Source organism: Gopherus evgoodei, chromosome 8, assembly GCF_007399415.2.
Source record: "Gopherus evgoodei ecotype Sinaloan lineage chromosome 8, rGopEvg1_v1.p, whole genome shotgun sequence".
In the NCBI taxonomy this organism is placed as follows: Eukaryota; Metazoa; Chordata; order Testudines; family Testudinidae; genus Gopherus; species Gopherus evgoodei.
The window spans coordinates 42,083,806-42,155,552 of NC_044329.1; the positions used below are offsets into that span (position 1 = coordinate 42,083,806).

The following is a 71,747-nucleotide window of genomic DNA, read 5'->3' on the forward strand; positions in this document are numbered from 1 at the left end:
TAGTACTAAACTTAAATAATTCCTCTCCCTCCCTAACGTTAACCCCCCTGATATATTTATATAGAGCAAGCATATCCCCCTGCAGCCTTCTTTTGGCCAGGCTAAACAAGCCAAGCTCTTTGAGTCTCCTTTCATAAGGCAGTTTTTCCATTCCTCGGATCATCCTTGTAGCCCGTCTCTGAACCTGTTCCAGTTTGAATTCATCCTTCTTGAACATGGGACACCAGAACTGCACACAGTATTCCAGATGGGGTCTCACCAATGCCTTGTATAACGGTACTAACACTTCCTTATCCTTGCAGGAAATACCCCGCCTGATGCATCCCAAAATCGCATTTGCTTTTTTAACAGCCGTATCACATTGGCGACTCATAGTCATCCTGCTATCAACCAGTACCCCAAGGTCCTTCTCCTCCTCCGTCGCTTCCAACTGATGCGCCCCCAACATATATCCAAAATTCTTATTATTAATTCCTAAATGCATAACCTTGCACTTTTCACTATTGTATTTCATCCTATTTCTATTACTCCAGTTTACAAGGTGGTTCAGATCTTCCTGAATAGTATCCCTGTCCTTCTCCGTGTTAGCAATACCCCCCAGCTTCGTGTCATCCGCAAACTTTATTAGCACATTCCCGCTCTTTGTGCCAAGGTCAGTAATAAAAAGGTTAAATAAGATCGGTCCCAAAACCGATCCTTGAGGGACTCCACTAGTGACCTCCTTCCAGCCTGACAATTCACCTTTCAATACGACCCTCTGGAGTCTCCCCTTTAACCAGTTCCTTATCCAACTTACAACTTTCATATTCATTCCCATCTTTTCCAATTTGACTAACAGTTCCCCGTGCGGAACCGTGTCGAACGCCTTACTGAAATCTACGTAAATTATATCTACCGCATTTCCTTTATCTAAGTAATCCGTCACCTTCTCAAAGAAGGAGATCAGATTGGTTTGACACGATCTACCTTTACTAAATCCGTGTTGCAATTCGTCCCAATTACCATTGACCTCTATGTCCTTAACTACTTTCTCCCTTAAAATTTTTTCCAAGACCTTGCATACTACAGACGTCAAGCTAACAGGCCTATAATTACCCGGATCACTATTATTCCCTTTCTTAAAAATAGGAACTACATTAGCAATCCTCCAGTCATACGGCACAACCCCCGAGTTTATCGATTGCTTAAAAATTCTCGCTAACGGGCTCGCAATTTCACGCGCCAGTTCCTTTAATATCCTCGGATGGAGATTGACCGGGCCCTCCGACTTCGTCCCATCGAGCTGTTCAAGTACGGCCTCTACCTCAGTTACGGTAATATCCACTTCCATATCCACATTCCCGTTTAGCATCCCTCCATCATCGCAAGGTTCCTCACTAGTCTTATTAAAAACTGAAGCAAAGTACTTGTTTAGATGTTGGGCCATGCCTAGGTTATCCTTAACCTCCATTCCATCCTCAGTGTATAGCGGCCCCACTTCTTCTTTCTTTGTTTTCTTCTTATTTATGTGGCTGTAGAACCTTTTACTATTGGTTTTGATTCCCTTTGCAAGGTCCAGTTCAATGCGGCTTTTAGCCTTCCTCACTTTATCCCTACACGTTCTGACCTCACCAAGGTAGCTTTCCTTACTGATCCTGCCTTTCTTCCACTCCCTGTAAGCTTTCTGCTTTTGTCTAATCCCCTCTCTGAGTTGCTTGCTCATCCAGTTTGGCCTACAACTCCTGCCCATGGTTTTTTTCCCCTTTCTCGGGATGCAGGCTTCCGACAGTCTCCGCAGCTGCGACTTAAAGTAATTCCAGGCCTCTTCCGCATTTAAATCCACTAATTCCTCCGTCCAATCCACTTCCCTAACTAATTTCCTTAACTCTTTAAAATTAGCCCTCGAGAAGTCAAAAACCCTAATCCCAGATCTACATTTGTTTATCCTTCCGTCTAGTTTGAACTGAATCAGCTCATGATCACTCGAATCAAGGTTGTCCCCTACCACCATTTCTTCTACGAGGTCCTCACTGCTCACCAACACCAAATCTAAAATGGCATCTCCTCTCGTAGGTACTTCAACTACTTGATGAAGAAATCCATCCGCTATCACATCCAGAAAAATCTGACCCCTATTATTCTTGCAAGTACTCGTTCTCCAGTCTATATCCGGGAAGTTGAAGTCCCCCATAATCACACATTTCCCCTTTGTGTTTACTTCATTAAAGACATTAAAGAGGTCTCTATCCATATCCCAATCAGATCCCGGTGGTCTGTAGCACACGCCAAGCACTATCTCAGGGGAAGCTCTAGTTGCTTTTTTACCCAGTGTGATTTTTGCCCAGACAGACTCTGTCTTATCCATTCCATCGCTTCTTATTTCGCTACAGTTAATTTCATCATTGATGTACAAGGCTACTCCACCACCTTTGCCTTTCTTCCTGTCTTTTCTAAACAGCACATAGCCTTCAATACCCGTGCTCCAGTCATGAGTACTATTCCACCAGGTTTCAGTTATCCCTATAATATCCGGTTTCACTTCCTGCACCAGTAACTCCAGTTCCTCCATCTTGTTACCTAGACTCCTCGCATTAGTGTACAGACCTTTTAATTTTCGGCGTTTGGCGTCAGTGACATTCTTTCCCCCATCGTGCAGAGACCTTTTACCACCAGCATCACCCGTTACTCTGGTTTCTCCACTATTCCTCCTTGGATCAGTTCTTGGGACCGCAAGGGTATCCCCTCTCACTTTGTTTACTTTCCTCTCCAGGTTATATTCCGGCGTGGAGATCTCCCGAACATCTCCCAACCATCTCCCCCAACTTCCTAGTTTAAAGCTCTCTTGATGAGGTTGGCGAGTCTCCATCCTAGAATTCTATTTCCCTCCTTGCTTAGATGAAGTCCATCCTGAGCGAACAGTCGTCTATCCGTAAACGCTTCCCAGTGACCGTACATCCCAAAGCCCTCCTTATAACACCACTCCCTAAGCCATCTGTTGATCGCCATAATCTTGTCACTCCTTCGTCGCCCCGCTCTAGGAACCGGCAGAATCCCACTGAAGATCACCTGAGCCTCGATGTCTTTGAGCCTCTTCCCCAGTCTGGCATAGTCCTCCTTGATACAGTCCAGCGAGTAACTAGCCGTATCATTCGTTCCCACATGAAGCACAATCAACGGATTCTTTCCCGCTCCCGCTAAGATCGTATTCAGACTCAGGTCCACATCCTGTATCTTAACCCCTGGCAGACAGCACACCCTTCTGTTCTCCCGATCAGGCCTAGTTACAGGCCTATCCACTCTTCTCAGTAAAGAGTCTCCAATCACGTAGACTTGCCTTTTCCTGGCGACAGTGCGATTCTGTGGTCTATCCCCCACAGCAGGTGGTCGCAATTCCTTTTGATTTGTATTCGCCCTTACAGTCCTCCTAGGGCTCATACTTGGTGTCGCCTCCATCGACTCCTCCCCTCCTTCTGCAGGACTAGCTGCTCGCCTCTTCTTCCTCGCCCTTTGTCCTTCAGCAGCCTGCTGTGCTCCATCTTCATTTCCCAACTCAGCAAACCTGTTCCTGAGTTCTATTTCTCCATCGCTGGCCCGTCTTTTCCTCTGCCTGGTTCTCCTAGTCACATGCTTCCACCGTCCACTTTCCTCACCCAGCAGCCCCTCCTCAGAGTCCTTTGGTCCTGCTTCTATCCGCTCGTCTGAGCTCGTCCCCTGTGCCTCATCATGTCTGTGTTCCATCAACTGCTCGAATCCCCTTCTAAACTCAGCCAGAGTTTCCACTTGCATCTCCAGTCCCCTTACCTTTTCCTCCAGCAGCTCTATCAGGCGGCACTTCATGCAGATGAAACTCCTTTCAGGTGCTCCCTCTAGGACCATGTACATGCCGCAGCTACCGCATCCGGTCATCCTCAGTGTGTCTGCACCTGCTACCTCTGCCTCCATCGTAGCGCTCCAACTCTGTGCCTGGCAATCCATGCCTCACACCACACCACAGGCCACCAACAAGTGTTGGGCTGCTGGCAGACCCCTGCCTCTTCCCTAGTCTGCCTTCCTGGTTCCTCTGCCTTGGTCTCCCCTGTAACCTCCCCCTGGAAACTCCCACTGAAACTTCCCTGTTAGCCGCTCTGTTGGCCGGCTCCTGTGCCGCTGCCTGAGTGCCTGACTCCTTATATAGGACCCCTAATCAGGTAAGCCCCGCCCCCAACTCAGGGCTCAGCCTCGCTCCCAGCACACACACTCACTCACACACAAACACCACAAACTACAAAAACCACAAAAACCTGCTCCTCCAACAGCACTCCCACTGAAACTCCCCTGTTAGCCGCTCTGTTCGCCGCCTCCTGTGCCGCTGCAGCTGACTGAAGAGGACTTATCCACTGGACCCCTATCCTTAACTCAGGGGACCCCACCCCTGAGACCCCTAACCCTAGCTCCAGGGGTCCCATCCCTGGGGCCTCTAATCCTAGCTCAAGGGGCCCTACCGGTGGGTCCCCTAACCCTAGTTCCAGTGGCCCTACCTGTTGGACCCCTAACCTTAGCTAGAGAGTCCCTACCCATGGGACCCCTAATCCTAGCTCTAGGGGCCCTACCCTGGGGGCTCCAAACCCTAGCTCCAGGGGTCCAATCCTGTAACCCAACCTCCAGGGGCTCCAGGCCTGTAACCCTATTTCCAGGGGCTCCACCCCTGGGACCCCTAACCCTAGCTCCAGGGGCCCCATCCCTGGCGCCAATAACCCTAGCTCCAGGTGCCCTACCCATGGGGCCTCTAACCCTAGCTCCAGAGGCCCTACCCGTGGGTCCCCTAACCCTAGCTCCATGGGCCCTACCAGTGATGCCCGTAACCCTAGCTCCAGGGACCCTACCCCTGGTTCCCCTAACCGTAGCTCCAGGGGCCCTACCCTTGGGGCCGTAACCCTAGCCCTACCTGTGGGACATCTAACCCTAGCTGCAGGGTTCCTACCCGTGGGGCCCCTAATGCTAGCTCCAGAGGCTCTATCTGTGGGATACATAACCCTACCTCCAGGGGCCCTACCCCTTGGGCCCCTCACTCTATCACCAGGGGCTATACTCGTGGGGCCCCTAACCTTAGCTCCAGGGGCCCTACCTGTGGGGCCCCTAACCCTAGCTCCAGGGGCCCTCCCCATGGGGCACTTAACCCTGGCTTTAAGGGCCCTACCTGTGGGGCCCCTAACCCTAGCTCCAGGAGCCCCATTCCTGGGTCCGCTAACCCTGGCTCCATTGACCCTACATTTTGGGTCCCTACTCATTGCTCCAGGGGCCCTAACCCTGGGACCCAAACCCTAACTGCAGGAGCCCTACCTGTGGAACCCCTAACTTTATCTCCAGGGGCCCTAAGCATGGGATCCCTAACCATATCTCCAGTGGCTCTACCTGTGGAACCCCTAACCCTAGTTCCTGGGGCCCTAACCATGCGGCCCCTAACCTTGGTACAGGGGCCATACTCGTGGGGCCCCTATCCCTAGGTGTAGGGGCCCTTCCGCTGGGGCAGCTAACCCTAGTTCCAGGGGCCATACCCATGTGTTCTCTAACCCTAACTCCAGGTGCCATAGCCCTTGGGCCCCTATCCCTAGCTGCAGGGCCCCTACCCTTGGGGCTCATAGCACTAGCGCCAGGGGCCATACTCATGGGGCCCCTAACCCTAACTCCAGTGGCCCCATACCTCAGCCGCTAACCCTAGCTCCAGGGGCCCTACTCATGGGGCTCCTAACACTAGCGCCAGGAGCCCTACCTGTGGGGCCGCTAACCCTTGCTCCAGGGACCCTATCCATAGGGCCCCTAACCCTCGCTCCAGGGGCCCTAACCTTCAGATCCCTAGCACTAGCTCCAGGGTCCCTACCACTGGGGCCCCTAACTCTAGCTCAGGGGCTCCTTCCCTGGAGCCCCTAAACTTAGCTGCAGTGGCCCTACCTGTGGGGCTAAAAACCCTAGCTCCAGGGGCCCTACCCGTTGGACCACTAACCCTAACTGCAGAATCCCTACCAGTTGGGCCCCTAAACCTGGCTCCAGAGGCCTTACCCATGATAAACCTAACCCTAGCTCCAGGGGCCCTACCACTGGGGCCCCTATCCCTTGCTCCAGGGGACCGACCCTTTGGGCCCCTAACCCTAGCTCCAGAGGCCCCATCCCTGGGACCCCTAACTCTAGCATGAGGGGCCCCATCCCTGGGGACCCTAACCCTAACTCCAGGGCCCTACCCTTGGGTATCCTAACCCTAGCTGAAGAGGCTCTACCCTTATGACCCCTTACTCTGGCTCCAGGGGGCGTGCACGTGGGGCCCTTAATGCTATTTGCAGGAGCCATACCCATGGGGCACATAACGATAGCTCCAGGGGCCCCACCAATGGGACACCTAACCCTAGCTCCAGGGACTCCATCCCTGGGGCCTCTAACCTTAGATCCAGGGACCCTAACCATGGGACCCCTTACCCTAGCTCCAGGGGCCCTATAACTTTGTTCCCCAATCCTTGCTCCAGGGACCTTACCCGTGGGACCCCTAAGCCCAGCTCCATAGGCCCGAACCCTGAGAACCCTAACCCTTGCTCCAGGAACCCTACCCCTGGGGCCCCAATCCCTAGCTCCCAGTGTCCTACCCGTCGGGCCCCTTAGCCTAGCTCCAGATGCCCCAACCCTGAGACCTCAACCCTAGCTCCAGGGACCCCATCCCTGGGGCCACTAAACCAGCTCCATCGGCTGTACCCGTGGGGCCCCAAACCCTAGCTCCAGGTGCCCTATCCATGAGACCCCTAACCCTAGCTCCAGTGGGCCTATGCGTGGGGCACCAAACCAAATTTCCAGGGGCTCTACCAGTAGGACCACTAACCCTAATTTCAGGTGCTGTAACCGTGGCGCCCTTAACCCTAGCTCCAGGGGAGCCACCCGTGGGACCCCTAACTTTTAGCTCCAGGAGCCCCATCCCTGGGGCCCGTAACTGTAGCTCCAGGAGCCCTACCAGTAGGTCCTCTAACCCTACCTGCAGGGTCCCTCCCATGGGGCCCCTAACCCTAGCTGCAGGGGCCCTACACCTAGGGCCCCTAACGCTAGCTCCAGAGTCACTACCTGTAGGACCCCTAACCCTAGATCTAGGGGCCCTACCCCTGGGGACCCTAACCCTAACTCCAGAGGCCATACTCATCGGGCACCTTACCCTAGCTCCAGGGGCACCACCCCTGGGACCCGTAACCCTCGCTCTAGGGGCCCTACCCATGGAGCCCATAACCCTACCTCCAGGGGCTCTACCTGTCAGGCTCCTAACCCTAGCTCCAGGGGCCCCACTCCTGGTACCGTTAACCGTATCTCAAGGGCCCAGTCCCTGGCGCCACAAATCCAATCACCAATCACCTGTGGTACCACTAACGCTACTTCCAGGGGGCCTACCCGCGGGGTCCCTATCCCTTCCTCCAGGGGAGGTACCAATGGGGCCCCTAACCCTAGCTCGAGAGGCTCTACCCGTCGGACCCATTACTGTAGCTACAGGGGCACTACTAATAGGGCCCCTAACCCTAGATCAGGGGGACCTACCCGTCGGACCCTAACCCTAGCAGCAGGGTCCCTGCCTCTGAGGTCCCTAACCCTAGCTCCAGAGGTCCTACCCGTGAGACCCCTAACCCTTGCTTCAGGGGCCCTACCCCTCTGGCCCCAATGCCTAGCTCCAGGGGCCATACCCGTGGGGTCCTGACTCTAGCTCAAGGGGCCCTACCCGTGGGGTCCCAAACCCTCATTCCAGGAGCCCCATCCCTGGGGTCTCTAACCCTAGCTCCAGGGGCCCTGCCCGTGTTGCCATTAGCCCTAGCTCCAAGGCCCCTACCCGTGGGGCCAATAATCCTAGCTCCAGAGGCCTTACCCACGGGGTCTGCTAACCCTATCCAGGGGCCCTATCCCTGTGGCCGCTAAACCTAGCTCCAAGGGCTCTACCCCTGGGGGCCCTAACCCTAGCTCCAGGGTCCCCACTCCTAGGACCCCTAACCCTACCTCAAGGGCCCAGTCCCTAGGGCCCCAAACCCTATCTCCAGGGGCCTTACCAGTAGGGCCCCTAACCCTAGCTCCAGAGGCCATTCCTGTGGGGCCCCTAACCCAAGCTCCAGGTACCTTATATGTGGGGCCCCTAACCCTAGCTCCAGGGAGTCTACCCGTGGGACAAGTAATCCAAGTTCCAGGGGCTTTACTGATGGGACCCCTATACCTTGTTCAAAGGGAGGCTCCCTAGGGCCCCTAACCCTAGTTTCTGGGGCCCAACCCTTGGGACCCCTAACCCTAAATCCAGGGGCCATTCCCTTTTGGACCCTAATGCTAGCCCCAGTAGCCCAACCCGTAGGGAGTATATCCCTATCTCTAGGGATCCCAGCCCTGGGACTCCTTACCCTAGCTCCAGGGGCCCTGTCCCTGGGGCCCCTTACCCTAACTCCAGGGGCCTTACCCATGGAGCCCCTAACCCTAGCTCCAGGGGCCATACTCATTGGGCCCCTAACCCTAGCTCCAGTGGCCATACCCATGGGGCCCCTAACCCTAGTTCCAGGGACCCCACCCCTGGAAACGCTAACCCTAGCTCCAGGGGCCCTACCCGTGGGGCCTCTAACTCTGGGTCCAGGGCCCCTACACGTGGGGCCCCTATGCCTAGCTCCAGAGGCCCTACGAGTGGTGCCCCTAACCCTAGCTCCAGGTGCCCTACCCAAAGGTCCCCTAACCCTAGCTCCAGGGGCCCTATCTATGGGGCCCCTCACCCTGCCTCCAGGGACCCTACTCGTTGAACCCCTAACCCTATTTTCAGGGGTCCTATCCCTGGGGCCACTAAACCTAGCTCCAGGGGCTCTACCCGTGGGGCCCCTAACCCTAGTTCCAAGGGCCCCACCCCTAGGACCCCTAACCCAAGCTCTAGGGGCACTAACCGTGGGCCTCGTAGCCCTAGCTCCAGGGGCCTCTGTCATAAACAGATAGTTAAGGGTTAATGTCTCTCTTACCTGTAAAGGGTTAAGAAACAGGGACCCCAAACACTGGATCAGAGGACCAATAAGAAGACAAGCTACTTTCAAATCTCTCGGGGAGGGAAGCTTTTTTTTGTGGGTTTTGGGTTTGGCTTTGTTCTCTCTGAATCCTGGACGTGGCTAGAGGTGGAACCAGGTTTCTGCCAATCTCCCTGCTATAGTCTCTTATCTGTTCAGAATTGTAAGTAGAAAAGGCGGTCATAGTCTTTTAATTTGTTTTCTTTTTCATTTGCATATGCGTACTTGCTGGAAGTAGCTTAAATTGTTTTTCTGCTGGAGAAAGTTTCTTTCTATTGTTTATAAGTTGAAAGACCCTGTAACTTTTTACTATCTAAGTGCAGAGACAAGCTTTATGTTTTTCTTCTTTTATTAAAGTTTCCTCTTGTTTAGAATCTAATTGATTTTTCTGGTTATCTTTTGTAAAACTCCAGGGAAGGGAGTCTGCACTCACCAGGGAATTGGTGGGAGAAAGGAAAGGGGAGGAGGGAAGGGAAACCTGCTCTCAGCGTTTACCTGTGTATCTCTCTCCGGGGAAGAAGGGAGGAGGGAGTGGTGATTCAAGGAGTTGAATCAGGCGATCTCCTAGTGTTCCCAGGGCAGGAAAAAGCTGGGAGGAAGAAAGGATGGGGGAAGGGAAATGGTTTATTCCCTTTTGTTGTGAGACTCAGGGAATCTGAGTCCTGGGGGTCCCCAGGGAAGGGTTTGGGGAGACCAGAGTTTATCAGGCGCTCTAAATAAGTCCCGATTGGTGGCAGCCTAGCAAATCTAAGCTGGTAATTAAGCTTAGGGAATTTCATGCTAATACCCATATTTTGGACGCTAAGGTCCAGAATTGGGAATTATATTATGACAGCCCCACCCCTGGTATCCCTAACCCTAGTTCCAGGGGCCCCATCCCTGTGGCCTCTAATCCTAGTTCCAGGGGCACTACCCATGGGGACCCTAACCCTAGCTACAGAGTCATTACCCGTGGGAGCCCGATCCCTAGCTCCAGGGGCCCCATCCCTGTGGCCTCTAACCCTAGTTCCAGGGGCACTACCCATGGGGCCCCTAACCCTAGATCCAGAGGCCATACCCGTGGGGCCCTAAACCTTTCTCCTGGTTCCCCATCCCTAGGACCCCTAACCCTAGCTCCAGGGCCCCAATCCTTGGGTACCCTAACCTTAGCTCCAGGGACCCTATCCGTACAGCCCCTAACTCTAGCTCCAGGGGCCCTAGCCTTGGGACCCTATCCCTAGCTCCAGGGGGCCTACCCGTGGGAAACCTAGCCCTAGCTCCAGGGGCCCCATCCCTGTGGCCTCTAAGCCTTGCTTCAGGGGCCTTACTCGTGGGACCTCTAATCCCAGCTCCAGGGGCTCTACGACTGGGCCCCTGAACCCAAGCTCCAGGGGCCCTACCCGTGGGGTCCCTAACCCTAGCTCCTGGAGCCCCATCCCTGGGACCCCTAACCCTAGCTCCAGGGTCCCCATCATTGGGGCCCCTATCCCTAGCTCCAGAGGCCCTACCATGGGGATCCTAACCCTGGCTCCAGAAGTCCCATTTGTGGATCCCCTAACCCTAGCTCCAGGGTCCTTACCCATGGGGCTCCTAACCCTAGCTCGAAGGACCTACATGTAGGGACCTTAACCCTTACTACAGGGGCCCTACCCTGGGACCCAAACCGTAGCTACAGAGGACCTACACATGGGTCCCAAAACCCTTGCTCCAGGGTTCCTTCGCTTTGTTCCCCTAACCCTATCTCCAGGTTCTCTACCTGTGGGACCACTAATCCTAGTTCCAGGAGCCCCATTCCTGGGGTCCCTAACCCTAGCTCCAAGGGCCCTAGATGTGAGGCCCCTAACGCTTGTTCCAGGGGCAATATCCCGGGGATCCAAACCCTAGCTGCAGGGGCCCTACCCGTGGGACTCCTAACCCTATCTCCAAGGGCCCTATGCGTGGAGCCCCTAACCATATCTCCAGGGTGTCATAAACAGATAAGTAAGAGTTAATAGAACAGGAGTACTTCATGTCTCTTTTGCCTCTAAAGGGTTAATAAGTTCAGTGAGCCTGGCTGTCACCTGACCAGAGGACCAATCAGGAGACAGGATACTTTCAAATCTTGAGGGAGGGTAGTTTTTGTGTGTGGTGTTAGCGTTTGGTGGTTGTTCACTCTGGGGGCTCAGAGGGACCAGATGTGCAACCAAGTTTCTCTCCAATTTCTCCAATACAGGTTCTTATAAGTTCAGAATAGTGAGTACTAGGCAGATAAGGCGAGTTAGGCTTATGTTTGTTTTCTTTATTTGCAAATGTGTATTTGGCTGGGAGGCGTTCAAAGGTGCATTTTGCTGAAAGCATTTTAATTTGTACTTGTATACTTAGGCTGGGAGGGTATTCCCAGTGTCTATAGCTGAAAGACCCTGTACTTATTCCATTTTAAATTTACAAAGATAATTTTTTCTGTTTTTCCTCTCTTTAATTAAAAGTTTCTTGTTTAAGAACATGATTGTTTTTTTATTCTGGTGAGACCCCAGGGGACGGGGTCTGGATCCACCAGGGAATTGGTGGGGAGAAAGGAGGGAAGGGGGATAGAGAGGCTAATTTCTCTCTGTGTCAGGATTACTTTCTCTCTCAGGGAGAGTTTGGGAGGGGGAGAGAAGAAGGGGGGAAGGTGAATTTTCCTCTCTGTTTTAAGATTCAAGGAGTTTGAATCACAGTGATCTTCCAGGGTAACCCAGGGAGCGGAAGCCTGAGAGAGGCAACGGTGAGGGAAAGGATTTACTTTCCTTGTGTTAAGATCCAGAGGGTCTGGGTCTTGGGGGGTCCCCTGGCAAGGTTTGGGGGGACCAGAGTATACCAGGCACTGGAATTCCTGGTTGGTGGCAGCGCTACAGGTTCTAAGCTGGTAATTGAGCTTAGAGAAATTCATGCTGGTACCCCATCTTTTGGACGCTAAGGTTCAGAGTGGGGAATTATAGCATGACACAGGGGCTCAACCCGTAGGAACCCTAAACATAGTTCCAGGGGCCCTAACCGTGGGGCCCCTAACCCTAGCTCCAGGATCTCTATCCATTAGGCCTCTAACCCTGGCTCCAGGGGCCCTACATGTCGAGCCCCTAACGCTTGTTCCAGGGGCAATATCCCTGGGACCCAACCCATAACTACAGGGGCCCTACCCGTGGGGCCCCTAAATAAATCTCCAGGGGCTCAACCCATGGGAAACCAAACTGCAGTTCCAGGGGCTTTAACTGTGAGGCCCCTAACCCTAGTTCCAGGGGCCCTACCCATGGGGCCTCTAACCCTAGCTCAAGGGGTCCTACACTTGGGAACCCTAACCCTAGCTCCAGAGGCCATACCTGTGGGACCCCTAACCCTAGCTCCAGCGGCCCTACCCGTGAGACCCCTAACCCTAGCTCCAGGGGCCCTACCACTGGGGCCCCTATTCCTAGCTCCAGAGGCCGTGCTCGTGGGGCCCCCATCTCTAGCTCCAGGGGACTCACCCCTCTGAGCCCTAACTCTAGCTAGAGGACCTCATCCACCAGCTGTCCTGTGATCCGCTCCAGCCATCCCCACAAACTGCTCCACTCTGCCAGCTGCTCTGTTCCACAGTATAGCTTCAGGCTCCCCCACTAGTTAGCACAATACTCAGTGCTCTCAGCTCAGTAATTTCAGCTCTTAGTGATCTCAGCTCATAGTAGGGGAGCCCCAGTGCTAGTGCACCATTAGCCCAAAGTGAGTTCAGCTCAGTCACCTGTATCTAGATTCTTAAGGGAATAAAAAATCAACTCTGACATTCCACAGTGGAGAGAGGAGGGGGTGGAACTGGTACTTCTGGCTCCACAAGGAGACTGCACCACCAGGCACAGATACCTGTCCCCAGCCTCTCTCAATTCACTGAGTTTTGGAACTCATGTCCCTTGTCTAGCAAGTACCACCCAACTGAGGTTGAGTCATTTCTGTCACAAAGCAGTCCCACAGCTCGGCAGCCTGGGATGGGGTAGGCGTGCCTATGCAAATACACTCTCTGAAATTCTTTCCACCAGATGTCAGGGTAGAGTTCATCCTGACTCTGCTTACACAGCCAATACTTATAACTTCAACTACAAAATGATACAGACAGCATAATCATAACCAGTAACCCATAACCTGGTCTTGGACACCTTATATGACCCCCTTTACATAGGATTTGGTGCCACTACAAGACCTTGGTTGCAAACCATGTTCTATTTGGTCCCGGTTTATATCAATAACGTCACAGCCCCACTCCTGGGACCCCTAACCCTAGCTCAAGGGCCCAGACCCTAGGGCCCCAAACCTTAGCTCCAGAGGCCTAACCTGTGGGGCCTCTAACCCTAGTTCCAGAGACCGTACCTGTGTGGCCCCTAACCCAATCTCCAGAGGCCTTACCAGTGGGGCCCCTAACCCTAGCTCCTGGGGCCCAAATGGTGGGACCCCTAACCCTAGGTCGAGGGGCCCTACCCCTAGGGCCCCTAACCCTATCTCCTAGGCCCTACCCGTGGGGCCACTTACCCTGGCTCCAGGGGCCCTACATGTGGGGTCCTAACCCTAGCTACAAGGGCCCTACCCGTAGGGCCCCTAACCCTAGCTCCAGGGGCCCCACTCCTAGGACCCGTAACCCAAGCTACAGGGGCACTAATTGTGGGGCCCATAACCCTAGCTCCAGGGGCCCCACCCCTGGGACCCCTAACCCTAGCTCCAGCGGCCCCATCCCTGGGGCCTCTAACCTTAGCTCCAGGAGCGTTACCCGTGAGGCCCGAAACCCAAGCTCCAGAGTCGCTACTCATGGGACCCCTAACTCTAGCTGCAGAATCCCTACCCGTGGGACCCCTAACCCTAGCTCCAGGGGCCCTGCCCCTTTGAACCTAACGCTAGCCCCAGGAGCCCAGCTTGTAGGGAGTCTATCCCTATCTCCAGGGGTTCCAGCCCTGGGACCCCTTACCCTAGCTCCAGAGGCCCCATCCCTGAGACCCCTCACCCTAGCACCATAGGCCCTACCCATGGTGGCCCTAACCCTAGCTCCATGGGCCCTACCGATGGGGCCCCTAACCCTAGCTCCAGGGGCCCTACCTGTGGGGCAGCTAACCCTAGCTCCAGGGGCCCTACTCCTGGGTCCCCTAACTCTGGCTCCAGGGACCCTAACCCTGCGGCCCCTAGCCCTTGCTCCAGGGGCCATACCCATGGGGTCACTTACCCTAGTTCCAGGGACCCCACCCCTGGGAATGCTAACACTAGCTCCAGGGGCCCTACCCGTTGGGCCTCTAACTCTTGCTCCAGGGCCCCTACACGTGGGGCCCCTATGCCTAGCTCCAGAGGCCCTACCTGTGCGATCTTTAATCATATCTCCAGGGGCCCTACCCCTAGGGCCCCGTAACCCTAGATCCAGGGACATACTTGTGGGGTTACTAACCCTAGCTCCAGGGGCCTCATCCCTGGGGACCCTAACCCTAGCTCCAGGGGCCCCATCCCTGGGACCCCTAATCCTAGTTCAAGGTCCGCTCCCCGTGGTGCCCCTAACCCTAGGTCCACTGGCCATACCCATGGTTCCCCTAACCCTAGGTCCAGGGGCGCACCGCTAGGACCCCTAACCCTAGCTCCAGGGGCCTCATCCCTGGGGTCTCTAACCTTAGCTCCAGGTGCCCTACTCATGTTGCCACTAGCCCTAGCTCCAAGGCCCCGACCCATGGGGCCCCTAACTCTAGCTCGAGGCTTTACCCACGGGATCCCTAACCCGAGCTCCAGGGCCCCCACCCCTGGGACCTCTAACCCTAGCTCCAAAGGCCCCATTCCTGGGGCCTCTAATCCAGCTCCAGTGTCTCTACCAGTGGGTCCCCTAACCCTATTTCCAGGGGCCCTACCCTGGGGGCTCCTAACCCTAGCTCCAGGGGCCCAACCCGTAGGGCCTCTAACCCTATCTCCAGGGGCCCCACCCCTGGGACACCTAACTCTAGCTCCAAGGGCCTCATCTCTGGGGCCAATACCCCTAGCTTCAGGAGCCCTATCCATGGGGCCCCTAAACCTAGCTCCAGGGGCCACACCCGTGGGGCTCCTAACCCTAGCTCCATGGGCGCTACCAGTGGTGACCCTAACTCTAGCTCCAGGGGCCACACCCGTGGGGCCCCTAACCCTAGCTCCTGGGGTCCTACCAGTGGTGACTCTAATCCTAGCTCCAGAGGCCCCATCCCTGGGTCTCCTTGTGACGAACTGGGAATGTTCTTAATATTTGCTCTGAATACTGTGTTGGTGCCGCAGTGTTCCCTCTGCTGTTCTTAATATCTAGGTGGTGGGATAAGGGTGTGTGATTGCTGCAGAGTAAAGGGCCAGTGCACCTAAATGCCTGGCACTCTGTCTCCTAGCAACTGATGGCCTGGGCCTCTCCCTGCAAAGGTGCCAGCTGAAGGTTTTGGAGACAAAAAGATCAGGTGACCTCCTGGCCCAGGAAAGGAGCTGAACAGAGAGGAGGGGTTGGAGGGGGTGGTTAGTCTGGAGCTGGCTGAGGGCAGACGTGGAGGTCTGGCTACCTGCCCCCAGAAAGGATCCGGCCGAGGGGTCCGGTTCGCAGTATCTACAAGCTCTGTTTTAGACCCTGTTCCTGTCATTGAATAAACCTCTGTTTTTCTGGCGGGCTGAGAGTCACGTCTGAGTGCAAAGTGGGGGTGCAGGACCCTGTGGTTTCCCCAGGACCCTGCCTGGGTGGGCTCACTGTGGGAAGTGCACAGAGGGGCACAGGATGCTGAATGTTCCAAGGAGAGATCCAGGAGGTGAAGACGTGTGAGCTGCTTGCCTTGAACAAGTCTGCTCCAAGGGAGAGGAGGCTCCCCAAAGTCCTGCTTTGCTTTGTGGGGAGATGTTCCAGAGCATCGCCCAGTGACTCCGTGACACCCCTAACCCTAGCTATAGGGGCCCTGCCCTTAGGGCCCAAACTAAATCTCCATGTCCCCTACCCATGGGGCCCCTAACCCTAGTTCCAGAGGCCCTACATGTGGGACCTCTAATCCCAGCTCCAGGGGCTCTAATCCTGGGGCCCCTAACCCAAGCTTCAGGGGCCTTACCCGTGTGGCGCTTAACCCTAGCTCCATGGGCTCTACCCGTGGGACCACTAACCTTAGTTCCAGGGGCCCTACCCATGGGGCCAATATCCCTAGATCTAGTTGAGCTACCCCTGGGGCCCCTAACCCTAGCTCTAGGGGCCATAAATGTGGGGCCCCTTACCCCTACACGTGGGGCCCAGAGGTCCTACACTTTTGGCCTCTAATACTAGCTACAGGGGCCCAACCTTTGGGGGCCCTAACCCTAACTCCAGGAGCCCCACCCCTAGGACCCCTAACCCTAGGTACAGGGGCCCCATCCCTGGGGGCCCTAACCCTATCTCCTGGGCCCTACCCGTGGGACCCCAAACTATAGCTCCAGAGGCCTTTCCAATGGGACCGCTAACGCTAGCTTCAGGGGCCCTACCCCTGGGGCCCCTAACCCAAGCTCCAGGGGCCATACCCATGGGGATCCTAACCCTAGCTCCAGGGTCCTTACCCGTGGGGCCCCTATCCCTAGGTGCAGGGGCCCTTGTCTGGGGCCCCTATTCCTAGCTCCAAAGGCCCTAACCTTGGGACACAAAACCAAAGCACCTGGGGTCCTTCCTCTGGGGCCCCTAACCCTAGCTCCAGGGGCCATACTCATGGGACCCCTACTCTTAGCTCCAGGGGCCTACCAGTGGGACCCCTAACTCCTGCTCCCATAGCCCTACAACTGAGGCCCGTAACCCTAGCTGCTGGGGCCATACCCATAGGTCCCCTAACCCTAACTCCTGGGTCCCCAACCCTCGGACCCCTAACCCTAGATCCAGGGGCCTTACCCATTGGGCCCCTAACCCTGGCTCCAGGGGCCCTACCCATGTTGCCCCCAACCCTAGCTCCAAGGCCCCTACCCGTGGCACCCCTAACCCTAGCTCAAGAGGCCATACCCTTGGGACAGCCTAGTCCTAGCTCCAGAGTCCCCTCCCATGGGACCCCTTACTGTAGCCCCAGGGGTCCCATCCCTGGGGCCCCTAACCCTAGCTCAAGGTCCCCAACCTGTGGGACTACTAACCCTAGCTCCAGGGGCCCAACCCCTGGATCCCCTAACCCTAGCTCCAGGGACCATACCCATGGGGCTCCTTAACCTATCTCCAGGGGATCCATCCTGGGACCCCTAACCCTAGCTCCATGGTCCTCATCCCTAGGGCCCCTAACCCTAGCAATAGGGGCCCTGCCCTTGGGGACACAAACCAAAACTTCAGGGGCACTATCCGTGAGGCCCCTAACCCTATTTCAAGAGGCCCTACCAGTGGGACCTCTAACCCGGCTCCAGGGGCTCTACCCCTGGAGCTCCTAAACCTAGCTCCAGGGGCCCTACCCGTGGGGGCCCTAACCCTAGCTCCAAGGGCCCCATCCCTTGGGCCCCTAACCCTAGGTTCAGGGGCCCTACTGTAGGACCTTTAACTCTTGCTCTAGGGGCCCTACCCTTGGGACCCCTAAGGCTAGCTCCAGGAGCCCCATTCGTGGATCCCTTAACCCTAGCTTCAGGGGCCTTCCCATGCGGCCCCTAACCCTAGATCAAGGGACCCTACACGTGGGGCCCCTAATCCTTACTCCACGGGCCCTACCCCTGGGACCCAAACCCAGCTCCAGGGGCTCTACCCGCCAGGCCCTTAAGCCTAGTTTCAGTGTCCCCACTCCTGTGATTGCTAACCCTAGCTCAAGGACCCCATCCCTGGGGCCCTAAACCCTATCTCCAGGTTCCCTACCCCTGGGACCCCTACCCTATCTCCAGTGGCCATTCCCGTGGGGCCCCTAACCCTAGCTCCAGGGGCCCCTCCCTTGGGACTCCTAACCCTAGCTCCAGGAACCCTATCCCTGGGGCCCGTAACCCTAGCTCCAGGGACCCTGCCTGTGGGGCCCTTTCCTTAGCTCCAGGGGCCCTGTCCGTGGGTTCCCTATCCCTAACGCAAGGGGCTCTACCCATGGGGCCCCTAACACTAGGACCATAACCTAAAATCCAGGGGTCTTACCCGCGGGTCCCTTAACCCTAGTTCCAGAGGCCCTCCCCGTTGGCTCCCAGCGATGGCTCCAGGGGCCATGTCCTTGGGGCCCGTTACCCTAGCTCCAGGGGCTGTACCCATGGGGCCCCAGTCCTAGCTAAAGGGGCCACACCCCTGAGATCCCCTAACCATTGCTCCAGGATCCCCATTCCTTGGACCTTATCCTAGCTCCAGGAGCCTCACCCCTGGGGCCCCTAACCCCACCTCGAGGGCACCAACCCGTGGGGCCCCTATCCCTAGCTCCAGGGGCCCTACGCGTGAGGCCCCTAATGCTAGCTCCAGAGGCCCTTCCAGTGGGACCTCTAACCCTATCTACAGGGGTCCTATCCGTGGGGCCCCTAACCTGAGCTACAGAGGCCCTATCCGTGGGAACCCTAACTGTAGCTCGAGAGGCCCTTCCCGTGGGGCCTCTAACCCAAGCTCCAAGGGCCCAACCCGTGGGGCCATTTACCATAGCTCCAGATGCCCCACCCCTTGAAACTCTAACGCTAGCTCCAGGGGCCCCACCCCTGAGACCCCTAATCCTAGCTCCAAGGTCCCTACGTGTGGGGACCCTAACCCTAGCTCCAGGGGCCGTACACGTGCTGCCCTTAACCCTAGCTCCAGGATCCCTACTCTTGTGGCCCCTAACTCTAGCTCGAGGCCCTTCCCGTGGGACCCCTAAGCCTAGCTCCAGAGGCCCTTTCCGCGAGGCCTCTAACCCTAACTCCAGGCGACCTACCCATGGGGCCCCTAACCCTAGCTCCAGAGGCCCTTCCCATAGGACCCCTAACCCTAGCTCCATAGGCCCTACCCATGGGGCCCCTTACCCTAGCTCCAGGGGCCTCATATCTGGGGCCCCAAACCATTGCTCTAGGGGCCCGACTTCTGGGTCCCCCAACCCTAGCTCCAGGGGCCCTTCTTCTGGGACCCCTAACCTTAGCTCCAGGGGTCCTTACCCATCGGACCCCCTTCAACACTTCAATGAAGTCACCTTTCAATCTTCTTTTGATAAGCTAAACCGGTTGAGCTCTTTCAATATCTCACTAGAAGGCATTTTTCATCCGCCTTCAGAACATTTGTTGGCTCTTTGCTCATCAGAATCCTGAACCCCAACTGGATGTGGTTCTTGTTCTTCTGCACAACATAGCTCCTGGAGAAGAGGGACCTGCAAATATGCATTCATATGATATCTTTGTTTAATTGATGAAAACATAAACTAGACACAGGATTGGAACTGATTTCAGCTGATGAACAGGTTTGCTAGGTTTTTATTCATTTGAACAGCGAAATGTTGAATGTTTACATTCATATCAAGCCCCCTCCCCCCCCCATAGTGGAGCTCCTGAACATAATGGAGAATGGAAATGAAAACGTTTTCCTTTTTTAAAAAAAAGTTATAAGAGAACACAGGGGGGTTGAACTGAGGATTACTTGAGCTGCAGTCAAGCACTTTACCACTGAGCTGTACCCTCATTATGAGAGGTGCATGGAATTGTGATCTCCAGGACTTTGAAGGACAGACTCTGCTTCATCGAGCTCCTTTGCCATTCCCAGACCACAGGTGGTTTTAAAAATGGGATTTCATTAAACTTCTTAAATGTGGTAACCACCACAGCTTGCACACCCACCGATATAGCTTCTCCCACTGACATAGCTGCCACCTCTTCGGGAAGTGGATTAACTGCACCCACAGGAAAACTCCCTCCCCTCAGCATAGAGCAGTGGTTCTCAAACTATGAGTCAGGACCCCAAAGTGGGTTGTGACCCTGTTTTAATGGGGTTGCCAGGGCTGGCATTAGACTTGTTGGTGCCTGGGGCTGAAGCCAAAACTCTGAGCCCCATCACCCAGGGCTGAATCCCTCAAGCTCTGGTTTTTGCCCTCCTAGGGGCAACTGGGGCATGGCTCAGGCTTTGTCTCCTCTGCTTCTGCTCAGTGTGGAGGGGCTTGGTCCCTCTTGCCAGGGCCATGTAGTAAGGTTTTCTTTAGCAGAATGGGGTTTCAGTGAAAGGAAGTTTGAGAAACCCTGACATAGAGCCTCTGAAAAGGTCTAGACTTGGCTCCCTGTGGCACTATAGGTAATTGGACACTGAAAATACAGCCATGCAGACACCACACACCAGCCTTGCCTAGCAGGTAAAAATTAAACCTCCACAGAGAGATGCCTGTTGTTTTTTAACCCATCTCCCTAAGCACTCAGCCACAACCACTTAACAAAGGGGCTTTTCTACACTATGGTTCTGGTCTCACTGAAGGGTCATTTCCCGTTGTTTCCTCAGACCAGTATTAGGGAAAATGGTGCTCTGGGCAAAACTTGTAATTTAGCATTTCCCCATCACCCCGGATGATCTCCCTCCCTCTTCAACCCCAGGTCCTGCACTCCCAACCCTTGTGCCTCCTTCACCCCTAACTCCTGCCCCCTCCTGTGCCCCCTTTGCCCTTAACTACCTGTGCCACCAGACATTGCCCCTCTCCTGCAGCCCCTTCACATGGTTCCGGTGCTGGGGACCCCGCACTTGTTCTCCCTTTCCCTGGGCTTTGGCATCACTAGCCCCTGATTAGCGAGTAGGGTTCAGTGGTTCCCAAAATGTGGGGCATGACTCCTAGGGGGACACAGAGGAACATTCACGGAGGCACCTCAGGGCCTGAGCCAGCGCCCTGGAGGTAGCACCATTCAGCCTCACTCTGTCCCAGCTCTTCCCCAACCTACCCTCAGCCTGGGGCTCTGGCTCCCAGCTCGGCCTCGACCCCCTTACCCATCTGCACCCCTATCCCCAACAAGCAACAGCCCCACTCCCAGCCTCGGTTCATGACCGTGGCTTCCAAGGGTCCACAGCCATGGATAAGAAGGCACAGTGTGAAATGTATGGGGACCACTGTTTTAGGGTCATGTTCTCAATCACTTCTACAAAGTCCAATAAAAGCTATTCCTCACCCATCCACCCCTCCATCAGGATGGACTAGGTATGTTCTGCTGCCCTTCACTCATACAGGAAGGATAACAACATTTCATTCCACTCAATCCTAAAATGATTTGTAACCCACCACCAGTCAAGACTGGTCATTTTGGGAAAGCAGCCCCATCATGCTGCATACCTAGGCACAGTAGATGTGTCTGTGCAAACACGGTATGTTCCTGAAGTCTTTCCCCCAGCTCCTCACTAGATGTGAGGGGGGAGCTCATTCAGATCCTGCTTCAGCTTAGTATTTAAAAACTCCTTATTGTCCCTTTCTCTGCTGCCCTTAGATTACTCCTGTCTTTTTCTTGACAGCTGAGATGAGGTGGTTGAGTGGTTAAGGTGATGGACTCCTAGTCCATTGTGCTCTGCACGCATGGGCTTGCATGCCATCCTCATCAGATGCATTTAGTCTTCACTCCTCTTTTATAGACAACCAACTCCCCATTTGGTACAATGACAGATCAAACAATGTTGCTTCTTGCAAACAAAAACCTTCTCAGAAACTCAGAACTCCCTCGCTTTAAATAAAATGTCTAAATCCTGTATTTCTTAGCTTTTATCTCAAAAGGGAACATCCTCATCATCTCCCCCAAACACCCTGGGACCTGCCCAAATTATTAAAATACCTTCAACCCGAGCAAGGCCAGAGCAGTAAACCAGAGCTAGGGTCTAGGCCAAACTGTTCTGAAGGAGGCAACTCAAACATTTTTTCCCTGCTTCCCTTGGCAAGGTCTGACTGAGAAAACAAAATTCCCCAAACTGAAAATTTTCTGCTGAAAAAACAATACTAGTCTGTTTGGGGACCTTGATTTGAAAGTATTATTGTTATTATTCTCTTCTGATTTCTGAATCAGTTCAGTTCAGTCTTTGTCCTCCAGGTGTGTTTCCAGCTGCTGAGTTGTGGGGGAGAGAGGCCAAGTCATGATGTCTCTCCCCCTCTTTCATAGACTCATAGACTTTAAGGTCAGAAGGGACCATTATGATCATCTAGTCTGACCTCCTGCACAAAGCTGGCCACAGAATCTCAGCCATCCACTTCTATAACAAACCCCTAACCTAGGTCTGAGTTACTGAAGTCTTCAAATTGTGGTTTGAAGACCTCAAGCTGCAGAGAATCCCCCAGCAAGTGACCCATGCCCCATGCTGCAGAGGAAGGTGAGAAACTTCCAGGGCCCCTGCCATTCTGCCCCAGAGGAAAATTCCCTCCCAACCCCAAATATGGCAATCAGCTAAACCCTGAGCATGCAGGCAAGACTCACCAGCCAGCACCCAGGAAAGAATTATCTGCAGTAACTCAGATCCCATCCCATCTAACATCCCATCAAAGACCACTGGGCATACATACCTGCTGTTAATCAAAGATCAATTGCCAAAATTAATTGCCAAAATTAGGCAATCCCATCATACCATCCCTTCCATAAACTTATCAAGCTTCGTCTTAAATCCAGATATGTCTTTTGCCCCCCACTACTCCCCTTGGAAGGCTGTTCCAGAACTTCACTCCTCTAATGGTTAGAAACCTTTGTCTAATTTCAAGTCTAAACTTCCTAGTGTCCAGTTTATACCCATTTGTTCTTGTGTCCACATTGGTACTAAGCTTAAATAATTCCTCTCCCTCCCTAATATTAATCTCTCTGATATATTTATAAAGAGCAAGCATATCCCCCATCAACCTTCTTTTGGTTAGGCTAAACAAGTCAAGCTCTTTGAGTCTCCTTTCATAGGACAGGTTTTCCATTCCTCGGATCATCCTAGTAGCCCGTCTCTGAACCTGTTCCAGTTTGAATTCATCCTTCTTAAACATGGGAGACCAGAACTGCACACAGTATTCCAGATGAGGTCTCACCAGTGCCTTACATAACGGTACTAACATCTCCTTATCTTTGCTGGAAATACCTCGCCTGATGCATCCTAAAACTGCATTAGCTTTTTTAATGGCCATATCACATTGGCGGCTCATAGTCATCCTGTGATCAACCAATACTCCAAGGTCCTTCTCCTCCTCTGTTACTTCCAACTGATGTGTCCCCAATTTATAACTAAAATTCTTATTATTAATCCCTAAATGCATGACCTTGCACTTTTCACTATTAATTTTCATCCTATTACTATTACTCCAGTTTACAAGGCCATCCAGATCTTCCTGTATGATATCCCAGTCCTTCTCTGTGTTAGCAATACATCCCAGCTTTGTGTCATCCGCAAACTTTATTAGCACATTCCTGCTTTTTGTGCCAAGGTCAGTAATAAAAAGGTTAAATAAGATTGGTCCCAAAACTGATTCCTGAGGAACTCCACCAGTAACCTCCTTCCACCTTTCAGTACGACCTGTTGTAGTCTCCCCTTTAACCAGTTTCTTATCCACCTTTCAATTTTCATATTGATCCCGATCTTTTCCAATTTAACTAATAATTCCGCATGTGGAACCATGTCAAATGCCTTACTGAATTCGAGGTAAATTAGATCTACTGCATTTCCTTTGTCTAAATAATCTCTCACCTTCTCAAAGAAGGAGATCAGGTTGGTTCGGCACGATCTACCTTTTGTAAAACCATGTTGTAATTTGTCCCAATTACCATTGACCTCAATGTCCTTAACTACTTTCTCCTTCAAAATTTTTTCCAAGACCTAGCATATTACAGATGTCAAACTAACAGGCCTATAGTTACTCGGATCACTTTTTTTGCCCTTTCTTAAAGATAGGAACAATGTTAGCAATTCTCCAGTCGTACGATACAATCCCTGAGTTTACCGATTCATTAAAAATTCTTGCTAATGGGCTTGCGATTTCATGTGCCAGTTCCTTTAATATTCTTAGATGAAGATTATCTGGGCCCTCCGATTTTGTCCCATTAAGCTGTTCAAGTTTGGCTTCTACCTCAGATGTGGTAATATCTACCTCCATATCCTCATTCCCATTTGTCATCCTTCCATTATCCCTAAGCTCCTCATTAGCCTTATTAAAGACTGAGGCAAAGTATTTATTTAGATATTGGGCCATGCCTAGGTTATCCTTGACCTCCATTCCATCCTCAGTGTGTAGCGGTCCCACTTCTTCTTTCTTTGTTTTCTTCTTATTTATATGGCTATAGAACCTTTTACTATTGGTTTTAATTCCCTTTGCAAGGTCCAGCTCTACATGGCTTTTAGCCTTTCTCACTTTATCCCTACATGTTCTGACCTCACTAAGGTAGCTTTCCTTGCTAATCCCACCCTTCTTCCACTCCTTGTAGGTTTTCTGCTTTTTCTTAATCACCTCTCTGAGATGCTTGCTCATCCAGCTTGGTCTGCAACTCCTGCCTATGGTTTTTTTCCCCTTTCTTGGGATGCAGGCTTCTGATAATTTCTGCAGCTTCGACTTAAAGTAATTCCAGGCCTCCTCTGCCTTTAGATCCACAAGTTCTTCAGTCCAATCCACTTCCCTAACTAATTTCCTTAATTCTTTAAAGTTAGCCCTTGAGAAGTCAAAAACCCTAGTCCCAGATCTATTTTTGTTTATCCTTCCATCTAGTTTGAACGGAATTAGCTTGAGATCACTCGCACCAAGGTTGTCCCCTACAACCATTTCTTCTATGAGGTCCTCACTACTCACCAAAACCAAATCTAAAATGGCATCCCTTCTTGTTGGTTCTTCAACTACTTGGTGAAGAAATCCATCAGCTGTCACATCCAGAAAAATCTGAGCTCTATTATTGTTACTAGCACTTGTCCTCCAGTCTATATCTGGGAAGTTAAAGTCTCCCATGATCACACAATTCCCATTAGTGTTTACTTCATTAAAAACATTAAAGAAGTCTCTATCCATATCCAGATCAGATCCTGGAGGTCTGTAGCACATCCCAAGCACTATCTCAGGGGAGGCTCTAGTAGCTTTCTTTCCCAGTGTGATTTTTGCCCAGACAGACTCTGTCTTATCCATTCCATCACTTCTTATTTCTTTACAGTTAACTTCATCATTGATATACAATGCTACTCCACCACCTTTGCCTTTATTTCTGTCTTTCCTAAACAGCACATAGCCTTCAATACCTGTACTCCAGTCATGACTACTATTCCACCATGTTTCTGTTATCCCTATAATATCCGGTTTCACTTCTTGCACCAGTAGCTCTAGTTCCTCCATTTTGTTACCTAGGCTCCTCGCATTAGCACACAGACATCTTAATTTTTGCCATTTGGCTTCACTGACATTCTTTACCCGGTTAGGCACAGACATTCTACACCTGCATCACCTATTAGACTGGTATCTACACTACCCTTCCTCCTTATGTCAATTCTTCTGTCCACGGCTGTATCCTCTCTTACTTTGTTTACTTCTCTAAGTCAGGCAGTGTCCATTGACTCTGAGCTATCTCTGAGAAGCCTGCATTGTACACAGTTCCTGGGATAATCCTAGGGAGTGTGGATACCTTCAATGGGCCAGCAGTGAATCTGGCTCCTCCCATGTCACACCTGAAAGGCTGGTGGTGGGCATTTCTCAACCTCATAACATATCTCAGTAACGCATACAGAGCAAAACTTCATAACTTCTCAACTAATGCGAGAACACACAATCCAACAAGATATTAACTTTCAAATGATCAAGACTTTTGAAATGATACCTCATCAGGCAGACTTTGTACAAACATTACATTGCAATGGAGATGTACCCTTAGAGTCCATCTCTCCTAGGATAAAGATGGCAGCAGAACTGGCCTGGGTCATCTGACTTGGGCTCATGGACATAAAGCTGAACGGCTAAATACTGTGGTGCAGATATTTGTGTTCACACTGAAGCCTGGGTTCAGAAACCCTTGCCAGGCCTCTGAGGTTGGGCTCAAGCCCATATGTCTGCACTGTAGTTTTATAGAGGTTGGGAGGGAGTTTAGCAAGTGGAAATGGTAAAACTGCATTGAGGGGACTGGACCACTGACCTATCAGGTCTAAACACCCAAGCTTTCAGTAACTCTATTATCAGTGCCTGTGAGTGTAATTTAAACCATAGGTCCATCTAGCTCTGAATCTTGTCTTCTGACAGTAGCCAATACCAGGTGCCCCAAAAGCCACTCCCCGAGGCACCACTAGGAGTTGAACCCAGGATCTCCTGTTTACAAAACAAATACTTTAACCAACTAAGCCATGGTGCCTGCTGTTATTTGAAGCATTGTGTTTGCCCACACCTGACTCTGCCAATCCCCACTGGGCCTTGACAAGCATTGCTCGTGTTTGGCTTCCATAAAGCAGAGGAGCAGGTGAAGTTTTGGTCCCAAGGTGTGTGTGTGATTCTTTGGACAGGTCTACACTACAAAATTAGGTTGGTGTAATTACATTACTTAGGCTGGCAATGCAGTTATATCAACCTAATCCCAGTGTACATAGCAGCTCAGCTGTTAGAACTTTCTGGAGCTATGAAAAGAGAAGGGCCCAGCCTCTGTAGCAGGAATGCAGGGCAGGTGAGTTCACGGCGGGCATTATAGGGTACTGGTGGAGGCCTGTTATGGTGATATAATGACCAGGAGCATTTACACTGACAATTTGTCGCTTTAAGTTTGCTGCACAAAGCTCTAGGCCTCTCGTTGAGGTGGTTATATTTTGTCACCAAAACAGGGCATTTTTGTCGCCAGACGTGGCATTGCAGTGTGTACACCAGCCACAAGCTGCTGATCGAGGGAGCGTTGTGTGTTTTTCACACACCTGAGCAATATAATGATGCTGAAATAACTTTGTAGTACAGACCTGTCCAAAGAGTCAGACACACACACAACTTGCAAGGAAAACGTCACTTGCTCCTCTGCTTTGCAAAATCCAAACGCATGCAAAGCTTGTCAGGCCCCAGTGGTGATGGCAGGAAGTCAGGTGTGGGCAGACACTGTATTTTAGCCACAAGCAGGTACCATGGCTTAGCTGGCTAAAGCACCTGTCTTGTAAACAGAAAATCCTGGGCTCAACTCTGAGTGGTGCCTTATTGATTTACTCTTGGGGGATCTGGTATGGGCTACTGTCAAAGAACAAAGCTAGATGAGCCTTTGATCCAGCCCATTATGGCTGTTTAAATTATACTCACAGGCACTGATAAAAGAATTACTGAAAGTTTGGGAGTTAAGAGCTGATAGGTCAGTGGTCTAGCCTGTCACAGATGACCTCCCTCCCTCTGGGACAGGGGCAAGTCTGAGCTTTCACACCAAATGCTCATTGTGGCTGCCAGAATCTGTGAGCAGCTCATTTAGTTTGCACTGAGGGTTGAGTCCTGCTTCGTGAACTGTGTGTGAGAATGAAAATCCTAAACCACCCTTTGAAATAACGAATGCAGCAGTACGTGTTATTGTCCCTGCCCCAAAGCAGACAGACCAATGGAGAAATGCCTTTGAGTCCAGGTTAATACTCCACTGTCATTTTACTATTTTTTCTTGCTAAACTCCCTCCCAAACTTCAGGGCTCCCAGAGCCCGATATTGAGCTTGAGCTGAGATGTCTACAGAGCAAATTTACCACCCCATGGCCCTATCCTGGGAGCCTGAGCTGGCATGGGACAGCCGTGAGTGTTTCATTGCAGTGTGAACATAGCCTAGCATTATGTCTACACTGCCATTAACATACCCAAGTCACTATTCTTAAACCCTGGGTCAGTTGATTCAGGCTTGTGGGGCTTGTGCTGCAGAGTTATAAAATTACAGTGTAGACACTTGGGCTTCAGCCCAGCTTCCGAGACCCCATGAGCGGTAAGGGTCTGCAAGCCTGGGCTCCAGTCTGAGCCCCAGGAATCCAGATCAGATCATCCAAGCCAGCCGGGCCACAGGGATATTATCACAGCATAGATGCCCTCTCAGGGTATGTCTACATTGCAATGGAAGCCCGGGGTTAGTAGAAGTCATGTGAGAAGCCCCAACACATAAACATAAACCATGAGGGAAAGACCCACCCCCAAATAAGCAGGCCAGTGTCCTTTTCCCTATGGTTCGTATGCCTAGCCAGCAAAAGTCCTTTAACATGAGCCATCCCCTCTCTGCACCCCACTCACAGCTGTTGTCCTTAGTCAGTGCAAGCCCAGAGGTGCCTCTGTACAGTTCACCTGCCATCCTGGGTGGAAAAGGGGGAAAATAAGAAAGCACCATATTCACTGTGTTGTCTAGGGATTCACTCATCCCTCCACAGCCACCCTGTCCTAAAGTTGGTCTAACACCTAAATTTTGGTATTAGGACCCAAGCCCCAGCCCACTTGGCTTTGGAACCCATGTCCCCTGCCTAGCAAGTGCTACTGAATTGAGGGTGAGTCCCTCAGTCGGAGTCTGCCAAGTGCAGTTGTGCTGTCTTCAATTTACACAACAAGGATAACAACCCTTTATTTCTCCTGCCCCTATAACACCAGCCAAAAGTGATCATTTTGACAAGCAACCCAACATATTTCAAACATACAGTAAAATCCACGTGCAGACTCATACACGAAACCTTGCAAGAAAATCTTCTGGAGGGGGTCTGAAGCACCTGCTCCTGGAGGGAAGGAGGGAGCCATGGGTTGAGATTGAGGGGCACTGGGAATAGGAGGAGGCTGTGGGTTGGGATTGAGAGGGCTGTGGGTTGGGACAGAGGAGAAGGGTGAAGAGGAGTAGGCTCTGGTTGGGAGTGAGGAGCAGTGTGCATAGGAGGGACTGAGTGTTGGGACTGAGGGACACTGGGAAAAGAGCAGACATGGGTTTAGGCTGAAGAGCATCATCATTTGGGGATCCAGCAGGAAAGGGGAAGGCAGCAGGTGACTGTAATTCCTTAGGGATATTCTGTTGTGTTTGTATGTGTGTGTGTGCAGGGAAGGAACATGCTATATGCCCAGAGGATTCCTCCAGGCTGCAAGGACAAAGGGGCTGTCAGGAAGTTGCCCCTTCAAACTCACACACAAAAAGGCTCTTCTTAGGAAAGGGAAAATCCTGAAGAGAAAAAGTACCATCAAAGAGGACTCCAGCAAGACAGCTTAAGATCTTGGAAAGTAGTTTATCGCCTGACCAAGGACTTGAACCCTGGACCCTCAGATTAAAAGTCTGAGGTTCTGTCAACTGAGTTAGCCAGGTTCACAAAGAAAAAAAGTAAGTTGGTGCAGTGAGAAACTAATCAAGAAAACAAGAGTGGGAAACAATACAGGAAACCTGATGCTCTCTGTGGCCTGCTCAACACTACGAGTTTATATTGAATTTAGCAGCATTAAATCACATTAACCCTGCACTCATCCACATAATGAAGCCCTTTATATCGATATAAAGAGCTCTTAGTAACAATGTCTGTACTCCTCTGTAGACGGGTTCCGCTGGGGCTCGACCCTCCCTGAGGGGGAGGGGAGCCACACCGGCCTTGCTGTCGTCCCTGCAATTACAATCAGCTCTGGCCCTTTCGGCAGGTCAGAGCAGTGGCAAAGTCAAAGGGAGCCCAGCCCTTGGTTTGGGCAGGGCAACAAACACAGTACAATCAGCTCTGGCCCTTTGGAGCAGGGCAGAGCAGTGGCAAAGTTAAAGGGGGCCCAGCCCTTGGTTCGGGTGGGGCACCCAAACAGAGTACAATCAGCTCTGGCTCTTTGGAGCAGGGCAGAGCAGTGGCAAAGTCAAAAGGGGCCCAGCTCTTGGTTCGGGCGGGGCACCAAACACAGTTACAAACAGCTCTGGCCTTTTGCAGCAGGCTCTGGCCTTTTGGACCTTAGGCTGGGAAGAGGGGGAGTCTGACACCTGGTTACGGGTGGCAGGGGGAACGCAGGCCCACTCACTCCTCTGCGTTCCAGCCCAGGGCCCTGGTAGCAGCTGTCACCACTACCGGTGGTCAGTGGGGATCCTGACCGAAACACACTGACATTGGAAAGGTTAGCTCTGCAGCCTGACTGGAGTCAGGTGCCGCCGGGCTTCTTCCTAGCTCCCCCTCTACTCCTACCTAGTCCAGGGCCTCCGTTCCGGGGACATCCAGGACCATCGGTTCCTCCCAATCCGGGCTGGGTAGCAGGTCCGGTAATGTTTTGGGGAATGCGGGCCAAGCCTGGTCTGGGGGCTCCTCGGGGCCATAGTAGGGGAGAGGCAGCTTTGGCGGCTCCTCATCGTAGTAGGGACGAGGCAGCACTGGTGGCTCCTCATCGTAGTAGGGGCGAGGCAGCTCTGGCAGCTCCGGGTCTTGGCCTCTGGCTTGGGCAGTCTCCCAGTTACGGGCATTGGCAGACACGTTTGCTCCTGCCGGTGGCAGACCTGCAACTGAAGGCTGGGGCTCGGCTTTTATTCTTCCGGGTCGCCGCCTGACCCTCTGAAGGGCGGGACTTCCGCTCAGCAGCCTCACCCCCCTGGAAGACTGACGGGGCTTGACCCTCCCTGAGGGGGAGGGGAGCCACACTGCCTCGCTACAAACACCCCCCCTCAAGTCCGGCCCCCGCCTGTCGGGGCCGGGCTGTCCCATCTCCTTGAGGCGGGACAGGAAACCCGCGTTGGCATGGTCCTTGCCCGCCCTATGCTGGATGGTGAACGCATAGGGCTGCAAGGCCAAATACCAGCGCATGATGTGGGCATTGTTGTCTTTCATCCTCATAAGCCATTGAAGAGGGGCGTGGTCCATAACGAGGGTGAATGGGCGGCCAAGAGGAAGAACTGAAGGGCCTCGCAGGCCCACTTGACCGCGAGGGCCTCCTTTTCAACCGTTGCATAATTCTGCTCTCGGGAGAACAGTTTCCAACTGATATACAATACGGGGTGATCACCTCCATCCCCCTCTTGGGACGAGATGGCCCATAAGCCGACGTCAGATGCATCCGTCTGGAGGATGAAGGGCTTGTCAAAGTCAGGGCTGTACAGAACCGGTTCTCGGCACAAGCAGCTGCGGAGCGTTCTGAAGGCTGCCTCACACTCGGGGTTCCATTGCACCATTCAAGGGCTGTTCTTCTTTAGTAGCTCAGTCAGGGGGGCTGCGGTGGACGCGAAATGGGGGATAAACCGCCGATAATACCCCACGAGCCCCAGGAAGCGCCGTATCTGTCGCTTTGTTGTCAGGGTGGGGCACTCCGCTAGGGCCTGTACTTTCCCCATGAGGGGCTTCACCTGCCCCTGCCTGACGGTATAACCGAGGTAAGTGGTCTCTTCCCAGGCTATCCAGCACTTCTTGGGGTTCGCTGTCAACCCCGCCTGTCGAAGGGCTCAGAGGACCGCCGCGACCTCGGTCAGGTGGTTGTCCCAGCAGTCGCAGTAGATCACAACGTCATCCAGGTAAGCAGCTGCATACTCCTGGTGCGGTCTCAAGAGGTGATCCATGAGCCGCTGAAAGGTTGCAGGGGCCCCATGGAGCCCAAAAGGCATCTTGATGAACTGGTACAGTCTGGACGGGGTGGCAAAGGCAGTCTTTTCTTTGGACGTCTCCTCAAGCAGGATTTGCCAGTACCCCTTGCTGAGGTCCAGCGTGGTGATATACTGGGCCTCCCCGAGGCGGCCAAGCAGCTCGTCGACCCGGGGCCTCGGGTAGGCATCGAAACGGGATATGGCGTTAACTTTCCGAAAGTCTATGCAGAAGCGCTGGGAGCCATCAGGCTTGGGTACCAGGACCACCGGGCTGCGCCACTCGCTCTGGGACGGTTCAATGACCCCCAGGGCCAGCATGGCCTGAACCTCTTACTCCCCTGCCTGGCACATTCGGTACAGTATCGGCCAGGCGGTCTCCCGCACGACCTTCCCTGGTTCGGTTTGGATCCTGTGACAGGTGGTGGTCGTGCAGCCCGGTAGTGCCTTGAGGGTCCGTTGGAAGGCCCACAGGAGACACTTGGCCTGCTGACGTTGCTCGACCGTCAGGGCGCTCCCCAGCGTGGGTTCTGTTACCTCCTCTGTCTGGGCTACTTCCGGACCTAGTTCCGATTAGGAGGCCCTCTTGGTCACGCCACGGTTTCAGCAGATTGATGTGGTATAAGTGCTTCTCCTTCCGGCGACCTGGTTGGCAAATCTCATAGTTAATGGGCCCCACTCTCCGGAGTACCTCATAGGGGCCCTGCCACTGGGCCAACAATTTTGACTCGCTGGAGGGTAGGAGCAGCAGAACTCGGTCTCCTGGGCCAAATTCCCACGCGCACGTGCCTTGGTTATAGCTTCGCTCCTGCCTCTCCTGGGCTGCCTTTAGGTTCTCCCACGCTAGGGTCCCCGCCTGAGTTAGACGCTCTCGTAGCCGGAGGACGCACTGGAGAAGCCCCTGGGTTGGGGAGGCCGACTGCTCCCACGTCTCCTTCATCAGGTCCAGGAGGTCCCAAGGCCTCCGCCCGTACAGGAGCTCAAAGGGGGAGAATTTGGTCGACGCCTGGGGGACCTCCCGGATAGTGAGGAGCAGCGGCGGGAGGAGTTGGTCCCACTGGCGTAGCTCGTCTGGCAGGAACCTTCTCAGCATGTCCTTGAGGGTCCGGTTGAACCGCTCTACCAATCCGTCGGTTTGCGGGTGGTAGACGGAGGTCCGCAGTTGTTTTACCCCCAGGAGTCGGCAGAATTGGTTTAGCAACTTGGATGTAAAATTAGTCCCCTGGTCCGTTAGGATCTCCTTGGGCAATCCCACACGGGCAAATACCTTCACTAATTCACCCACGATGGTCCGGGCCGTGCTCCATAGGGGGATGGCCTCCGGAAACCAGGTGGCATAGTCGACCAGGACCAGGATGTATTGAAAACCTGCCGTGCTCCGGGGAAGCGGGCCTACCAAGTCCATGGTGACGCGCTCAAACGGAGTTTCAATTAGTGGCATGGGGACCAAGGGTGCCTTGGGTGTCCGGGCTACGAAGGCCAACTGACACTCCAGGCAGAAGTTGCAGTATTACTTCACCTCTCCGTCAAGTCCCGGCCAGTAGAACCGAGCCCGAATTCGGGCCAGTGTCTTCTCATACCCCAGGTGGCCCACGGCTGGTATATCATGGGCCAAGCTCATTACGGCCCGCCGATGGCATCGGAGCACGAGGAGTTGCATCCGCGGTTCTTGTGTGCGGGGGTCCCGCTCCACCCGATAAAGCCGGTCCCTGCGGAGCTCAAAGTGGGGCCACTGCGTAGCCCGACTGGGGTCGATAACGGACCCATCAATTGCTGCAAGCTGCTCGTAGGCCCGTCGGAGAGTGGGGTCTGCCCGCTGGTCCCGGCAGAAGTCCGTGTCAAAGCAGGGTGCAGGGGGAGCTCCTTCAATTGATCCCTCGGCCTCTGGGGTTTCTAGTCCTGCTTTCTCGGTGTCCGTCTCGGTTTCCACCAGGGGTTCCGGGGACTCGGCTGCTAGGGCCGGTATAGACCGAAGGAGCCAGTCAAAGGCGGGCCAGTCACGTCCCAAGATGACAGGATAGGCCAGTCGAGGGGCCATGCCGACGATCAGTGACCGAGTGAGGCCCTTGACAGTCAGCCAGGCCCGAGCACTGGGGTAGGGCCGAACATCTCCATGGATGCATTGCAGGTGAATGGGCTCCAGACCGGGATCGATTGGAGGCCCTAGGGCCTGACGGACCAACGTTTGACCACAGCCTGAGTCGACCAAGGCCGTGGTGGCTTGGACCCTCACGAGTACTGGGACCGTGAGTTTGGGGGGCTGAGGTTGCCGGGCCCGGCCTTCTCCTGCACAGACTTGCTCAAAGTCACACTCCATCTCAGAGCAGTCCCATTGTAAGTGGCCAGCCTTCCCACATCTAAAGCAAGGTCCTATTTCCGAGTACCTGCGCCGGGGACCGGTGACCCGAGGGCTTCGGGGGCTTCGGCGGGGCTCCGACAGACCCGCGGGGAAGGTCCCCGAACCTGCATGCGGGCCAGGCTTCGAGCGTTGGGTTCGAGGGGCCGGCCCGGGGTCCTGTCCGTGGCTTGGCCGCTGCGGCCGATACTCTCCTGCCTCCGCGACTTTGGTCAGGCACCGGGGCAGGTGGCCAGAAGGCTGGCCCCACGGGAGCTTCCACAGCGAGGAAATCCTCCATCAGGGAGACTGCTGCCCCCAGGGTGGCAGGCCAGTGGCAGAGTACCCAGGCCCTTCCTCGAGCCGGCAGGATGTATACAAATTGTTCTAGGACCACCTGCTCGGTCACTTCCTCTGCTGTACGGGTTTCTGGCTGCAGCCAGTGGCGGCAGGCCTCTTTCAGGCCTTCTGCAATCAAGCAGGGACGGGGGCCGGTCGGATAGGTCTGGCCCCGGAACCGTTGTCGGAAGGTTTCGGGGCTGAGGTCCAAGACGTCAAGGACCGCCGCCTTCACTCGATCATAGTCCTTGGCATCTTCCGTGGCCAACCCGCGGTAGGCCAGCTGGGCGGGCCTGGTTAAATATGGGGCCACAAGGGTGGCCCATTGGGCTCGGGCCCATCCTGTGACCAGGGCCACCCACTTGAAGGTGACCAAGAAGGCCTCAGGGTCATCCCCCGGGCCCATCTTGGTCAGGCGCAGGGGCGCCGGCAGCCGTGGACCCACGGGGTCTTCCCCCGTGGCCCCATTGGGGAATCGGGTGGCGGGCCTGAGAACTGTCTGTAGCTGGGCCCCGAGTTGCTGGATGAGTTGCTGCTGGTGCTCCAACTAAGCGGCATGTTGCTGTCGTTGCTGCTGGAGGTGGGCGGCATCTCGCTGCTCCTGCTGCTCGAGATGGGCGGCCTGCTGCTGTTGCTGCTGCAGCAGTTGCGCCGCCTGCTGCTGCTCCTGGCTCTCCGCCAGCAGCTGGACCAGCCATTCGACATCTATGTTCCCGGTCCTGGGGACACCGGCTGCACTAGCGTCCTTCTACCAGCCCCTTCTCACAGGGGCAAGGGGTTCAGAAGGTCCCTGGTCAGGTGTCAGTTGTAGATGGGGTTCCGCCAGGGCTCGACCCTCCCTGAGGGGGAGGGGAGCCACACCGGCCTCACTGTCGTCCCTGCAATTACAATCAGCTCTGGCCCTTTCGGCAGGTCAAAGCAGTGGCAAAGTCAAAGGGGGCCCAGCCCTTGATGCGGGCCAGGCTTCGGGGGACCTCCCCCGCGGGTCTGTTGGAGCAGGGCAGAGCTTTGGACCTTAGGCTGGGAAGGGGGGAAGTCTGCCACCCAGTTATGGGTGGCAGTGGGAATGCAGGCCCACCCACTCCTCTGCGTTCCAGCCCAGGGCCCTGGTAGCGGCTGTCACCGCTACCGGTGGTCAGTGGGGATCCTGACCGAAACACACTGACATTGGAAAGGTTAGCTCTGCAGCCTGACTGGAGTCAGGTGCTCCCGGGCTACTTCCTAGCTCCCCCTCTACTCCTACCTGGTCCGGGGCCTCCGTTCCGGGGACGTCCAGGATCATCGGTTCCTCCCAATCCAGGCTGGGCGGCAGGTCCGGTAATGTTTCAGGGAATGCGGGCCAAGCCTGGTCTGGGGGCTCCTCGGGGCCGTAGTAGGGGTGAGGCAGCTCTGGCGGCTCCTCGTCGTAGTAGGGATGAGGCAGCTGTGGCGGCTCCTCGTCGTAGCGGCCTCGAGAACGCTCCAGCGGCTCCTCGTCGTAGTAGGGGCGAGGCAGCTCTGGCAGCTCCGGGTCTTGGCCTCTGGCTTGGGCAGTCTCCCAGTTACGGGCCTCGGCGGACACGGTGGCAGACCTGCAACTGAAGGCTGGGGCCCGGCTTTTATTCTTCCGGGTCGCCGCCTGACCCTCTGAGGGGCGGGACTTCCGTTCAGCAGCCCCACCCCCCTGGAAGACTGATGGGGCTTGACCCTCCCTGAGGGGGAGGGGAGCCACACGGCCTCACTACATCCTCCCTGATGAGGGGAGTAGCACTGAAATCAGTATTGACATGTCGGATTAGGGTTAGTGTGACCGCAATTCAACGGTATTGGCATCCAGCCACTATCCCACAGTGCACCATTGTGGCCGCTCTGGAAAGCAGTCTGAACTCGGATGCACTGGCCAGGTAGACAGGAAAAGCTCCGTGAACTTTTGAATTTCATTTCCTGTTTGCCCAGCATGGAGGGCCGATCAGCACAGGTGACCATGCAGTCCCAGAATCAAAAAAGAGCTCCAGCATGGACCACACGGGAGATACTGAAGCTGATCTCTGTATGGGGAGATGAAACTGTTCTATCAGAACTCTGTTCCAAAAGACGAAATGCCAAAACATTTGAAAAAATCTCCAAGGCTATGATGGACAGAAGCCACAACAGGGACTCAACACAGTGCTGAAACTTAAGGAGCTGAGACAAGCATACCAGAAAGCCAAAGAATGAAATGGACGCTCACGGAGGGAGGGCGACTTATGACTGTATCTATCCCACAGTTCCCACACTCTCCGAAAACCATTTGAATTCTTGGCTGAGCTCCCAAAGCCTGAAGGGTCACAAACTTTGTCGCGGGTGGTTCAGGGTATATGTCGTTCCCCTCGTGAAAGCAAAGGGAAAAAAAATCATTTCTCGCCTTTTTTTAATGTCAACGTATGTCTACTGTATGCTGCTGGCAGACGTGGTGCTGCAGCGCTACACAGCAGCGTCCCCTTCCCTTCCGGATGGCAGACAGTACAGTAAGACTGGTATCCGTCATTGTCATCCTGTGAGTGTTCCTGGCTGGCCTCGGTGAGGTCAGCCGGGGGTGCCTGGGCAAAACTGGGAATGACTCCCAGGTCATTCTCTTCTTTAATCTTTGTCTAATGGAGATTCAGTCCTGCCTGGAATATAGCAGCTGGAGGCTGCGCTCCCCTCCCTACTTTGAGCCCTGCTTGCAGAGGCAATAAAGTCAGTGTTGTTTCAAATTCCTGCATTCTTTATTACTTCATCACACAAATGGGAAAATAACTGCCATAGTAGCCCAGGAGGGGTCGGGAAGGAGGGAAGCAATGGGTGACGTTGTTGCAGGGGCATCCCCTAGAATGGAATGCAGCTCATCATTTCTGTGGGATGTCTGGGGCTCTGACCTGGAGCAGCCATTTGCCTCTCTGGTTCTTTAGTAGGTTTGCCTGATATTCTAGACAGGACTGACTCTCCCTTTACACAAAACTCAAAGAAGGGAATGACCTAGGGAGTCATTCTCATTTTTGCCCATGCACCCCCAGCCAACCTCACTAAGGCTGGTCAGGAGCACCCATGACAGCAGCAGATGGTACAGTGAAACTGGTAACTGTCACTGTCAACTTGCAAAGCAGCAGACAGGACAATATAGCTGATAACCATCTTTGCTAACTTGCAAAGGCAAGGGGATGCTTCTGTGTAGTGCTGCAGCAGCGCGTCTGTCAGCAACATCCAGTAGACATACGGTGACGATGAAAAAAGGCTGAAAGGGCTCCATGGTTGCAGTGCTATGGCATCTGCCCAGGCAATCCAGGGAAAATGGCGTGAAATGATTGTCTGCTGTTGCTTTCACGGAGGGAGGATTGAGTGACGACATTTACCCAGAATCACCCACGACACTGTTTTTGTCCCATCAGGCATTGGGATCTCAACCCAGAATTCCAATGGGTGGGAGAGACGGCGGAAAGTATGGGGTAGCTACCCACAGTGCAACGCTCCGGAAATCGATGCTAGCCTCGGTACATGGACACACACCACCGAATTAATGTGCTTAGTCCGTCCACGTGCACTCGACTTTATACAATCTGTTTCCAAAAACTGGTTTCCGTAAAATCGGAAGGGTGTAGACATACCCTGTGATTAACAACTTTGGTTGCTAATTGAAAGGCTGAGGGTTCAAACTCAAGTGAAGATGGAGATGGGTTTTTTTAGTGATGAGAATCTAGTACATTTTAACAGGCCAAAAAGCTCCTCAATGCTGCTCTAGCCTCACTGAGCAAGCATAAACAGCACTTTTGCCAGATGCTTTGGTGGTATAGTGGTGAGCATAGCTGCGTTCCAAGCAGTTGATGTGGGTTTGATTCCTAGCCAAGGCAATGATGCAATGTCTTCTTCCCTGGGAATGAGTTTAACTTCAGTTACATTGTATCAGTTTATCAAAGGAATGAGAGAATCAATGTCCTGCAGGTCATTCAAAACTCAGTGGAGAAAGAAAGGGGTGGGACTATACAATGAGCTGTTGGAGTCATCCTTGTATTATGATGCTTGGTTTATTTTTTTTAAAAAACTTCCTTTACTTCCCTCTCCCTTTTAGACTCAGAGCCTTTAAGGTCAGGAGGGACCAATGTGATCATCTAGTTCGACCTGCTGCACCTTGCAGGCCAAAAGACTCCCCTCCCCTCCTGTAATAGACCCGAGAGGGGAGGCAACTCTGTGCACTGCCTCTACCCCAGGCAGCACATGGATGACCTCTGCTCCCCTCCCCCAGTGGGTGTGCAGAGATATGCCAACAGCACTAAGGTGGCTCCCTGCCCACTTTGCCTCTGTCCCTCCGTGCCACTCCCAGAAATGGCCGGCATGTCCCGGCATCCCCTGGGGCAAGGGGAGTGTCTCCATTCATTGTCCCTGCCCTGAGTCCCGACTCCGCAGCTCCCATTGGCCAGGAACTGCAGCCAATGGGAGCTCTGGGGGCGGTGCCTGCAGGCAGCAGTGCACGGAGACCTCTGGCATGGCCCACCTAGGAGCTGCTGATGCAGCGTTGTGTGTACCGGTCACTTTGGGACCTGCACTGCCTGGGGTAAGCGCCACCCCTCCTGCACCCCAACCCCCTCCCCCAGTGCAGATCCAGCACCCCTCATCCAAATTTCCTCCCATAGCTTTGCTTGTCTTCCTTTCACCCAGAACCATCCTTCTTCTCCTGGGATGCAAGTAGCCATACCTGGGAAGCCAAGAGGCAGGTACAGGATTCTTCTTCCCAGTAGCCAACCGCACCTCCCCAGGCTTTGCAAAATGAATGGTGACACTCTACTAACCCCACTTAGCTGCACTGAGACTCTTAGCTTCTGCCCTGCCTTCCTCAGCTTGACTTTTCTCTTTTGCCTCATTTCTGCCTCACTCCCTCCTTTGGCAAGTCACACAAAGGAGGCCAGCAGGAAGAGCCAACGTCTGTAGGTCAACCTCCAAGGGCAGAGGAAGCCAAGCCACAAGGCTTCAAAAGGTGACTGGCCAAGATCCTCTAGCTTTCCCCTGCTGATGCCAAGGCATTTTCCTCAGCTCATTTCACCACCCTCTGCCATGCAGGGGTTGGGGTTATCGCAGATATTACCCAAAATTGGACCAGCTAGTAAGCTTAGGGAGGATTAGTGACCCACTAGAGTTTAGCAGAAAGCAGCACATTTATTATACTGACAGCTAAGCTCAAAATAAGCAGGGGAAGGGGTCACACTCGCACTCGCATACTCATGCTCCCAGGACTGGCGTGGCACTGGAGATGTCAGGATCATGCAAGGTAAGTGTCCCACAGTGCAGCTATGGACGGTGTGATGAAGGTAAGTCTTCCTGAGGCACAATGAAATACAATGCAGAGAACCACTGGCCAGGCGGTCTGGGCAAAGGACATTCACTGGAGGCACAAGCTTGGGAGTGCTATCCTAAGCACATGGCCTCTTCCCCTTTTAAGGGCTTGCACCTCATGGCCTGCAACTAGAGATGACTTGGCTGCCTCTGGTTGGTCACACTCCACCTTGGGCAGCGTCCAAGCTCTGGGTGATCGCTGCCTAGTTAGAGTCCAAGACACCTTGTCTACCTGGGAGCTCTTCTGCTCTTCAACCAGAACATTCATCCCACGAGCAGTCCAGGAGGGAAAAAGCCACTTCACAGGCATTTGGAGAGGGAGAGGAGACAAAGTGGAAGGGGGGAAGTATAACAGACCTATTGAGCACAGAAATCACTGCTGCTCCTACAACAGCAGGGACAGGCCAATAGGAGCTGGGAAAATTAAGCCATTATGTTTCTGCCTGGTTTCAAACCAGGCACCTTGTGCATGTTAGACAAATGTGGTAACAACTACATTACAGAAACTCTGTTGCAGTATTCTGCCCTTCCCTTCATAAGAATGGTCATACTGGGTCAGACCAAAGATCCATCCAACCCCGCATCATATCTGCCAACAGTGGTCAATGCCAGGTGCCCCAGAGGGACTGAACCTAACAGGTAATGATCAAGTGATCTCTCTCCTGCCATCCATCTCCACCCTCTGACAAACAGAGGCTAGGGACACCATTCCTTTCCCATTCTGGCTAATAGCCATTCATGGACTTAACCTACATTAAATGATCTGCAAAAAGAAAGAGGAGTACTTGTGGCACCTTAGAAACTAACAAATTTATTTGAGCATAAGCTTTCCTGGACTAAAACCCACTTCATCGGATGCATGCAGTGGAAAATACAGCAGGAAGATATATATAGATATATATATAGATATATATATACAGAGAGAACATGAAAAAATGGGTGTTGCCATAACACACTATAATGAGAGTGAGCAGTTAAGGTGAGCTATTATCAGCAGGAGTAAAAAGCTTTTGTAGTGATAATCAGGATGGCCAACTTCCAACAGTTGACAAGAAGGTGTGAGTAACAGTAGGGGGACAAATAAACATGAGGAAATAGTTTGACTTTGTGTAATGACCCATCCACTCCCAGTCTTCATTCAAGCCTAATTTAATGGTGTCCAGTTTGCAAATTAATTCCAATTCAGTAGTCTCTCCTTGGAGTCTGTTTTTGAAGGCTATTACTTGTAATATTGCGACTTTTAGGTCTATCATCGAGTGACCAGGGAGATTGAAGTGTTCTCCGACTGGCTTTTGAATGTTATAATTCTTGACATGTGATTTGTGTCCATTTATTATTTTATGTAGAGACTGTCTGGCTTGGCCACTGTACGTGGCAGAGGGGCATTGCTGGCACATAATAGCATATATCACATTGGTAGATATGCAGGTGAATGAGCCTCTGAGAGTGTGGCTGATGTGATTAGGTCCTATGATGGTGTTCCCTGAATAGATATGTGGACAGCGTTGGCAATGGGCTTTGTTGCAAGGATAGGTTCCTGGGTTAGTGTTTTTGTTGTGTGGTTGCTGGTAAGTATTTGCTTCAGGTTGGGGAGCTGTCTGTACGCAAGGACTGGCCTGTCTCCCAAGATCTGTGAGAGAGAGGGATCGTCCTTCAGGATAGGTTGTAGATCCTTGATGATGTGCTGGAGAGGTTTTAGTTGGGGGCTGAAGATGACAGCTAATGGTGTTCTGTTACTTTCTTTGTTGAGCCTGTCATGTAGTAGGTGACTTCTGGTTACTCTTCTGGCTCTGTCAATCTGTTTCTTCACTTCAGCAGGTGGGTATTGTAGTTGTAAGAACACTTGACAGAGATCTTGTAGGTGTTTGTCTCTGTCTGAGGGGTTGGAACAAATGCAGTTGTATCTTAGAGCTTGGCTGTAGACAATGGATTGTGTGGTGTGGTCTGGATGGAAGCTGGACGCATGTAGGTAAGTATAGCGGTCAGTAGGTTTCCAGTATAGGGTGGTGTTTATGTGACCATCGCTTATTAGCACTGTACTGTCCAGGAAGTGGATCTCTTGTGTGGACTGGTCCAGGCTGAGGTTAATGATGGGATGGAAATTGTTGAAATCATGGTGGAATTCCTCAAGGGCTTTCCATGGGTCCAGATGATGAAGATGTCATCAGTATAGCACAAGTAGAATAAGGGCGGTAGGGGATGAAAACTGAGGAAGTGTTGTTCTAAGTCAGCCATAAAAATGTTGGCATACTGTGAGGCCATGTGAGTACCCATAGCAGTGCTGCTGACTTGAAGGTATACGTTGTCCCCAAATGTGAAATAGTTATGAGTGAGGACAAAGTGACAAATTTCAGCCACCAAGTTTGCCATGACATTATTGGGGATACTGTTCCTGACGGCTCGTAATCCATCTTTGCTTGGAATGTTGGTGTAGAGGGCTTCTATCTCCATAGTGGCCAAGATGGTGTTTTCTGGAAGATCACCAATGGACTGTAGTTTCCTCAGGAAGTCAGTGGTGTCTCAAAGACATCTAAGAGTGCTGGTAGAGTAGGGCCTGAGGAGGAAGTCTACTTAGCCAAACAATCCTGCTGTCAGGGTGCCTATGCCTGAGATGATGATGATAGGACATCCAGGATTTCCAAGTTTATGGATCTTGGGCAGACGATAGAGTACCCCTGGTTGGAGTTCTAGGGGTGCGTGTGTGCAGATTTGTTCTTGTGCTTTTTCAGGGAGTTTCTTGAACAGATGGTGTCGTTTCTTTTGGTAACTCTCAGTGGGATCAGAGGGTAATGGCTTGTAGAATATGGTGTTAGAGAGCCGCTTAGCATCCTCTCGTTCATATTCCGACCTATTCATGATGACGAGAGCACCTCCTTTGTCAGCCTTTTTTATTATGATATCAGAGTTGTTGCTCAAATAAATATGTTAGTCTCTAAGGTGCACAAATACTCCTCGTTCTTTTTGCTGATACAGACTAACATGCCTTCCATTCTGAAACCTATACATTTATCTAGTTCTCTTTTAAACCCTGTTATAGTCCCAGCCTTCACAACCCCCTCAGGCAAGGAGTTCCACATGTTGACTGTGTCTGTGTGAAGAAGAATTTCCTTGTATTTGTTTTAAACCTGCTGCCTATTAATTTCATTTGGTGGCCCCTAGGTCTTATATTATGGGATCAAGTAAATAACTTTTCCTTATTCACTTTCTCCACACCACTCATGATTTTATATACCTTTATCATATCCCCTCTTAGTCTTCTCTTTTCCAAGCTGAAAAGTTCTAGTCTCTTTAATCTCTCCTCATATGGGACCCATTCCAAATCCCTAATCATTTTAGTTGCCCTTCTCTGAACTTTCCTAATGCTAGGATATCTTTTTTTGAAATGAGGAGACCACATCTGTACGCAGTATTCAAGATGTGGGTGTACCATGGATTTATATAAAGGCAGTAGGATATTCTCTATCTTATTCTCCTTTTTTTAATGATTCCTAACATCCTGTTTGCTTTTTTGACTGCTGCTGCATACTGCATGGTTGTCTTCAGAGAACTATCCATGATGACTCCAAGATCTCTTTCCTGATTAGTTGTAGCTTAATTAGCCCCCATCATATTGTATGTATAGTTGGGGTTATTTTTTCCAATGTGCATTACTTTACATTTATCCACATTAAATTTCATTTGCCATTTTGTTGCCCAATCACAGTTTTGTGAGACCTCTCTGAAGTTCTTCACTGTCTGCTTTGGTCTTAACTATGTTGAGCAGTTTAATATCATCTGCAACTTTGCCATCTCACTGTTTACCCCTTTCTCCAAATCATTTATGAATAAGTTGAATAGGATTGGTCCTAGGCCTGACCATTGGGGAACACCACTAGTTACCCCTCTCCATTCTGAACACACCGATGGGCGAACCTGGAAAGAGAGGTGGCAGCCCTTCGATAGGTCAGCTGGTAGAGCAAAGGACTGGAGCCGGCACTCAGGAAGTCATCCTGATGTCGCCCTTCTGACTCCAGCTTGAAGGAGAACTTCTTTTTCTTCTCCTTGCTGACAAAGAGCAAGAGAAGAAAGAAAGGTCAGGTGTGCCAACTTGGCGTACAAGTCTATGCTGTCTTTTCTTGCTTGGGAGCCTGAAATGAGGGACTCGTGGTGGGTAAAGGCACTGTTGTGCTGTCATAAACAGATAGCTAAGGGTTAATGTCTCTTTCACCTGAAACACCTGACCAGAGAACCAATCAGGAAACTGGATTTTTTCAACTTTGGGTGGAGGGAATTGTGTGTCTGAGTCTTTTGTCTGTCTGCCTGCTTCCTCTGAGCTTTGGAGAAGTAGTTCTATTTTCTAGTCTTCTGTTTCTAAGTGTAAGGACAAAGAGATCAGATAGTAAGTTCTATGGTTTCTTTTCTTTGGTATTTGCATGAATATAAGTGCTGGAGTGCTTTGATTTGTATTCTTTTTGAATAAGGCTGTTTATTCAATATTCTTTTAAGCAATTGACCCTGTGTTGTATCATCTTAATACAGAGAGAACATTTGTATTTTTTCTTTCTTTTTTATATAAAGCTTTCTTTTAAGACCTGTTGGAGTTTTTCTTTACTTCAGGGAAATTAAGTCTGTACTCACCAGGGAATTGGTGGGAGGAAGAAATCAAGGGGAGAGCTGTGTGTTGGATTGCTAGCCTGATTTTGCATTCCCTCTGGGGGGAATAGGAAAGTACTTTTTGTTTCCAGAATTGGGAACAGAGAGGGGGGAGTCTCTGTGTAGTTTCACAGAGCTTGTGTCTGTGTATCTCTCCAGGAGCACCTGGAGGGGGGAAGGGAAAAAGGATTATTTCCCTTTGTTGTGAGACTCAAGGGTTTTGGGTCTTGGGGTCCCCAGGGAAGGTTTTTCAGTGGGACCAGAGTGCCCCAAAACACTCTAATTTTTTGGGTGGTGGCAGCAAGTACCAGGTCCAAGCTGGTAACTAAGCTTGGAGGCTTTCATGCTAACCCCCATATTTTGGACGCTAAGGTCCAAATCTGGGAATAAGGTTATAACATGGTGGCAGCGGCGGGATATAGACAGAATCCAGAAGCCAGTAGGAATATTATATTTTTCTTTTCTCTGCTAAGGGCTTTTTAGCAGAGAGAAACAGTTTGGTTTTAAAAGGGAACCAGAGAGAATTTTTTTTTCTGCTCTCTCTGGCAGTGTGTGCCTTGCATGTTAAGCAAGAAACTGTTAAGGGTCTTTTGTCATGCAATAGCCCTCCCATTAGGAGGCAAGTACCAGCACTTATATGCATGCAAATAAAGTGGTTTTTCTGGTTTCCCTTAATTGAACATTAGCTAGAGAGAGAAAGGGAAAAAAGCACTGTTGCTAGGCAGACTTCAGGAGGCAACAGAGCCTGCAGTTCAAAAGAGAAACACCGGAGGGCACCCCAACACAAGAAAACAGGAACCATGTCTACCAGGACAAAAATGGAGGCCGAAGACCAATTAAAAGAAGCTGAACACAGGCGACAACTGGAAATAAAACAAAAAGAGATGGAGATAAAAGAAAAGGAAGAAAGCATCAAACTGGCAGCCTTCCAAAGAGAACAGGCAGCCCAAGAGGCAGCACACAAAAGAAAACTAGAAGAAGAAGAGGTGGCCTACCGAAGGAAACAAGCAGAAGATGAGGCGGCCCACCGCCGAGACATGGAAAAACACCAAAAAGAAATGGAAAAACACCAAAAAGAAATGGAAAAACAACAAAAAGAGAATGAAGAGAAGGAAAAACAGAGAAAACATGAACTGGAGTTGGCAAAAGCTGGACTGCATGTGCCGGCCAACCCTAACAACCCGGCGCCAATTATTGCTCCACAGCACAGGAAATTTCCCACCTACAAGGCAGGTGATGACACCGAGGCCTTCTTGGAAAATTTTGAAAGAGCCTGTCTTGGGTACAGCATCCCCGAAGACCAGTACGTGGTAGAATTAAGGCCACACCTCAGTGGACCCTTAGCAGAGGTGGCAGCTGAAATGCCTAAGCTGCAAATGAATGACTATAAACTTTTTCAAACCAAGGCCAGATACAGGATGGGGATAACCCCAGATCATGCCCGTCGGCGCTTCAGAACCCAAAAGTGGAAACCAGAGGTGTCATTTCCCAAACACGCCTACTACATTGCAAAAAACTATGAGGCCTGGTTAACAGGAAACAACATTCAAACCTTGGAAGAACTGAACCTCCTCATACAAATGGAGCAGTTCTTGGATGGTGTTCCTGAAGACATCACACGGTACATACAAGATAGAAATCCCAAAAATATCGCTGAGGCGGGGGAGATTGGAGCCAAATGGATGGAACTGGCAGAAAGCAAAAAAGCTACTGTCAAGGGGAACGATTACCCCAGGGGGCACACAGACCATAAACCCTACAACCGAGGACAGCCAAAGACCCTACATACCACCCAAGTAAAGCCACAGATACCCTACTCTTCAACCTCACCAGTCTCCAGTAACTCACCTCGGCCCAGTGACCCATCAGATGGAAGATGCTTTAAGTGTAATGAACCGGGACATATCAAGGCCAACTGTCCCAAGAACACCATGCGAGTGCAATTCATTACACCACTATCACACCAAAGATCCCCAGGCCCGGATGCCTCTCAAATACCCTTGGAGCGAAGGGAAAATTTGAGAGTGGGCGGAAAGAAGGTTACTGCGTGGAGAGACACGGGGGCACAAGTGTCAGCTATCCACCAATCCTTCGTTGACCCCAAATTCATCAACCCAAAGGCCAAAGTTACAATTTACCCCTTCATGTCACAAGCTGTAGACTTGCCTACAGCTCAACTGCCTGTCCAGTACAAAGGCTGGTCAGGAATGTGGACTTTTGCCGTCTATGACAATTATCCTATCCCCATGCTACTGGGGGAAGACTTGGCCAACCAGGTGAGGCGGGCCAAGAGAGTGGGAATGGTTACCCGTAGCCAAACCAGGCAAGCTTCCAGACCCATTCCTGTTCCTGAGCCGTCCACAGAAGCCCCGTCTGTGTTACCAGAGACCCAGACAGAGGCAGTGGACCCGGATTCCATGCCTACCACTGAAACAGCCACAGCATCTCCAGTCCCAGGCCCGGAACTGGAACAGCAACCAGCACCAGCAAGTGCAATCACATCTTCAAACTCAACGCCAGAGGGCGCCAGCAAGCCAGAACTGGCAGAAGCAAAAGACAGCCATACCCAAAAGGCTCAGCCAGAGCCTGAAATACCCTCAGGTGCACCAGCGGAGAGCGGTTCACCAGCAACGGAAACAACCCCATCACCTACATCGCTTCCAGAGGGACCAAGCCCAAGTCCACAGTCTGAGGAAGAACTGGTGACCCCAGCCTCAAGGGAACAGTTCCAGGCTGAGCAGGAAGCAGATGACAGCCTTCAGAAAGCGTGGGCGGCGGCACGGAGCACCCCACCGCCTCTCAGCTCTTCTAATCGATCCCGGTTTGTTATAGACCAAGGACTTTTATACAAGGAAATTCTTTCTGGTGGACACCGGGAAGAATGGCAGCCGCAAAAACAGTTGGTGGTTCCAACTAAGTACCGGGGGAAGCTCTTAAGCTTAGCCCATGATCATCCCAGTGGCCATGCTGGGGTGAACAGAACCAAGGACCGGTTGGGGAAGTCCTTCCACTGGGAGGGGATGGGCAAGGATGTTGCCAAGTATGTCCGGTCTTGTGAGGTATGCCAAAGAGTGGGTAAGCCTCAAGACCAGGTCAAGGCCCCTCTCCAGCCACTCCCCATAATTGAGGTCCCATTTCAGCGAGTAGCTGTGGATATTCTGGGCCCTTTCCCAAAAAAGACACCCAGAGGAAAGCAGTATGTACTGACTTTAGTGGACTTTGCTACCCGATGGCCAGAAGCAGTAGCTCTAGGCAACACCAGGGCTAACACTGTGTGCCTGGCCCTAACAGACATCTTTGCCAGGGTAGGTTGGCCCTCTGACATCCTTACAGATTCAGGGTCTAATTTCCTGGCAGGGACCATGGAAAAACTGTGGGAAACTCATGGGGTGAATCACTTGGTTGCCACCCCGTACCACCATCAAACCAATGGCCTGGTGGAAAGGTTCAATGGAACTTTGGGGGCCATGATACGAAAATTCATCAACGAATTCTCCAATAATTGGGACCTAGTGTTGCAGCAGTTGCTGTTTGCCTACAGGGCTGTACCACATCCCAGTTTGGGGTTTTCACCATTTGAACTTGTGTATGGTCACGAGGTTAAGGGGCCATTACAGTTGGTGAAGCAGCAATGGGAGGGGTTTACGCCTTCTCCAGGAACTAACATTCTGGACTTTGTAAGCAACCTACAAAGCACCCTCCGACACTCTTTAGCCCTTGCTAGAGAGAACCTAAAGGATGCTCAAGAAGAGCAAAAGGCCTGGTATGACAGACATGCCAGAGAACGTTCCTTCAAGGTAGGAGACCAGGTTATGGTCTTGAAGGCGCAACAGGCCCATAAGATGGAAGCATCATGGGAAGGGCCATTCACGGTCCAAGAGCGCCTGGGAGCTGTGAACTACCTCATAGCATTTCCCAATTCCTCACTAAAGCCTAAAGTGTACCATGTTAATTCTCTCAAGCCTTTCTATTCCAGAGACTTACAGGTTTGTCAGTTTACAGTCCAGGGACATGATGCTGAGTGGCCTGACGGTGTCTACTACGACGGGAAAAAAGACGGTGGCGTGGAAGAGGTGAACCTCTCAACCACCCTGGAACGTCTGCAGCGGCAACAAATCAAGGAGCTGTGCACTAGCTTCGCCCCATTGTTCTCAGCCACCCCAGGACGGACTGAACGGGCATACCACTCCATTGATACAGGTAATGCTCACCCAATCAGAACCCCACCCTACCGGGTGTCTCCTCATGCCCAAGCTGCTATAGAATGGGAGATCCAGAACATGCTACAGATGGGTATAATCCGCCCATCTACCAGTGCATGGGCATCTCCAGTGGTTCTGGTACCCAAACCAGATGGGGAAATACGCTTTTGCGTGGACTACCGTAAGCTAAATGCTGTAACTCGTCCGGACAACTATCCAATGCCACGTACCGATGAGCTATTGGAGAAGTTGGGACGTGCCCAGTTCATCTCTACAATAGACTTAACCAAGGGGTACTGGCAAGTACCGCTAGATGAACCTGCCAAGGAGAGGTCAGCATTCGTCACCCATGCGGGGGTGTATGAATTCAATGTCCTTCCTTTCGGCCTTCGAAATGCACCCGCCACCTTCCAGAGGCTGGTAGACGGTCTACTAGCTGGACTGGGAGAATTTGCAGTTGCCTACCTCGATGATGTGGCCATTTTTTCAGACTCCTGGCCCGAACACCTACTCCACCTGGAAAAGGTCTTTGAGCGCATCAGGCAGGCAGGACTAACTGTTAAGGCCAAAAAGTGTCAAATAGGCCAAAACAGAGTGACTTACCTGGGGCACCAGGTGGGTCGAGGAACCATAAACCCCCTACAGGCCAAGGTGGATGCTATCCAAAAGTGGCCTGTCCCACGGTCCAAGAAGCAGGTCCAATCCTTCTTAGGCTTGGCCGGATACTACAGGCGATTTGTACCACACTACAGCCAAATCGCTGCCCCATTGACCGACCTAACCAAAAAGACCCAGCCAAATGCCGTTAAGTGGACTGATGAGTGTCAAAAAGCCTTTACCCAGCTTAAGGCAACGCTCATGTCTGACCCTGTACTCAGGGCCCTGGATTTTGACAAACCATTCCTAGTAACCACAGATGCATCTGAGCGTGGTATAGGAGCAGTGCTCATGCAGAAAGCAACAGATCACAACTTCCATCCTGTCGTGTTTCTCAGCAAGAAACTGTCTGAGAGGGAAAGTCACTGGTCAGTCAGTGAAAAGGAATGCTATGCCATTGTGTACGCCCTGGAAAAGCTACGCCCATATGTTTGGGGACGGCGGTTCCAACTACAAACTGACCATGCTGCACTAAAGTGGCTTCATACTGCCAAGGGGAACAACAAGAAACTTCTTCGTTGGAGTTTAGCTCTCCAAGATTTTGATTTTAAAATTCAACACATCACAGGAGCTTCTAACAAAGTTGCTGATGCACTCTCCCGTGAGAGTTTCCCAGAATCCAGTAGTTAAAAAGTGTTCTTAACATGTAAAAGTCTGTTAGTTATATACTTAGTAGTATATGTAAAGGTGCATGTGTTGTATTGATCTGTTTATTTTCAAGTTCTAGAAGGAAATTGCTGCCAGTGAGCTTCCCCACTGTCTGCAATTTGGGGGGCGTGTCATAAACAGATAGCTAAGGGTTAATGTCTCTTTCACCTGAAACACCTGACCAGAGAACCAATCAGGAAACCGGATTTTTTCAACTTTGGGTGGAGGGAATTGTGTGTCTGAGTCTTTTGTCTGTCTGCCTGCTTCCTCTGAGCTTTGGAGAAGTAGTTCTATTTTCTAGTCTTCTGTTTCTAAGTGTAAGGACAAAGAGATCAGATAGTAAGTTCTATGGTTTCTTTTCTTTGGTATTTGCATGAATATAAGTGCTGGAGTGCTTTGATTTGTATTCTTTTTGAATAAGGCTGTTTATTCAATATTCTTTTAAGCAATTGACCCTGTGTTGTATCATCTTAATACAGAGAGAACATTTGTATTTTTTCTTTCTTTTTTATATAAAGCTTTCTTTTAAGACCTGTTGGAGCTTTTCTTTACTTCAGGGAAATTAAGTCTGTACTCACCAGGGAATTGGTGGGAGGAAGAAATCAAGGGGAGAGCTGTGTGTTGGATTGCTAGCCTGATTTTGCATTCCCTCTGGGGGGAATAGGAAAGTACTTTTTGTTTCCAGAATTGGGAACAGAGAGGGGGGAGTCTCTGTGTAGTTTCACAGAGCTTGTGTCTGTGTATCTCTCCAGGAGCACCTGGAGGGGGGAAGGGAAAAAGGATTATTTCCCTTTGTTGTGAGACTCAAGGGATTTGGGTCTTGGGGTCCCCAGGGAAGGTTTTTCAGTGGGACCAGAGTGCCCCAAAACACTCTAATTTTTTGGGTGGTGGCAGCAAGTACCAGGTCCAAGCTGGTAACTAAGCTTGGAGGCTTTCATGCTAACCCCCATATTTTGGACGCTAAGGTCCAAATCTGGGAATAAGGTTATAACATGTGCTTCCAGAAAAAAAGCCCGCTGCTGCACACAAAGAGCATGCCAAAGCATAGGAGAGAACCAGGAACCTCTAGATTGTCAGCCTAACACTCTTCCAACTGAGCTAAGTCAGCACCTAAACAGCACTGTTTGGGCCTCCTGCTTCTCTGTCTGGGATGTTTTTGTCAGCCCTGGCACACAAAAAGGGCATAATTGCGAGAGCCCATGAAGGCAAGATGAATTTTGCCTGCCTTGCTCAGCTTGACTTGCTTCCTCACCCCATTCCTGCCTTAGATCCTGGGTTACCTGGTGGCTGAAGATGGTCCATTGTCTCAAGCGTTGCCAGAGCCTGTCACAGTGCCCCTGGGCAGCCTTTGCTCTGCACATGCCGGCCGTGCACATTTGCAAATACTTTAAAGCACCTGTCAGTAAGTTCTGGGGACAGTTGCTCACCTTCAGAAGAAGCTCTCTAAAATTTTCTTATCACACTCAGTGGTACATTGACCTCTGTTGAGATTGCACCAAAGGAAGGAGGCCTCGCTGCTGTAGCTGCCGCTGCTGTGAGGGCAGCCACTGTTGCAGATGAAGCCATCCTGCAAGCACCTGTAGGGTGTAAGGTGGGAATAGAAGAACACTGGTGGGGGGACTTCCTAATCTCCTAATCAGCAGGTAAGTATGCCCAGTGGTCTGGGATAGGATGTTAGATGGGTTGGTATCTGAGTTACTATAGAGAATTCTTTCCTGGGTGCTGGCTGGTGAGTCTTGCTCACATGCTCAGGATTTAACTCATCGCCATATTTGGGGTCGGGAAGGAATTTTCCTCCAGGGCAGATTGGCAGAGGCCCTGGTGGTTTTTCGCCTTCCTCTGCAAAATGGGGCACGGGTCACTTGCTGGAGGATTCTCTGCAGCTTGAGGTCTTCAAATAACAATTTGAGGACTTCAATAACTCATACATAGGTTAGGGGTTTGTTGTAGAAATGGATGGGTGAGACTCTGTGGGCAGCTTTGTGCAGGAGGTCAGACTAGATGATCATAATGGTTCCTTCTGACCTTAAAGTCTATGTGTCTTTGAATTTACTCCTTCCCCTTCTGCCACCATCAGCCATCCCATACCCGGTGCTGCATCCGGTGGGATCAAAAAAATACGGCCATATCGGAAGAGTCAGTTGGGTTCTTTGCGGTTGCCCCATCATTCCCCTGGGGCCTGACCTGCCATCCAGCTCAGCCACCACTGAAAATTGAAACACAACAAAGTAGAGCTGTACAAGGCTTCAAAGCCCACCAGGCCCAACCCCCCTTCTAATACGGCAGAAAAGCCGCACTTCTCCTGACTAGGTAGGGATGTCTTATTGCCCCACAAGAGGTGGAAGGCCATCGTGTTCAGTCTCAGCAGCACTCGTGGAGCAGGGGAAACACATGGCTGAGGAAATTCCCCACAGATGGGTCTTGAGCATCACAACCTTGTAGGTAATGACAAGGTCTGTTTATGCCACTGGCCAAACCATTCCTCACAGACCAGCAACCATTTCTCCCAGTTCGCATTCCCCACCATGTCCCCAACTGAACACTAAAAGGCCCAGCCATCAACCTGCCCATTCTTGCAGCCCTCCTCTCCCGCCCTGACTGATAGAGGGGGAGTATTGAGCCTCCCTCCCTTAGGCCCTTCAGCATTCCTGGGGAACACTGACACCGCCCAAGTGACTTTGGGCCAGTAGATCAACCAATAGGGCTGCCTCCTAGGCCAGGCTGCAGCCCAGCTTCAGGACTCAGAAGAAATGCAGCTTGCATCCCTACCTATAAGACTCCAGGCATGGCCAGGCTTCTGGATCAAACGTCCCCCTTGTACTCAAGTCACAATAGCTAGTGTACAAAAGATGGCCTTTCATGGCCTTTGAGAAAGCGAGATAGAGTCTTGGAAGACACAGCAGGGTCTATGCCACAGCAATTGTCCTAAGATCCCACCAAGACTTCAACTCAGGTTGCAGGATTCAAAGTCTTGAGTGCTGGCCCTTACACCGTGGGACCAATAGGGAACCTCCAGACCTCTGCTGAGTTCTGGAGTGAATGACTCTGTGTAGGCAGCCCTGCATTTACTCACCAAGTTGGTATGCAGCAGTTTGCTGCAGCTCCCAGAGGTCTTTCTTAATGCAGACTGAGAGGCCAGTGGGCATGTGATGTAGTTGCCCCTTCAGTCCCAGGCAGTACATGGCCCTTCCTAGAAAAGGCCAAGTCCTGGGGAAAAAAGGTGATGTCAAATAACATCCTGGAGAGATGCCTTCTTTCATTTTGAGGGGAAATGGTTCCCTCTTCACCTAACCAGGGACTAGGACCCTCAGATTAACAGTCTAATGCTCTACCAACTGAACTAACCAGGCTCACATGTGACAGAAACAAATTTAGTGCACAAGAGAAACTAGTCATGAAAATGAAGGCAGGAAACAATACAGAAAACCTGCTACTCTCACTCTCTTAGCAGTCCTAGCCCCAGCCCGCTCCTCCATCCGGTGCCCTGAGGCCTTATTCTTTTTTTAGTTAAATATCAAATCCAGGAGAAAACACAGTTATACAAAGCAAAATGAAATCACAAACAGAAATGTCATTGGAAATGCAAAAATAAAAAAGGAAAATGCAATCCCCATCACTTTATCGTGTCTGGGCCATTCCTGTATCGAGAGCACTCCCAAAGGTCCCTGTGTGCTTACGAGAAACCTGGAGGAACTCATACCACAGCCTGAACATGAAACTCAACTGCTCCCAGGTGCCGCAGTAAAACCCTTTCCCTGCTGTGACATTGCACTCCATGTGATTTTATGAAAATATGCTATGAGTGTGAATATAAAGTTACTGGATTATGCTCCATGCATAAGGTATCTTGTAAGGTATCATTACAAAGCTTATAATCTACTGTGTGTGTTCATCCTATTTGTATGAACCGATCATTCTTGTATCTGAAACTAGAAATATGAACTATAACTCTGAGGTCCTGTTGTAATGATGCAAAATGTGGGCCATTAATAGTGGCCTGGACTCTTGATGGCTCCCATTAACCAAGACAATTGACTGGAGATGGCTCTGTCCTGCACCATCTGTGAATCTGGCCAGGAAGAACGAAGGCTTGGGGTCTCCCAGGACATGTGACCATGTCACGGGGTACAGGAATCCATCTTAAACCTGGGGCTTTTCCCCAAGAGAGAGACAAAAGATTCCTGCTTTGTAGCAAAGCTGTATAAGGGGATGGAACAGAAGAAAGGTGGGTGCAGTCATGAGACATCCTCTAGCTATCAACTGAGCTGGAACACAGACTATACCAGGTGAAAAGATTGGGCCCAGACAAGAAATAAGTCTAGTCTGCAAAAGAAGCTTATTGGAAGATCTCTGAGGGTGAGATTTTATCTGTATTGAGTTTCATACTGTATTAGGCTTGGACTTGCATGTTTTTGTTTTATTTTGCTCTGTGAAGAATACAAGCTCCATAGAGAAGGAAAAGTTAATGCCCTAGAAAAGTCTCTGTGTGTGTGTGTGTGAGATGAGTGGGAGGGTGTCCAGAAACCACTCTCCTCTAGTTTTTTTTCTCTGATTTCCTGTAGAAAATCTGAAGCAGGGAGCAAAAGCCATTACCTTCTCTGAGGCTTGAGTTCAGGACCTTCAGAGTATGAGGCTGACATGCTGCCAACTGCGCTAAGGCGGCTTGGAAAAGCTTTAGGCTCAGTGTATATAGGACCCTGCTACAGTAGTAACTGAGCCAGAGATGGGCTGGAAGAAGCAGGGAGCTCTGGTGACCAGAGACTTTTCCTGGCAGCTTTCACAGCAGCAAAGAAATCAGTTCATGCTGCCAGTGGACAGTCTACTGGAACTAATGGCAGCACAGGGAGGGATGTTTGTGAGCTATGCACCTATTTCAGAACTTTTTCTCCTTTTCCTAATAGGGTATTTTACATGCAAATTAAGCAACACAAGTTGGGGAAACTACACAAGGAATAGAAACCTGTGCTCCACATAAGGCTTGAACTCATAACCCCAGCATTAGCCTCTCTGCACCAACAAGTTGCACTACTGCAGGTATTTTTTAGACAAAGCTGGTAAGCAGGCAGTTATCAGTCTCTGTGGGTCACACTTTTGCCTGGCAATTGTAAGGCTGATGCATCAAACCTAACTCAAGATGCAGCTTTTCAGCCATGAGACTCCAGGACATTTTAATAGGCAGAAAATCTCCTCTATTCTGGTTTAGCCCCATTTGACTCCTTCTGCCCGTCTTCTACTGTCATAAACAGACAGCTAAGGGTTAACGTCTCTTTCACCTGAAGCACCTGACCAGAGGACCAATCAGGAAACCAGACTTTTTCAGATCTGGGTGGAGGGAGTTTTGTGTGTGAGTCCTTTGTTCTTGGTCTTCTGTCTGCCTCTCTCTCAGCTATGAAAAGAATTTTTCTATTTCCTGCTTTATAATCTTCTGTTTCCCAGTTGTAAGTACAAAGAGATCAGATAGTGAGTTATATGGTTTTTTTTCTTTTGTATTTACATGTCTATAGTTGCTGAAGTGCTTTAAATTGTATTCTTTTTGAATAAGGCTGTTTATTCAATATTCTTTTAAGCAATTGACCCTGTATTTGTCACCTTAATACAGAGAGACCATTTTTATGTATTTTTCTTTCTTTTTATATAAAGCTTTCTTTTTAAGACCTGTTGGAGTTTTTCTTTAGTGGGGAACTCCAGGGAAATTGAGGCTGTACTCACCAGGGAATTGGTGGGAGGAAGAAGTCGGGGGAAACCTGTGTGTGTTAGATGTACTAGCCTGACTTTGCATTCCCTCTGGTGAGGGGGGAAGAGAGATTGACTCTCGGTAATTCTGTTCTCCAGGCTGGGAACGGGGAGGGTGGAATCCCTCTGTTTAAATTCACGGAGGTTGCTTCTGTGTATCTCTCCAGGAACACCTGGAGATGGGAAGGGAAAAGGTTTATTTCCCTTTGTTGTGAGACTCAAGGGATTTGGGTCTTGGGGTCCCCAGGGAAGGTTTTTGGGGGGACCAGAGTGCCCCAAAACACTCTAATTTTTTGGGTGGTGGCAGCAGTACCATGTCCAAGCTGGTAAGTAAGCTTGGAGGTTTTCATGCTAACCCCCATATATTGGACGCTAAGGTCCATATCTGGGACTAGGTTATTGACATCTCCCGACCCTCCAGTTTCTTTCCTTCCCCACGGGGGCCATGCAGAGAGGAGCCTCACTCAATCTCTGTTACAGAGTCTGTATCCCATAAAGGGAGGGAGGGGTCGCTCTAAAACATTGAGAATGGGGAGAGGAGGGGTGTCTGTGATTAGGGGGAGAAAGGATGCAGAACTAACAGTGGGGCCCAGAGAGATTCCCCCAGACTGGGGAGATCCCCTGCTGCCCCCCATCAGCCAGCTGTGTGAAGAACAACTTGGGATTGCTTGGGGAGGCCACCTTTAAAAACACAAGTGTAATGTGTTAGTTACATTTTAATAAGACCAAAGCCTCCTCAAACTCAGGGTCACGATCACTGGAATGATTTTATCCTGATACTTTACTGGCTGCAGACACAAAGCGAGTCAAATTACAGTTTCCGTTTGGAGTCAGTGCACACACATGAATCCGGAGGCTTTTAATTCCTTAGGTTCTGCTGCCATTTCATTTCTGGCCTGTTCCAAGATTTATTGTTGTGCAAAGCAATGTTAGGCCCTTGGGAGTGTCCCTCCTGGTCCCACCTGCAGCCCCTGGGCAATTTAAAAGGGCCCGGGGACCCCTGCCACCACCAACAGCAGCAGCACAAGTGGACTAAGGCGGCATCCTGCCCACCCTTGCTCCACGTGGCACACCACTCCCGGAAGCGGCTGGTACGTCCCTGCAGCTCCTGGGGGGGGGGGTCTCCACGCGCTGCACCCACTCCAAGTGCCAACGCTGACAACTGTGGCAATGGGAGCTGCAAGGGTGGAGTCTACGGGCAGCCATGCTCAGAGATGCCCCCTGCCCTCCTGCTTAAGGGCTGCTGCCAGAGGCGGGTGCAGGTTGCTTTTGGGAGATGCCTGAGGAAAATGCTGCACCCCTCACCCTCTCCTGCACCCCCATCCAAAGCCCAGACCCCACATCTGCACCCAAACTCCCTCCAAGAGCCTGCCCCCTGCACACCCTCCTGAAGCACAGCCCCCTGACTGAGCCCAGACCTTGCACCCAAACTCCTTCCCAGACTCCAACCCCTTTCCTTCCCATACCCTAACTCCCTCCCAGAACCTTAGGCAGGTGTGTGTGGAGGGTGGGGCAGGACTTGGTCCCATTCTGGGCAACACCAAAAATTATACAAACCTCCTGCCCCTGTCCAGCCCAACCTTCTGCTGATGTACCTCAGCCCACACCCATGCAGGGTTTGAAGCTTCCATTGCTTAAATTCCAGGACACTGAAGGATTTCAGCTCCCCTTTGCCCAGAGGGAACCTTCACCCCACTCCCAACCAGGTTCTTGTCCATGGGATCACTGTAGGGGGGCTGGGTCCCTCTGTGTCTTTTCTCTCTCTGTGACAGGCCAGGGTGCAAAAACTGGGGCATCTGAGCACCCAGGACCTTCTGTGGGGCTTCCATTCCCCTTCCCCTTCTGTGGTCTCATCAGTCATTGACTCCAGCCTTTTTTCTATCCATCGTCAGCACCATTTGAAGCCACCTGCACTCACCTTAAAAAGACAGAGTCCTGTGGCACCTTACACAGTAACAGACATACTGGAGCACAAGCTTTTGTGGACGAATCCCCACTTCGTCAGATGAATGTAGTGGGAATTTGCAGGGGCAGGTATAAATATGCAGGTAAGAATCAGTCTAGAGATAAGGAGGTTAGTTCAATCAGGGAGGATGAGGCCCTCTTCTGGCAGCTGAGGTGTGAACACCAAGGGAGGAGAAACTGCTTTTGTAGTTGGCTAGCCAAGCACAGAATTCCCACTCCATACATCTGACGAAGTGGGGATTCACCCACGAAAGCTTATGCTCCTGTACGTCTGTTAGTCTATAAGGTGCCACAGGACTCTGTCTCTTTTTACAGATCCAGACTAACACAGCTACCCCTGTGATACTCAAAAAGACAGTGCCCCCTGTTGGGTGTTCATCACTGACTTCTTTCCTTTCTGAGCACTGACTGCCCCTCTTTTCCTTGCCTCTCAGTCTGTGCAGATGGGACCTTTCCCTTCAGTGCCAGAGGATTCACTCTTCTCATCTACCATTGTCCCAAGCAGCACAGCTGGTGGGAATCTTAAATGTACCAAGGTGACTTAGGAGCAGAAACCCCGCTAGACCTTCCATGCAATTGGCACTTACTTGCCCCTCACTCAGCAGGATTAAAACTCAGGCAGGGAGACTGCTGGGCCACACCCCAGCTGGGCATGAGCAAAGCAGCAGAGTGAAAAGAACCTAGAAATCCTGGGGAATTGAACCTATGACCTCACACATGTAAAGCCTGGGCTCTACCACTGAACTACATCCCCAGATAGGCAGCAGGTTACACTCAGAGCTGTCCTATTTCCAGAGCATCCAGTGGCCTAAGAGCAGCATAGGGGACACATTCCCTGCTCTGAGGACCAAACCTGCGGTCCTGGAGGCTGCTGGTTCTTAGGGTCACTTTTCAGCAGGGCCAGATTCTATGTGTGGGGCAGAGAAAGTGGGTGCCCTGGACTCAGGAAGCAGAGATACACTCAGGCCTCTCCCTTGCATTGGGTGGGGGGGTGCTGCCACCTCCAGCTGGAAGGTAAGGTGAGGGGAGGGGCACTGTGAATTGCTCAACACCTGACCCTGGTGGCAGCAGTGGTGTGGGAAGCTCCAGGTATTTCTAGGATCTGCTATTGCCACCTGCCTGTGAAGTCCAGCTTTCCCCAGCACATTCACTACAGTGCAGTTGGGTCACTGTTTCCATGGCTGAACAGCAAATAATTACTCTCAGTTTCCCTTCTATCTGCAGGAGGAACAATCCTCCTCTGCCTTCATTTACCCCATCGCAACTCTCTCAGCAGCCAACTCTTGCAGGAAGGAAACTGAGCTGATAGGAACTCCGGCATAGAGACCAATGGAGGGGTGTTGCTCCCTCTCACTATGAGCTGATCACATTCTGACTCCGTGGAACAGGGCTCTGAGCTTTGCCATCTTGTGAGTTCTGAGTGCTGAGCCTCCCGGACCCTTCTGCTGGGAGCATGGTGATTGCATAACAGCTGCAAGTCCTTTTTCCCTCTCCTTGTCCTCCACGGCTTCCCCAGACTTTCCCCACAAATGGTTCTATCAGGCGCTGGAGGGATCTAAGGATCTGCAGGTTTCCCTCACCCATCTCTTAAAGCAAACAGTGATTCCCTTCTCTGACACTCCTGGGTCTGGGCTTCTTTTGTGTTTTTCCCAAGGGGGGCCTGATTCCCTGTGAAAATGTGTGTGTGGCACCAGCTTGTCTGCCTCGTCTCTGGGAGCTGAGAAACTTTTTCAGATTCTCTCCCACTAGATGAGTCCAACAACACCTCCCCTTGATGGGAGAATCCTAAATTCTGACCTCCCGCCCTGGTTGCTCTGAACAGCTGATGGCGGCAGCATGCTAAATCAACCCCAGTTCTCTGATCTAGAAAGCAGCATCTAACCAGCCTTGTGACAGCTCCAGTTTGCTCACTGGAGACATAACAAACCAGGAAAGAAGGCAAATGTCAGACAGGGAACCTCAGCTCACAAATAAACACCCTCAGGGCACCTTCTACACTGCGACTGGGTAGTTGACTGACTTTAAATCTAGCTAGCTCTGTTGGTAGAACATGATGCTCTTAATCCCACCATCATAAATTCGAGCCCCATGGTGGGTGGGAGCGACAGCCCTTAGGTGTCACTCTTCTGCTAATAGTCACAGATCAAAATGAAACAAACTCTCTATGCTCTTTGGCAGGTCATGTTTCTTCCTCTCTCTGAGCTTCAGTAAAACAGGAAGAGAGACCAAACTGACATTTGCATCCTATGTTAAGAGAGTATTTTCTCCTCTTACATTGTACCTCAGGCAAGAAGAGGGGATAATAACCATTTAACGGATGATTGCAGAGGGAAAAGCTTGGTCTTTATAAATAGGACAATGATCAATTGGTCTCCATGCCCACTGACGGTAGGACAAGAAGTAATGGGCTTAATCTGCAGCCAGGGAGATTCACATTAGATGTTGAGAACAGCTTTGTAACTCTGAGTGTAGTTAAGCTCTGGAACAGGCTCCCAAGGGTGTCTGTGGAGTCTCTGTCCTCGGAGGTTTTTAAGAACAGGTTGAACAAACCTTTGTCAAGAAAACTCTGCATATACTTGGTCCCATAGACAACCTGCTCTGGCTCTGGTTCCTTCCTTCTGCTCCCTGCCTGAGCCAATTGCTGTGGGCACTTGACCCCACATGCCCCCGACGCATCGTCTCCGCTTGGCCCTGCCTCAGCAGAGAGGGCTGGATTTCATGACCTCTCCAGGGACTTTGCAGTCCTACAGCTCTATAATTCGATGCCATCGCAATACAATATAAACAATAACACAAATGGAAACACTCCAATCTAACATCTAACAATTCAGCGTGAACTGACATTCCACAGCACAAAGTGACAACACGTAGGAGTGCAAAGCCCAACAATTCAGCACCATGCCAACGAATGCCCCATTGGGCAAAATGACGCACTGCAAAAGAGCTCAGCTCAAACCAGTGCAACACAAGGCAGTGCAAAAACCATACAACACGAAACAATGCATCAGAGTGCAAAGAGACACTGTGCAAAACAGCTCAGCATGGAACAACAACACAGCACAAACCCACACAACAGAATCATATAGAAAGGTAGGGCAGGAAGGGAACCCGAGAGTCAGGACCAAGTCTCCCTAGGCCATCCCTGACAGGTGTTTGAAGAAGAAGGAAACAAAGAGCACCATGAATTTATGTTTTTTGGATGATCCAAGAAAAGGGAGTAGCATTATCCCCCTTGGGCAGCCCCTGTGCAATTCCAGGACAGAAAGCAAAATTCTTCTGCCAGAATATCCAAAAAATGTTGTGATTCACTTTACTTCAGAAGTACAGTTGTGTGGCAATTAAATGATGTCTCTAAAGTTTCATAAAAGTGTGGGAAATACAGATGTATCTGAGGAAATGGCTTGGAATGAAGAAAGACAAAAACTGATGGGTCGAGAGAACAGGCACTATTTTCCTCTGGTTTGGAACTTCTTTCACAACTATTGCAATAGAAAAGCTAAGCAAATGGTGTTCTATTGTTGCAAAGGAGATTGAAGTGAGGCCATTTTCTCCAGATAGAATTAATGGTAATGTCAGGAGTGAGATTTGAAACCATGTCGCCATGCAGAGACCAGAACACCCAAGGGATTGGAAAAAAAGAGTCTTATAACAAGCACTTTAGACCAGTCCACCATCCTGATACTACAAAGAATGTGACTTATCAACCCTAGTTTTCATTAATAGTTGATGAACTCTTTAGGGAGGTCGAGACGGCACATCTCTTTCAACTCCTAGAGATCTTCTACAGCACAGCTGATTTTTAGACACACTCACCCGCACCTAAAGTTACACATTTCCTGGAGCTCCATGAGTTCTGCAGTGTTGGAATCTCCCTGCTTGCGTTTTAAGTGAACAAAAGATGATTGCTGGCATTCTGAGACCGTAATGGTGAACCTCAAAATCCTGCCCTGTGCGCCAGATAGTTAAGCAACCAGCACCCACAACCTCTACTATGATAGCATCCTATCTGGCAGGAACTCACTTATCAACAGCTGGGGAGTGAAATCCTCATTTCTTTGTTGCTCTATCACTGTAGTCCCCACTTTCCTATTGCTTGTCTGTATAATCTCTGATTCTGTAACTGATTCTGTCTGCTGTATAATTAATTTGTTGGGTTTAAACCAATTAAGGTGATGGGGTATAATTGGCTAGATAATCATGGTACAATATGTTAGAATTGGTTAGTTAAATTTTAGTAAAATGATTGGTTAAGGCATAGCTAAGCAGAACTCCAGTTTTACTATATAGTCTGCAGTCAGTCAGGAAGTAAGGGGGGCAATGGGAATGGGAATGGGAGTAGGAGAATTAGAATTATGCTTTGCTAAAGGGGAAAAAGGAACAGGGAAAGGAAACAGGGACAAAGACAAGCCTCTGTGGTGTCAGAGCTGGGAAGGGGGATACTGAGGAAGGAAATTGGAATCATTGCTTGCTGGAAGTTTACCCCAATAAACATTGAATTGTTTGCACCTTTGAACTTTGTGTATTGCTGTTCTCTGGTCATGCGAGAAGGACCAGGGAATGGGAGGGTGATGGGATAAACCCTGTAACAAGTATGTCTTTCAGGGTGTGAAAAACCCCGGAGCCAGTATAATTAAGCTGACCTAAGCCGTGGTTAGATAGTGCTCAGTGAAAGGAAAGATTGTTCTCTCAATGTAGCTATTACAGGGATGGAAAACTTCTCCAGTCACTGTAGCAACTGTCTACTCCACAGTGCTACAGCAGCATTTTAAGTGTAGCCAGCCTCACAATGAGACCAGATCTGGCTCTGTGGATGCTCAGGCACTAAGACAACAGCACTGACAACACACTAATTTTACATAAACCGGTTTTGAAAAACAGATTGTATAAAGTCGAGTGCACGCGACCACACAAAGCACATAATTGGGCGGTGTGCGTCCATGTACCTAGGCTAGTGTCAATTTCTGGAGTGTTGCACTGTGGGTAGCTATCCCATAGTTATCAATAGTTCCCGCAGTCTCCCCTACTCATTGGAATTCTGGGTTGAGATCCCAATGCATGATGGTGCAAAAACAGTGTAGCGGGTGATTCTGGGTAAATGTTGTCACTCTTTCCTTCCTCCGTGAAAGCAATGGCAGACACTCATTTTGCGCCCCTTTTCCCTGGATTGCCCTGGCAGACACCATAGCATGGCAACCATGGAGTCCGTTTTGCCTTTTGTCACTGTCACCGTATATGTACTGGATGCCGCTGACAGAGGCGGTACTGCAGTGCTACACAGCAGTATTCATTTGCCTTTGCAAGGTAGCAGAGATGGTTATCAGTTGTTCTGTACCATCTGCTGCGCTATTGTAATTTGGCAATGTAATGATGGTTATCAGCTATCCTGTACTGTCTGCTGCTTTCATGGGTGCTCCTGGCTGACCTTTGTTGAGGTTGGCTGGGGGAGTCAAGACAAAAATGAGAATGACTTCCTGGGTCATTCCTTCCTTTATGTTGTATCTAAAAATAGAGTCAGTCTTGCCTAGAATATGGGGTAAGTGTACTAGAGAACCAGAGAGCACAGCCAGTCTGTGTCAGATCCCACAGAAATGATGAGCTGTATGCCATTCTTGGGGCTGCTCCTACAACAACCCCACCCGTTGCTTCCCTCCTCCCCCAACCCTTCTGGGCTACTGTTATAGGGTCCCCCCATTTGTGTGATGAAGTAATAAAGAATCCAGGAATAAGAAACACTGACTTTTTAGTGAGATAAAATGAGGGGGAGGCAGCCTCCAGCTGCTATGATAGTCCAGGCAGGACATTAAAGGGTGAGGGGGAGAGGAGCCCAGCATCCCCCTGCTATGATAGTCCAGGCAGTACAGAATCTTTTCTTTAGACATGAAAAGGGGGGAGATGATGGAGCTCAGCCCCTAGTTGCTATGATGAGGATGGTTACCAGCCATTCTGTACCATCTGCCGAGAATAACCAGGAGTCATTCCTATTTTTACCCAGGTGCCCTCAGCCAACCTCACGTGAGGCCAGCCAGGAGCACTCACAGGACGATGGCAAGGACGGCTACCAGTCCTACTGCACTGTACTGTCTGCCACCAGGAAAGGAAGAGGAGACAATGCTGCTGTTCAGTGCCACAGCACCGCGTCTACCAGCAGCATGCAGTAGACATACGGTGACATTGAAAAAAGTCAAGAAACGATTTTTTCCCTTTTCTTTCACGGGGGGGAGGGGAAGTAAATTGATGAGATATACCCTGAACCACCCCGGACAATGTGTTTGACCCTACAGGCATTGGGAGCTCAGCCAAGAATGTAAATGCTTTTCGGAGACTGCGGGGACTGTGGGATAGCTGGAGTTCTCAGTACCCCCTCCCTTCCTCCATGAGCGTCCATTTGATTCTTTGGCTTTCCGTTACGGTTGTCACACAGCACTGTGCTGTGGACTCTGCATCATAGCCTGGAGATTTTTTTCAAATGCTTTGGCATTTCGTCTTCTGTAATGGAGCTCTGACAGAACAGATTTGTCTCCCCATACAGCAACCAGATCCAGTATCTCCTGTACGGTCCATGCTGGAGCTCTTTTTGGATTTGGGACTGCATTGCCACCCGTGCTGATCAGAGCTCCACGCTAGCCAAACAGGAAATGAAATTCAAAAGTTCGTGGGGCTTTTCCTGTCTACCTGGCCACTGCATCCGAGTTCAGATTGCTGTCCAGAGCAGTCATAGTAGTGCACTGTGGGATACCGCCCGGAGGCCTAGACTGTCGATTTGCGGCCACACTAACCCTAATCCAATATGGTAATACCGATTTCAGTACTACTCCCCTCTTCAGGAAGGGTTACAGAAACCAGTTTAAAGAGCCCTTTATATCCATATAAAAGGCCTTGTTGTGTGGACAGGTGCAGCGTTAAACTGGTTTAACGCTGCTAAAATCAGTATAAGCGCATAGTGTAGAATAGGCCTAATGCATTCAAAGCTGGCAGGATTCAAACTGGGGTGGGGAGACCCCCCAATAGATTTCTAGTCTATCGCCTTAACCAGTCAGCCACAACTACTTGAGGTAGGGCTGCTTCCCTACACAATGTTTCTGTTCTCACTGAATTGTTACTTCAAATTGTTTGCTCAGACCAGCTCCCCCGCACACTCACGGCTGCTCATCAAAAAGAGACACAGGGAGGTTTTGCTGTTCATGGATCTGTGCAAAGGAAATTCTGTCTCTGTGTGAAATTGAGGAGGAAAATGAAACATCCACATGGTGGCCCAATGCCCTAACGAATGTGGGTGAAGGACTCGGGCTGGGAAATGATTTTACAGAAGTTCATATCAATTTATTGCCCTGATTAAAAGCTATGGCTAAAAGGCAGCCACTGTTAGTACCTGAACCTGTGTAGGGACACCCGAGTGGGTATCAAGTCCATTGCCTTAACTGGGGTAGTCGATTAATTTATCAGGATCCAAATTTCTTGGTCAAGGTATAGTCAATGTCTAGACTCCAGAGAAAATAATACACTGATGATAATAAGAAGAATTTAGAAATAATTTGCAGTCACTATGGGCATAACTATGAGGATTATCTTGTGTTTCACTCATTATATCTGGCACCACCACCTTTCCCTTTAGTCTTGTAGTTTACCAAGGGTAAAACTAAACATCTCTTCAGATACCAGGGGGTGTTTGTGTTCATTCCTGTTAGCTACACAGGGGTTTGATGTAGCTGATTTCAATCCTCCGACTCTGCCCTGATAAGTAGCATTTCAGGGTGTCACTGAACTGAAGGAGGGAGATCACTTTTTGACAGATGATATCTCCTCTTAAAGGTGTTTGTCTGGCTGGCAGCCCTGGTTCCCAGGTCTCTCCTAAGGGAAGAAAGTTTCTGTGCAAAATATCAAAACTTTTAACAGAGAGGAGGGAAAGGCGATGGCCACATGATGGGGCCAGTATGTATGACAACATGGTTCTTTTATGTGGGATGACTCTGAACACCGACTGATCTCCACTCCCTTGGATTTGAAGAGATGCTTAGTTGTGCACTTAGGAACCTATAAGGCTGAAGCAATTTTATGGACGGTGACACTATGATTGAAGGGTTTTTTAATGTTGTAGAAATTGTTAAAAACACTTAGCTTAAACTGGAACTGCCTGTTATTAAAGGTTGGTTTCCCCACGTCAGTTCCATAAGCTCTCCCAGAAACATCCTGGGTTCTCTCCTGCCTCAGTGGGAACTAGAGGGAATCATCCCCTGCTGCCCTTGGCTCCAGGCTGATTTTTCTGTGGAGGGGACGTGGAACTGATTTGTTAGCTGTTGAGAAGGGAGCTGGGCCAGTTCTCAGGGAACGAGAACTCCCAGCATCTTCTCAGCCCAACCCAGGCTGCTGCCCTGTCTCAGCCTCTGTTTGCCTGGGGGCCCTGCATGTTTGACTCTAGAGCAGGCCGGGAGCAGCTGAGGCAGAGGACAGCCTGGGCCAGGCAGATTAGAAGGAGTTTAGCAAGCAAAAAAGGTAAAATGGCAGTGGAGTATTACCTTGGACTCGATGGCATTTCTCCATTGGTCTGTCTGTTTTGGGGCAGGGACAATAACATGTCCTGCTGTATTCGTTATTTCAAAGGGCAGTTGAGGATTTTCATTCTCACACATGGTGCACAAAGCAGGACTCAACCTTTGGCGTAAACTAAACAAGTTGCTCACAGATTCTGGCAGCCACAATGAGTATTTGGGTGAGAGCTCAGACCTGCCCCTGTCCCAGAGGGAGAGGGTCATCTGTGTGAAGACTGGACCACTGACCTACCAGCTCCTCGCTCCCAGACTTTCAGTAACTCTATTATCAGTGCCTGTGAGTGTTATTTAAACCATAAGAAAAACCACACTGAGCTAGACCAAAGGCCCATTTACCTCTGAATCTTGTCTTCTGCCAGTAGCCGGTGCCCCAACAACCAGTCAATAAGGCACCACTGGAAGTTGAACCCAGGATTTCCTGTTTACGAAAAAGATGCTTTAACCATCCAAGCCATGGTGCCTATGGGTGGTTAAAATACACTGTCTGCCCACACTTGACTCCCTGCCATCTCCACCAGGGTCTGACAAGCTTTGCTTGTGTTTGGATTCTGCAAAGCCGAGGAGCAGGTGACATTTTCCTTACAAGTTGTGTGTGAGTGAATCTTTGGCCAGGTCTGCACTACAAAGTTGTTTCAGCAGAATTATATTGCTCAGGTGTGTGAAAAACACACAACGCTACCTCGGTCAGCAGCTTGTGGTTGGTGTACATGCTGTAATGCCACGTCTGGTGACAAAACTGCCCTGTTTTGCTGACAAAGTAAAATAATTTCGATGAGAGGTCTAGAGATTTTTGCAGCAAACTTTAAGTGACAGAGTAGACACTGCTGTTCATTATATCACCATAACTGGCCTCCTCCAGTATCCCACAATGCCCGCCGTGAACTTGCCTGCCCTGCACTCCTGCTACAGAGCCATGGGCTCCTCCCCTTTCATAGCTCTGGGAAGTTCTGACAGCTGAGCTTGCTGCTCTGCTCTGGCAGCCAGGAGCAAATCACTGCCGTGAAATGCTGCTCTCTCCCGCACTGCGAACACAGAGCAGGATGGCGGAAGCTTCCTAATAGCATGTGGGGGCCACCGGCATCCGAACTGTGACACCCTCAGGACACCCCTTCCCTCGAGGAGGCTCTTACCTTCTAAACAGGGATGGCTGTTTTCTAATAAAATCAGGAAACGGGAAAGAGAAAACTCAAAAGAGGTTCCTCCTGGCGCTCACTTATGTGAACCCCAATACTCTCTCAGTCCTCAAAGAGAGACCTGGAGAAGGAGACTTGCTGAAGCAAAGCCATAGGGGTCTCTAAGGTTTCCTCGGCCCCTCGCCCCTGTCCTGCCTGGCTGATGTCAGCATCTCTCTGTGAGGTCACCACCTCCCCACCACCTTTGACCAATAATCTGAGGTCCTGCAAAAGGCCTTTGTGATGTCACTGCCACACCCCTCCCTTGCTGTACTAATGTCCTGCCTCTGGCCTGGCACTTTGAAGATTTCAGCTACTCCCTGTGCAGGGCCGGTGCAACCATTTAGGCAAATTAGGTGGCTGCCTAGGCGCCTAGTGGTTGGGGGAGCCTAAAAGTCCTCTCAGGCAAGGAGATGGAGTGGAGGTGAGCTGAGTAGGGGGGCGCAGGGAGGGGGGCGCACGAGGAGGGCTGCCTGCAGTAACGGGGGGGGGGGGTGCGAACAGGGGAACTGCTCCCCTCCCCAGCTTACCTCCACTCTGCCTCCTCCGCTGAGCACACAGCCCAGCTCTAAGTCTTCTCCAGTCAGCGCCGCAAGCCTGGGCGGGGAGGAGAATTAGAGCGGCACCAGTGTGCTCAGTGGAAGAGGCACAGCCGAGGTGAGCTGAGGTGGGCTACCCAGGCAGGGTTAGCTGCCATGGCAGGGGAGAGGAGAGGGGGGAAATCTCCCCAGGCAGGGTTAGTTGCTGTGGCAGAGGGAGAGGGGGGAAGTCTCTCCAGGCAGGGTTAGCTGCCGTGGCAGGGGGGGAGAGGGGGGAAGTCTCCCCAGGCAGGGTTAGCTGCCGTGGCAGGGGGAGAGACAGGGGAAATCTCCCCAGGCAGGATTAGCTGCCATGGCAGGGGGAGGAGAGGGGGGAAATCTCCCCAGGCAGGGTTAGCTGCCGTGGCAGGGGGAGGAGAGGGGGGAAATCTCCCCAGGCAGGGTTAGCTGCCATGGTGGGGGAGAGGGGGGAGATCTCCCCAGGCAGGGTTAGTTGCCGTGGCGGAGGGAGAGGGGAGAAATCTCCCCAGGCAGGATTAGCTGCTGTGGTGGGGGAGAGGGGGGAAATCGCCCCAGGCAGAATTAGCTGCTGTGGCGGAGGGAGAGAGAGGGGGGAAATCTCCCCAGGCAGGGTTAGCTGCCATGGCGGAGGGGGAGAGGGGGGAAGTCTCCCCAGAAGGGTTAGCTGCAGTTACGGGGGTGGGGAGGGAAGTCTCTCTGGGTGGGGTTAGTTGCCGTGGGAGGACGGGGGGGGAGAGGGATTAACGGTCGAGGTGGGGAGGGGTAGCTGCTGCGGTGGGTGCTCCCCGGGTCAGGGGCTGAGTTAGCTGCCGTGCGGGGGGGGGGGGAGGAGGTTAGCTGGGTGAGGGGTGCAAGGTGGAAATTTCGCCTAGAGCGTGAAACTTCCCTGCACCGGCCCTGTTCCTGTGGATCACCCCACTCAAGGAGCGTTCGTTCTAGGCAGCAAGCCAGCTAGACAGGAAAACATCAGACTCTGATCCCAATGCTAAACTCAGTTTTTCAGAAACTAGTCAACTTTATGGCCAGAAGAGACCATTAGAGCATCTAATCTGACCCCCTACATATCACAGGCCTCCTGTATGACACAACAGCTACTTTTGGGGCAAAAACATTCCGGAAAGGCATCTAGTCTTCATTAAATGACATCAAGAGATGGTGAATCCACCACTTTCCTTGGTAGCTTGTTCCTGTGGTGAATCATCCTCGTTGTTGAATATATGTCTCTTATTTGTAATATGAATTTGTCTCTTTTCACCTTTCCGCCACTGGGTCTTGTTATGCCTTTCCTCTGCTAGATTAAAGAGCCCTTTCATATACAATCTTTTCTCTCCATTAAGGCCCTTCAACACTTCAGTGAAGTCACCTTTCAATCTTCTTTTGATAAGCTAAACAGGTTGAGCTCTTTCAGTAGCTCACTAGAAGGCATTTTTCTCCAGCCCTCAGAACATTTTTTGGCTCTTTGGTCATCAGACTCCTGAACTGCAGCTGGATAAGGTTCTTGTTCTTCTGCACAGCACAGCTCCTGGAGAAGAGGGATCTGCAAATGTACATTTATATGATACCTTTGTTTAATTGATGAAAACATAAACTAGACACTTAGAGGATTGGAACTGATTTCAGCTGATGGACAGGTTTGCTAGGTTTTTATGCATTTGGACAGCAAAATGTTTAGTGTTTACATTCATATCAAGCACCCCCATATAGTGGAGCTCCTGAACATAAAGGAGAATGGAAATGAAAATCTTTTCCTTTTTTTAAAAAAAGAAAGAAGGTTATAAGAGAACACTGGTGTTTGAACCAAGGGCAACTTAATCTGTAGTTAAGCACTCTACCACTGAGCTATACCCCCATGACAACAGGTGTATAGAATTGTGATCTCCAGGACTTTGAAGGACAGACCTTGCTATATCGAGCTCCTTTGCCATTCCCAGACCACAGGTGGTTTTAAAAATGGGGTTTCATTAAACTTCTTAAATGTGGTAAACACCACAGCTTCACACCCAGCGATATAGCTTCTCCCACTGACATAGCTACCACCTCTTGGGAAGTGGATTAACTACACCCACAGGAAAACTCTCTCCCATCAGCATAGAACAGTAGTTCTCAAACTGTGAGTTAGGACCTCAAAGTGGGTCATAACTCTGTTTTAATGGGGTCGCCAGGGCCGGCATTAGACTTGTTTGGGCCTGGGGCTGAAGCCAAAACTCTGAGCCCCACCACCCAGGGCTGAATCCCTCAGGCTCTGATTTTGCCCTCCCCTAACTGGGGCAAGGCTCAGGCTTTGTCTCCCCTGCCTCTGCCCAGGGGCTTGGTCCCTTTTCCAGGGCCATGTATTAAGTTTTTTTTGGCAGAAGGGAGTTGCAGTGAAAGGAAGTTTGAGAAACCCTGGCATAGAGCCTCTGAATATGTCTAGACTTGGCTCCCTGTGGCACTGTGGGTGATCAGATGCTGAAAGTACAGCCATGAAGACACCGCACACCAGCCTTATCTAGCAGGCAAGAATCAAACCTCCACAGAAAGACACCCCTTGCTTTCTAACCCATCTCCCTAAGCACTCAGCCATCACCACTTACCAAAGAGGCCTTTCTACACTATGGTTCTGTTCTCACTGAATGGCCATTTCCAATTGCTCAGATCAGCATTAGGGAAAATGGTGCCCTGGGCAAAGCTTGTACTTTGGCACTTCCCCATTGCCCCTGGATGATCCCCACTCCCCCTTTACTACTAGCGCCTGCACTCCCAAACCTTGCACCTCCTTCACTCCTAACTCCCTGTGCCACCAGCCATTGACCCTCTCCTGCAGCCCGTTCACATGGTTCCACTGCAGGGGCCCCCGCACTTGTTCTCCCTTTGCCTGGGCTTTGGCATCAATAGCCCTTGATTAGTGAGTAAGGTTCAGTGGTCCCCAAAATATGGGGCATGACTCCTAGGGGGACACAGAGGAACACTCATGGAGGCACCTCAGGGCCTTAGCCAGCCCCCATGGAGAGAGCACCGCTCAGCCCCACTCTATCCCAGCTATTTCCCAACCCCACCCTCAGCCTGGGTCTCTGGCTCTCAGCTTGGCTTCGACCCCCTTACCCCTGTCTGCATCAATCTCCCCAGCAAGCAACAGCTACACTCCCAGCCTTGATTCTTGACCGTGGCTTCCAAGGGTCCCCAACCATGGATAAGAGGGCACAGTGTGAAATGTTTGGGGACCACTGGTTTAGGATGATGTTCTCAATCACTTCTATGCAGCCCAATTAAAGCTATTCCTCACCCACCGACCCCTCCATCAGGACCAACTAGGTATGTTTTGCTGCCCTTCACTCATGCAGGAAGGATAACAACATTTCATTCCACTCAATCCTAAAGTGATTTGTAACCCACCACCAGCCAAAACTGGTCATTTTGGGAAAGTGGCCCCCTTATGCTGTATACCTAGGCAGAGTAGGTGTGTTTATGCAAACACGATCTGTTCCAGAAATCTTTCCCCCAGCTCCTCACTAGATATGAGGGGGGAGCCCATTCAGCCCCTGCTTCCACTTAGTATTTAAAAACTCCATATTGTCCCTATCTCTGCTGGCCTTAGATTGCTCCTCCTGTCCATTTTCTGACAGCTCAGATGAGGTGGCTGAGTGGTTAAAGTGATAAACTGCTAATTCATTGTGCTCTGCATGCATCGGTTCAAATTCCCTCCTTATCAGCTGCATTTAGTTTTCACCTCTCCTTTATAGACAACCATCTCCCCCTTTGGTACAATGACAGATTAAACAATGTTGCTTCTTACAAACAAAAACCCTCTCAGAAACTCAGACCTCCCCTTGATTTAAATAAAATATCTAAATCCCAGATTTCTGAAAAAAAAAAATTCTCTAGTCCTGTATTTCTTAGTTTTTGTCTTTAAAGGTAACATCCTCATCATCTCCCCCAAACACCCTGAGACCTGCCCAAATTATTAAAGTACCCTCAACCCTAGCCAGGCCAGAACAATGAACCAGAGCTAGTGTCTAGGCTAAGCTGTTCTGAAGGAGGCAACTCAAACATTTTCTCCCTGCTTCCCTTGGCAAGGTCTGACGGAGAAAACAAAATTCCCCAAACTGAAAATTTTCTGCTGAAAAAACAATACTAGTCTGTTTGGGGACTTTGATTTGAAAGTATTATTATTATTATTCTCTTCTGATTCCTGAATCAGTTCAGTTCAGTCTTTGTCCTCCAGGTGTGTTTCCAGCTGCTGAGTTGTGGGGAGAGAGGCAAAGCCATGATGTCTCTTCCCCTCTTTCATAGTTTTCCAACTTGCTAGGAAGCTCCTTTGCTACAATGTGAGTCAAGCAGTGTCCATTGTCTCTGTGCTATCTCTGCAAAGTCTGCATTGTACACGGTTCCTGGGATAGTCCTTGAGTGTGTGGAT

At 51.0% G+C, this 71,747-nt stretch overlaps 1 non-coding gene across 1 annotated transcript; it reads right to left on the minus strand.

Moving 5' to 3' along the window:
- Nucleotides 1-26,037: 26,037 nt before the first annotated feature.
- Nucleotides 26,038-26,111, minus strand: TRNAT-UGU. Its single transcript has one exon. It is a non-coding gene; the product is annotated as a tRNA-Thr (tRNA).
- Between the last annotated feature and the right edge of the window lie 45,636 nt (nucleotides 26,112-71,747).